At 43.6% G+C, this 72,089-nt stretch overlaps 1 protein-coding gene across 2 annotated transcripts; it reads right to left on the bottom strand.

Moving 5' to 3' along the window:
• Positions 1-7,231: 7,231 nt before the first annotated feature.
• On the bottom strand, positions 7,232-39,647 carry LOC120023479 (protein jagged-2-like). Of its 2 annotated transcripts, XM_038967505.1 has the most exons (25): positions 39,361-39,647; positions 38,438-38,758; positions 28,963-29,023; positions 23,144-23,398; positions 22,945-23,005; positions 20,248-20,378; positions 19,751-19,870; positions 18,931-19,044; positions 18,723-18,836; positions 17,534-17,647; positions 17,067-17,113; positions 16,764-16,937; positions 16,499-16,649; positions 16,114-16,278; positions 15,813-15,926; positions 15,498-15,725; positions 15,227-15,343; positions 15,106-15,133; positions 14,298-14,383; positions 13,826-13,939; positions 13,551-13,666; positions 13,210-13,467; positions 12,929-13,060; positions 8,358-8,517; positions 7,232-8,243 (listed from the first exon to the last, which is right to left on the bottom strand). In XM_038967505.1, the coding sequence occupies exons 1-25, from the start codon at positions 39,427-39,429 to the stop codon at positions 7,753-7,755; spliced, it is 3,741 nt and encodes a 1,246-aa protein (XP_038823433.1). In that variant the 5' UTR covers positions 39,430-39,647; the 3' UTR covers positions 7,232-7,752. The 2 variants fall into 2 exon arrangements, with proteins under 2 accessions (XP_038823433.1, XP_038823434.1); XM_038967506.1 differs by lacking the exon at positions 17,534-17,647.
• Between the last annotated feature and the right edge of the window lie 32,442 nt (positions 39,648-72,089).

Here is a 72,089-nt window from a genome sequence, read left to right on the forward strand (position 1 = left end):
GGATCTGAGGACCCATACCAAATCTTATTCAGTCTCCTGAGGGGGAATATGCTTTGTAGGCTTTGTCTCTTCATGACTGTCTTAGTGTGTTTGGACCATTATAGTTTGTTGGTGATGTGGACACCAAGGAACTTGAAGCTCTCATCCTGCTCCACCGTAGCCCCGTCGATGACAATGGGGGCTTGCTCGGTCCTCCTTTGACTGTAGTCCACAATCTTTGTCTTGATCACATTGAGGGAAAGGTTGTTGTCCTGGCACCACAGGGCCAGGTCTCTGACCTCCTCCCTATAGGCTGTCTCATCGTTGTTGGTGATCAGGCCTACCACTGTTGTGTCATCGGCAAACTTGATGATGGTGTTGGATGATGGAGTGCCTGAGGGGCCCCGTGTTGAGTATCAGCGTGGTGGATGTGTTATTACCTACACTTACAACCTGGGGGTGGCCCGTCAGGAAGTCCAGGGTCCATATGAAGAGGGAAGTGTTTAGTCCCAGGGTCCTTAGCTTAGTGATGAGCCTTGAGGGCACTATGGAGTTGAACGCTGAGCTGTAATCAATGAATAGCATTTTCACATAGGTGCTCCTTTTGTCCTGGAGGGAAAGGGCAGTGTTGAGAGCAATAGAGATTGCATCATCTGTGGATCTGTTGGGGCGGTATGCAGATTGGGGTTTCTGGGATAATGGTGTTGATGTGAGCCATGACCAGCCTTTCAAAGCACTTCATGGACTGTCTGCTAGAAACATGTTGGTATTAGACTCAGTCAGGGACAGGTTGAAAATGTCAGTGAAGACACTTGCTAGTTGGTCAGTGCTTGCTTGGAGTACACGTCCTGGTAATCCGTCTGGCCTGTTTAAAGTTCTTACTCACGTCGGCTACGGAGAGCGTGATCACACAGTTGCCCGGAACAGCTGATGCTCTCATGCATGTTTCAGTGTTACTTGCCTCGAAGCGAGCATAGAAGTAATCTAGCTTGTCTGGTAGGCTCGTGTCACTGGGCAGCTCGTGGTTGTGCTTCCCTTCGTAGTCTGTAATATTTTGCAAGCCCTGTCACATCCGATGAACTTCGGAGCCGGTGTGGTGCGATTTGATCTTAGTCCTGTATTGACACTTTGCCTGTATGATGGTTTGTCTGAGGGCATAGTGGGATTTCTTGTATGCTTCTGGGTCAGAGTCCCACACATTGAAAGCGACAGCTCTACCCTTTAGCTCAGTGCGGATGTTGCCTGTAATCCATGGCTTCTGAATGGGGAACATACGGTCACAACGTGCACTTATTGATGAAGCCAGTGACTGATGTGGTGTACTCCTCAATGCCATTGGAAAAATCCCGGAACATATTCCAGTCTGTGCTAGCAAAACAGTCCTGTAGCTTAGCATCTGCTTCATCTGACCACTTTTTTTATTGACTGAGTCACTGGTGCTTCCTGCTTTAGTTTTTCCTTGTAAGCAGGAATCAGGAGGATATAATTATGGTCAGATTTGCCAAATGGAGGGCGAGGGAGAGCTTTGTACGCGTCTGTGTGGAGTAAAGGTGGTCTAGAGTTTTTTTTCCCCTCTGGTTGCACATTTAACATGCTGGTAGAAATTAAGTAAAACGGATTTGAGTTTCTCTGCATTAAAGTCCCCGGCCACTAGGCGGGCCGCCTCTGGATGAGCATTTCCCCCTTATGGCCGTATACAGCTCATTGAGTGCGGTCTTAATGCCAGCATTGGTTTGTGGTGGTATATAGACAGCTACGAAAAATACAGATAAACTCTCTTGGTAAATAGTGTGGTCTACAGCTTATCATGAGATACTCTACCTCAGGCAAGCAAAACCTTGAGACTTCCTTAGATTTTGTGCACCAGCTGTTGTTTACAACATACATAGACTGCCACCCCTTGTCTTACAGTAACAGAGGCCGCTGTTCTATCCTGACAAAAAAGCTTAAACCCCGCAGCTGTATGTTATTCATGTCGTCGTTCAGCCACGACTCGGTGAAACATAAGATATTACACTATTTTATTGTCCCGTTGGTAGGATATACGTTATCGTAGTTCGTCTATTTTATTATCGATTGATTGTACGTTGGCTAATAGGACCGATAGTAAAGGTAGATGACCCTCTCGGCGACGGATCCTTTCAAGGCACCCGGACCTTCGTCCCCGATACCTCTGTCTCTTTCTCCTGCGAATTACTGGGATGAGGGCCTTGTCGGGCATCTGAAGTAAATCCTTCCTGTCCGACTCATTGAAGAAAAAGTATTCCTCCAGTACGGGGTAAGTAATCGCTGTCCTGATATCTAGAAGCGCTTTACGGTTATAAGACACGGTGGCAGAAACATTATGTACAAAATAAGTTACAAATAATGCAAAAAAACATACACAATAGCACAATTGGTTACGGGATCGTAAAACGGCAGACATCTCCTTCAGTGCCATTCTTGGGGTTGCAATCACAGCTAAAACGGTGTGATACTATGTGGAACGGATGAGGGTAACCTGTCTTGGACAGATACCCTTGACCGTAGCCAGTAACTCATGGAATCTGGTGTTGATTTACATAATGAATGCTAGGAACACATACTGTACAGTGACATATACTGTACTGGGTGACATTGGCTCCTTCTCTCCTCCCCCCTCTCCTCTCTCTCCTTTATTGTACTACCAAGTAGGTAAGTGATCCTGTGCTGTACACACATGTGACTTAACTGATATCTGATCCTGGATTCCAGACATGTTTCTCATCCTTCCCAGACGACTGATGGGTTAACGATCACAGAACAGAACATATCAAACCATGGAGCATTGCAGAGTCCCTATGCAGCTGCATTACTGCCATCATGTAGTTTATATGTTACTAATGTAAAGCATTAGGGCAGATGAATGCACGCAAGGGACTTACCTTATTGGTGGTTCTGAATGGGAGTCTGCATGCAGGGGACTTACCTTTATTGGTGGTTCTGAATGGGAGTCTGCATGCAAGGGACTTACCTTATTGGTGGTTCTGAATGAGCGTCTGTAGATAGATAGCCAATCAGCTACAGAAAGATGAATCCTATGGAAACAGCAGATTCAGCTCCATTGATAAAGTGAAAACACGTCAAATCAAATTCAGTTGAGTACAGGCTTAACTGAATGACAAGAGACCTAATGAAATATGGATTTCTATTGAATCGTTTTCGGTAGACATCGTCTCTGAGGTATACTCCTCTGAGCCAGATGCTGATGGCAGATTGCTCTATGTGGGGCAGCTGGTGGTGGGGCCTTCAGTTGGTGGTGATGGAAAATTGTTGGAAGACTGTCGCTGCATAACAGCAAGTGAGACAAGATTTAAGTTGACATATGAATACTCCCCTAGATTTATGCCCATTGGTTGAAAGAAAGGAAAGTGATTATTTCACGAGTGAGCCCATAGGTTAATCATCAAGCATGGTGGAATTGCCTTAGTGTGCCATGCTCATAGGCTGAAGTTAATAGATGAATGACATTCCGCACGCTTGCTAATAGTAAAGTAAAAGGAGAGACATGACCCTATGCTGACAAGGTAACATTATGGCACTACCATATAAATACCTGCTATGCTGACAAGGTAACATTATAAACACTACCATATACAGTAAATGCCTGCAATGCTGATGAGGTAAGACAAGCGATGTGAATTATATTGTGTTTACTAGATTAATTAAATGTGACAAGCCATTCAGACCAGCCTTCCTGATTGAACTTTCGTAAACTACATTTTAACACATTTCAATTTGTTTTCCAGTGCTAGAGTTTGTCACGTTGGCAAGAAGGATCGGGAGACAGAAGCAGGAATGCGTAATAGGGTTTTTTATTACACCCAAAATGACGGCATGCCGTGTAAAGGCACAGGGACGAAGACCAAACAAACACGTACACAAAACACAGGGTTGAAACCCAAAAAAAAGAGCGAGGAGTACCTCGAATAAATAACACGTGCACGATGATTAACACACGGGACGAGACCCGGAATCATCTGTGCAATCCACAAGGGCACGAAAGCCCAAAACACACAGCACAGGTACTCACACGCACCAACGGACATTGTAACAATAATCGACAGCCCAATGGAAACCAAAGGGCACATATATACAAATACTAATCAGTGGGAATAGGGGACAGGTGTGCGTAATGAAAGTTCCGGAGAGATCGGTGACAGGCTAATGGTGATAAAATTGAAAAACTGAAAAAAGTTCAAATTCCAATGCTATAAACAGGACAAAACAAAGATATTGGTATAAAATACTTTAATAAATAATTGGATTGTTCTAAAAACAAACAAAAGTTCCACTAACAAACCAAGACGCAACTGCTCTTTTGTACAAAATAATTACAATGTCCTGCACATTCAGCCCATTCTCTGGGGCTAGTGGGATTCTGCTGACTGGATATGGGTAATGATTTGAATTATTATTTTTGCATCATCAAAAAAATTTAAACACAATTCTTGTCAGAGAATTACAATATTAAACTGTAAAGAACAACAAAAATCATTTTCCCTACCACCACTGAGGTAATGCTCAATAGATGATCTTCCTCTTTCTTAGTGCAGAATACAATACAAACACTGGACAACAACCACCACAACAACAACATCAACAACAACAATAAAACTTGTTCCCTTCATTAGACCAGTATTGAAAGCAGAAATCCAATGCACCACTGTAGGGCTGGGTAGCGGAGTGCTCCTGCCCAGGCAAAGATTAAACCACTGGATTGCTCTGATCATGAATTTAATGGCCTTGAATTTAATTCTAGTTACTCCTGATTCTGACCCAAATCACGATGATAAGAGCACGCTAGCACTGCTTCTGTATCAGATCAACACGAACCATCCATTCACTGGTACACCCGATGCCAGAGGCTGGTGGGAGGAGCTATAGGAGGACGGGGTCATTGTAATGGCTCGAATGGAATAATGGGACCGAGTCGTCAAACGTGGTTTCCATATGTTTGATACTGTTCCATTAATTCCAATCCAGCCATTACAATGAGCCCGTCCTCCTATAGGTCCTCCCACCAGCCTCCTCTGACCCTGCGTTATAATAGGACATTCTAACGTTCACATACAGTAGCATAGTGAGTGGGAGATGGTGAGCCAGCATTCACAAGGGAAACTCCCAATCGATAGCTCCGACTTAAGCAGCAGACAAGGACAAGCCTAGAACTAGAACTAACATCTGTGCTTACTGACAATTTTAAGTGTTGGAACATAATCAAATCAGAAAGCAAAACAAACAAGCACTTAGAATAATTTGTTTCTGTCAATGCTTTTGTGATTGTGGCACCCCAAAAATCTGTATAAAACCTGGCCTGTGTCAACAGACACCAATAAAACGGAATGACATAATAAAAAACGAACAAAACATGAATAACTATAATAAAAAGGATTACTTAAGTTAAAAAATTCAAATATACACAGACATGTTTATTTACATATATACATTGTTCAAAGAAACACTTATGGTAATATGAAGAGTTGTGAAAGGACATCTTTTCCCTTTCTATGAATTGTTAAGTTCTGGATCAATTCGTTGAATGAGATGAAATAATAAAAGAAGGGCTGAAGGAACTTTCTACCAAAGCAAATAGTGAAATAATAAAGCATAGGCCTGCAGGAAGTGGTAGAGCAAAAGGCATGTTATAGGGATATACATAAGGTCTTTAGAAGCATTGACATGTCATGGAAAATATGTTTATGTTTCTAAACTAATGCTGATGTCAGGTGTTATACTGCTTATAGCTTTCCAAAGTCTTATATATATATATATATATATATATATATGCACTACCAGTCAAAAGTTTTACAACACCTACTCATTCAAGAGCTTTTTGTTATTTTTACATTGTAGAATAATAGTGAAGACATCAAAATATGAAACACATATGGAATCATGTAGTAACCAAAAAAGTGTTCAACAAATCAAAATATATTTGAGATTCTTCAAATAGCCACCCTTTGCCCTGATGACAGCGTTGCAAACTCTTAGCATTCTCTCAACCAGCTTCACCTGGAAGGCTTTTCCAACAGTCTTGAAGTAGTTCCCACATATGCTGAGCACTTGTTGGCTGCTTTTCCTTCAGTCTGCGGTCCGACTCATCACAAACCATCTTAATTTGGTTGAGGTCGTGGGATTGTGGAGGCCAGGTCATCTGATGCAGCACGCCATCGCTCTCCTTCTGGTCAAATAGCCCGTACACAGCCTGGAGGTGTGTTGGGTCATTGTCCTGTTGAAAAACACATGATAGTCCCACTAAGCCCAAACCAAATGGGATGGCGTATCGCTGCAGAATGCTGTGGTAGCTATGCTGGTAAAGTGTGCCTTGAATTCACAGACAGTGTCAAGCAAAGCACCCCCACACCATGACACCTCCTCCTCCATGCTTTATGGTGGGAAATACACATGCGGAGATCATCCGTTCACCCACATCGCGTCTCACATAGACAAGGCGGTTGGAACCAAAAGTCTCCAATTTGGACTCCAGACCAAAGGACAAATTTTCACCGGTCTAATGTCCATTGCTCGTGTTTCTTGGCCCAAGCAAGTCTCTTCTTCTTATCGGTGTCATTTAGTAGTTGTTTATTTGCAGCAATTAAACCATGAAGGCCTGATTCACAGTCTCCTCTGAACAGTTGATGTTGATGTGTCTGTTACTTGAACTCTGTGAAGCATTTATTTGGGCTGCAATTCCTGAGGCTGGTAACTCTAATGAACTTATCCTCTGCAGCAGAGGTAACTCTGGGTCTTCCATTCCTGTGGCGGTCCTCATGAGAGCCAGTTTCATCATAGCGCTTGATAGTTTTTGCGACTGCACTTGAAGAAACGTTCAAAGTTCTTGAAATGTTCCGTGTTGACTGACCATGTCTTAAAGTAATGATGGACTGTCGTTTCTCTTTGCTTATTTGAGCTGTTCTTGCCATAGGGCTATCTTATGTATACCCCCCCTACCTTGTCACAACACAACTGATTGGCTCAAACGCATTCAATTCCATAAAATTAACTTTTAAGAGGGCACACCTGTTAATTGAAATGCATTCCAGGTGACTACCTCATGAAGCTGGATGAGAGAATGTCAAGTGTGTGCAAAGCTGTCATCAAGGCAAAGGGTGGCTATTTGAAGAATCTCAAATATAAAATATATTTTGATTTTTTTAACACTTTTTGGGTTACTACATGATATCATACGTGTTATTTCATAGTTTTGATGTCATCACTATTATTGTACAATGTAGAAAATAGTAAAAATAAAGAAAAACCCTTGAATGAGTAGATGTCCTAAAACTTTTGACCGGTAGTGTGTGTGTGTGTATATATATATAACCTTTTACATAATTTTACGTATACAAATGACATTATACCAAGAGAACAAAGTAAATGCCCACAGTGTGGGTTAAGGCAGATAAGGACTAAATGCACTAGTAGTAGTGCAATGCCTGCCTCCAAGGGCAGTGCTCTCGCCAAAGTCACATGATACACAATCTTCTCAGTGATACGATGTGAAAAAAGGGCTCTCCTTTTAAAGGGAGCAACAATTTGTAAACCAAAAAAAGAAAGGAAAAAATGAAGCTCTCTTTTTGTTACTGAAATGTTAATTTGCAAAGATTTAAGTAAGAAGGCTCTATGTTGCAGACAGAGAATAAATTCAAATGAAATGTAAAACATGTCTTAAATCTTTACTATTGGTGCTTGTCTTTTTCTATTAGATAGAGACATCATCTTTAGTTTGAGAAGTCCCACCTCTAGCCGTGCTCATACATAATGATCTTTGACATCCTCACTGAAGTTGGCAGCGCTGAGGTTTTTACACCGGTTGTCTTTGGGACTGTACACTGTCCGGTGGGGGGTTTTAACAGGGGCGCTACGCATCGTACAGATCACCCCCTCTTTGCCCATCACTCTGTCCTGCACTCCTGCCAATGAGCACTTTTGTGTGGAGCACTTGTCTAGCTCCATCCCTCCCCTCAGCTCGTCCTCTTCCTCCTCTCCCTCAGCCCCGTCACACGTCCGGTCTGGAGGGCTCATGAGTTTCTTGCATTCGTACTGAATGTCTTTGTCTAGGTTGTCTTTGTGCTGTGGCAAGATGACCCTCAGCGGCTCCAGAAGGTTATTGACAGTGCTGTCCTCCACTGTAGACTCTCTCTCACGCTCTTTTTTCCTCTTACGGGTCCACCACACACACACCACAATGCAGAAGATCCACAGCACACTGAACACCACGCACAGTACTGGCACCAGGTGGTCTGGAGACAAAGACCATAAAATTATACTTTACTATCATGTACTGTAATGCTACCTAATCGAAGTGCAGTATAAAAACATGCAAAAGTTAAACCAAGTCGAGTCCAGTCACTCACCCACAGACTGGGGCATGACCTGCGTCTCCACTTTGACCTCCACCACGGCCAGCATGACGGTGCTGTTGTGTCGTTTGGACAGGGCACCGATGATGGCACTGGAAGCCTCCTGAATCTGATCACGGTTTCCATCCCGCTCCTGACCATCCTGATCATAAGACTGGAGGAGAGGGAGAGAGTAGGAGAAATGGTGAGTCAACACAATAGGTGAGAGATTCACTCCTAGATTCACTCCTAGTCCTAACTTCTCACATGCGCCCCTGTAGAGCACAAAGCAGGTCTAGTTAATTGCCTAAAGTGGACCAGAGAGTCCAGGGGGAGCAGAGGGAGATTAGCTGGATGCTGTGCACTTTAATTAGGATGAACAATGGAGAACAGGCCAGCTGTGGCTCCCAGGCCAGCCAGTCAGTGTGAAGAATGATAAGAGAGTCAGTCAGTCAGCAAGACTCCTCTTTCTTCTCTCTGGGAAAGCAGCTGCTCCTTCAAACACACACACACAGACACTGTGGCACATGGCCCCTCACCCCATTCTGACATCTAACAGCCTCTAGGCTTCAGAGAGGACTAAACCAAAATGGTACTGGAAGAAATGGCAGCAGTTTTACGAGCACCCAACCAATTGTGCTATTATGTGGGGGTTTTTGCGTTATTTGTAACTTATTTTGTACATAATGTTTCTGCAACTGTATCTTACAGCAAAAAAGAGCTTCTGGATATCAGGACACTAATCACTCACCTCGGATTAGACTGAGATTTTTTCTACAACAAGCAAGACTCACAAGACATTCTCCAAACACCCCACAGGGCCGACATCCCCGTTATTTTCAAGAGGAAGCGACGCAGGTACAGAGGACAAAGAGCCGGATGCCTCGTCAGGACCCGCAGAAGGCGAGTGGGAAAGCTGCCGTTACCGTCAATACTACTCGCCAACGTGCAATCAGTGGACAATAAATTAGACGAGGTACGATCACGAATATCCTACCAACGGGACATCAAAAACTGTAATATCCTATGTTTCATGGAATCGTGGCTGAATGAAGACATGGATATTCAGCTAGTGGGATATACGCTGCACCGGCAAGATAGAACAGCACACGCACACTCCGGTAAGACGAGGGGGGCGGTCTGTGCATATTTGTAAACAGCTCGTGCACGAAATCTAAGGAAGTCTCGAGATTTTGCTGACCTGAAGTAGAGTATATTGTGATAAATTGCAGGCCACACTACTTGTCTAGAGAGTTCTCAGCTATACTTTTCGTGGCTGTTTATTTACCACCACAGACAGATGCTGGCACTAAGACAGAACTCAGTCAGCTGTAAAAGGAAATAAGCAAACAGGAAACCACTCACCCAGAGGCAGCGCTCCTAGTGTCCGGAGACTTTAATGCAGGGAAACTTAAATCCGTTCTACCAAATTTCTATCAACATGTTAAATGTGCAACCAGAAGGAAAAAAATTCTAGATCACCTGTACTCCACACACAGAGATGCGTACAAAGCTCTCCCTCGCCCTCCATTTGGTAAATCCGACCACAACTCTATCCTCCTGATTCATGCTTACAAGCAAAAAATAAAGCAGGAAGCACCAGTGACTCGGTCTATAAAAAAGTGGTCAGATGAAGCAGATGCTAAACTACAGGACTGTTTTGCTAGCACAGACTGGAACATGTTCCGAGATTCTTCCGATGGCATTGAGGAGTACACCACATCAGTCACTGGCTTCATCAATAAGTGCATCGAGGACGTCGTCCCCACAGTGACTGTACATACATACCCCAACCAGAAGCCATGGATTACAGGCAATATTTGCACTGAGCTAAAGGGTAGAGCTGCCGCTTTCAAGGAGCGAGACTCTAACCCGGAAGCTTACAAGAAATCCCGCTATGCCCTGCAACGATCCATCAAACAGGCAAAGCATCAATACAGCGCTAAGATTGAATCATACTACACCGGCTCCGACGCTCGTCTTATGTGGCAGGGCTTGCAAACTATTAGACTACAAAGGGAAGCACAGCCGCGAGCTGCCCAGTGACACGAGCCTACCAGACGAGCTAAATCACTTCTATACTCGCTTCGAGGCAAGCAACACTGAGGCATGCATGAGAGCATCAGCTTTTCCGGATGACTGTGTGATCACGCTCTCCGTAGCCGACGTGAGTAAGACCTTTAAACCGGTCAACATACACAAGGCTGCGGGGCCAGACGGATTACCAGGACGTGTGCTCAGGGCATGTGCTGACCAACTGGCAGGTGTCTTCACTGACATTTTCAACATGTCCCTGATTGAGTCTGTAATACCAACATGTTTCAAGCAGACAACCATGTTCCAGTCTGTGCCCAAGAACACTAAGGCAACCTGCCTAAATGACTACAGACCCGTAGCACTCAGGTCCATAGCCATGAAGTGCTTTGAAAGGCTGGTCATGGCTCACATCAACCCCATTATCCCAGAAACCCTAGACCCACTCCAATTTGCATACCGCCCCAACAGATCCACAGATGATGCAATCTCTATTGCACTCCACACTGCCCTTTCCCACCTGGACAAAAGGAACACTTATGTGAGAATGCTATTCATTGACTATAGCTCAGTGTTCAACACCATCGTACCCTCAAAGCTCATCACTAAGCTAAGGATCCTGGGAGTAAACACCTCCCTCTGCAACTGGATCCTGGACTTCTTGACGGGCTGCCCCCAGGTGGAGAGGGTAGGTAGCAACACATCTGCCATGCTGATCCTCAACACTGGAGCTCCCCAGGGGTGCGTGCTCAGTCCCCTCCTGTACTCCCTGTTCACCCACGACTGCATGGCCAAGCACGACTCCAACACCATCATTAAGTTTGCAGACGACACAACAGTGGTAGGCCTAATCACCGACAACGACGAGACGGCCTATAGGGAGGAGGTCAGAGACCTGGCTGGGTGGTGCCAGAATAACAACCTATCCCTCAACGTAACCAAGAGGACAGGGCATGCCCCCAACGTAACCAAGAGGACAGAGCACGCCCCCATTCTCATCGACGGGGCTGCGGTGGAGCAGGTTGAGAGCTTCAAGTTCTTTGGTGTCCACATCAACAACAAACTAGAATGGTCTAAACACACCAAGACAGTCGTGAAGAGGGCACGACAAAGCCTATTCCCCCTCAGGAAACTAAAAAGATTTGGCATGGGTCCTGAGATCCTCAAAAGGTTCTACAGCTGCAACATCGAGAGCATCCTGACTGGTTGCATCACTGCCTGGTACGGCAATTGCTCGGCCTCCGACCACAAGGCACTACAGAGGGTAGTGCGTACGGCCCAGTACATTACTGGGGCTAAGCTGCCTGCCATCCAGGACCTCTACACCAGGCGGTGTCAGAGGAAGGCTCTAAAAATTGTCAAAGACCCCAGCCACCCCAGTCATAGACTGTTCTCTCTACTACCACATGGCAAGTGGTACCGGAATGCCAAGTCTAGGACAAAATGGCTTCTCAACAGTTTTTACCCCCAAGCCATAAGACTCCTGAACAGGTAATCAAATGGCTACCCGGACTATTTTCATTGTGTGCCCCCCCACCCCTCTTTTACGCTGCTGCTACTCTCTGTTGATCATATATGCATAGTCACTTTAACCATATCTACATGTATATACTACCTCAATCAGCCTGACTAACCGGTGTCTGTATGTAGCCTCGCTACTTTTATAGCCTCACTACTGTATATAGCCTCGCTCCTGTTATTTTTCACTGTCTTTTTATTTATTTTACTTACCTATTGTTCACCTAATACCTTTTTTGCACTATTGGTTAGAGCCTGTAAGTAAGCATTTCACTGTAAGGTGTAACTTGTTGTATTCGGCGCACGTGACAAATAAACTTTGATTTGATTTGTGGCCTCTTACTGAGAACACACCGTTTCTGGGTCTTCATAAAACCTCTGTACTGATACATAGAGTGAGCTGGATGGGACTACTCTGCCAAACTCATATTAGGTTAAAATAATACGACCTCACGATCATGTTGAGTTAAGACTATTCCATAATGGTCTAACAAAGCACAACTAACATCACTGTAAGCCTTTAGAGGGTCTATGGAGTTTAATTATTAAACTCAGTACTAACCTATGAGGACATCAGACACCCTCCATTAAGGGCTTAGTGCCCTGTAGCGCCTGATTTCCCGTATCTTACTGGAGAGGAGAGCCTGGGTGGCCACACCCGTCCGAGAGAGAAACAGTAAGGTGTTCCAAAGTAAAGCTAAATGTCATCCAGATGTTCAGGCGAAGGGCGTCGTGCTTCAGAAGGCTCTCCACACTTACAAAGAGGAAAAGAAAAGCTTCCAATTTTACAAGTGTACGCTGGAACCCATTTATAATGACAAATTAAGTATGTGATTTAATAAAGTGAACGAGAGAACAAAATGGGGCGAGGCACTCGTGGCTAACTGAAAGAGAGGAGAGAGTGCCTGTTCTGGCGGGTGACAGTTAGAGGTGAGGAGGGGATCATTGGCAGATGGCAACAGTTCATAGTCTTGAGGTGGGGGGCTGAGGTGAGGTCGGAGTGGTGGGGGTGGGGGGGGGGGTGAGGCACTCACCATGACAACCTCCACGGCATCACTGTTGGAGTAGGACAGGTCACAGAGAATGAGGAGCGTACGTTCCTTAGCCAGGGTCTGGGTGATGGGAAGGTACCTCAGCTCCAAACAGATGTTCTCCACAATGGTACCCTTTGATCAGCACACACACACACACTCCATTCACTTTAATTCTCTGGCAGAGGATGTGGTAGGAGTTTCAGGTCTAGTAAAACTAAGTCAATAATCGTAGAATCGTATATTTTTTTTTAATGAAATATCTTATTTAATGTTGCACTCACCTGTGGAACTTTGTCTCTATTGAAGATGAGTGTGATGCGGGCACAGCTGTTGTCCAAATAACCACAGTTGGGTTCACACTGAGTGTGGAGGGGCGGTGGGGGGTCAGGGGTAGAACACACGCCCCACTGGTGGCATGGCGGGGCGAAGCAGGTGAGGAATTTGTGCTCTACACACTCCTGTCCTCTAGGACAGGGGGCAATGCTGTCTGGACCAGAAGCAACTCTATGGAGCAGACAGGGCCGTCGGCCACACAGCACCTATACACACACACAAACATAGGTCAGAAAGGCAGCTCACACACACACCTTCACTGTGTGTAACAAAACCATGCAAGTCTCACCTTAGAACAGCGCACACTGCCGTTGACACACTGGCAGGTATTACACTCCTCCTCCCATCGACTGCCATGAGGGAACTGCAGGCCGGAGTAACGACAGGCCTTCCCGATCCCTATGACTGCAGAGGGGAGAGAGAGGAGCAGGTTTAGGACTAAGGCAATATCAGGCTCAGTCCTTAGAAACTCTTCCTACCACACATGGGTTCAATGGAAGAAAGTTCCCCTACTCCATGGATACAGTAATAAAGACATTTTCTCTATAGCTGCAGTGTACTCACACTCTTGGCAGCGAGGCCCAGCCCAGCCCAGGGGACACACACATCGGAAGCTGTTGATCTCATCCACACAGGTAGAACCATAGGCACAGGGAGACGTCTGGCACTCATCTATGTCTGATGGGGAAATGAGACCATTACTACACACATATCTCTAGTCTACTGCAAGGCACCTAGCTATAATATCATCACAACAGGGTAGGGGCTGGTTGGTTCTCATGTCTGGCATCCCCACGTGAAAAATAGATCCTCTCTGAAAAGAGGAAAAGGAAAGAGGATTGTGTCTGAGAATGTCAGACTGAACTGAACTGTTTGCAGAATACAGCTAACCTGTCCTCACAAGAGAGGTTGGAGGTTAAGATAGGCTTCCTAATCTGTCCCTCACAAACAATCAGCTCAAAATTCCCCCGTCCCCTTTCACCCCTGAACCCTCCAATCTGACCCCACCACACCCCTCTGGTTCCCAGGGACTCACTGATCCGGCAGTCTGGTCCGGCGAATCCCGCGGCACACTCACAGCGGAACCAGTTCACACCATCCACACAGACACCCCTGTTATAGCTGGAGGAAGGAAGCAGAACCACACATCAATACATCAGCCCATACCATTGGCACACGTGCAGCAGCATACAAAAGGCTGAAGACTCAGACTACAAAGACAAAAAAGCCTTCACAATCTCAGGTCTAGATCCCAGCAGCAGAATCCCAAGGTAGGAGACTAGAGACAGAGACTGTGGTCACTAACGCTGATCCCATATCAATGTCCAGACTTCAGATGCAAATTCCAAAATGACCCCATACTGTGCTGGCCCTATATGCTGCTCCCCAGCCCCCCCCCCCCCCCCCCATTGCCTACACCACCCCATGCTCAGGGGTAAGTAGTGAAGAATTGGGTGAGGGGTGAGGGGTGTCCCCCCACCCACTGTGCTCATCCCCCTGTCAGTCATTGTGGTGACAGGAGCCTTTGTCCACTCAGTCCCTCTGATCAAATGGACCCTGGAATACCCAGCTGTCGGGCTCTGCACTGTTCTGTAGAGGAGTCAGGGATACACACACTTCCCCTTTCACACATACACCTCCACGGAACAAACTTTAACAGGAAATCTCTAAGCGTTAAATTAAATTTGCGAGATGAGCGGTGTGTGGGAGTCATTTGTTCCTGTTTTGAAATCAGAACACTGAGAGATTATGCTCTGATATCGGTGCGTGTGGGTCTGTGAAGAGATGGGATAGCCTTATAAGACATTAAAAGTATTTTGGTTTATTCAATATGTTCAACTTACCAGGGGGTAGGGTTGCAGTCATTAGTATCTGTGAAGGGAGGGGATGACACAGAATAAAAATCAGACATATGTTTTAGTTTATGATTATAACCTGAAAATAATTCAGTAAATTGTGCTTTACTCTGAGTACATGTGGGCCCCTCCCAGCCATCCTTGCAGATGCAGGTGTAGGCATCACCCCCTCCGACACAGGTTCCTCTGTTCTCACATGGGTTAGAGTCACAAGGGCTGTTCTTGCCTGACAAGAGAAATCAAATAGGATGAGTTTAGAACCTATATTCATGTTTCTGCAACAACAACAAAATTACACCTATGGAGCGTATATGGACCAGAGATCTATTGGACTTTCCCTTGAATGACATAGCTAAAACCAAGCAATAATAGATTCTTACCTGTGTTACAGGTGCTGCCGCCCCACCCTGACAGACAGGTACAGCGGAAGGTGTCCCCGTGGTCAAAGCACGTCCCCCCATTACTACAGGTACTGGAGTCACACTGGCTCTCACGTGAGTGGCAGGTCTTGCCCTTCCAGTTGTCCTGGCATTGACAGTAGAAGTCATTGACCAGGTCCACACAGCGACCTCCGTTCTTACAGGGGTTCCTACTGCACTCATTCACATCTGGAACACCACCACCACGGATCAGTTAGAGAAACACACACCATGGAGAGATAGAGTAAAGCCACCCTGGGACACACACACACATACCTATGACACACAGCGTGCCCTCCCAGCCGTCAGGGCAAACGCACTGGAAAGAGCTGATCCCGTCGATGCAAGTTCCTCCGTTCTTACAGGGAGACGACACACAGTCGTTTACATCTGGGAGGGAGAGGGGAGAGACCATGAATGAGGATGGGGATGATGAGGAAGACAATGATGAGACGGATGAAATCAGTGGTGTGCTACAGTAAGGAATGGAATGTTTAGTCTCATGGTATGATGATGGTGATGATTATGATGATAAAGTCAATGATGTGTGATGATGATGGTGTGTGTGTCTACTCACTCTCGTGACAGTATGTTCCAGTGAAGCCCAGTTCACAGGAGCAGGTGAAGTTCCCAGCAGGTTGGCTGATGCAGCGTCCGTAGGGGCCGCACACATTGGACGAGATGTACCACACCCCTTCCTGTGTGTTGTTGGTGGCCACAGCGACAGTACAACTGTCAATCACTGGGATCAAAACAGAAGGAACAACAAGATACTGTTGGTGAGATAGACCTGAGAGGATTGGGTTGAATGAGGGTTGATCTTGAGGTTGACCTGAGGACTAAGCAGCTTAAGATCAGGTTTCAGTTTAGGCTAGAAAGATAACTGCCTGGTTAGTACTTTTTCAGGAGTTTGAATTATTTGAGTAGAGATGACATCAATAGGTTTATAGATTGGTTTGTACCTTCACAGGGATTGGTCTTGCAGTGGTCCTTGAGCTCGGAGCAGGTCTTGCCCTCATAGTCATCAGGACAGGCACAGTAGAAGTCTTCCATCAGACTGTGGCACTGGGCCTTGTTCTGGCACGGGTTAGGGCTGCACGGGTTACTCTGCACCTACGAATGAACAGATGGAAAGATGAGTGGATGAATGGATGGATAAATAGATAATTGTTATGTATAAAAGACAAGATCAGATTTGTCAAAGGTCTGGACTGAACCATAGCTCACCTCACAGGTAGTGCCAGTGTACCCATGTGGGCACTCACACATGAAGCCGTCCAGCAGGGTGTGGCACCTGCCCCCGTTTCTACATGGGCCGCTGGCACAGCTGTTCCTCTGGACCTCACAGTGCCGGCCCACAAACCCCGGTGAGCAGGCACACACGTAGCCTCTTCGCCACTCCTGTACGAAGCGTAAGGGAAAAAGTTGTCACTCAGAGGCTCTTATACCCAGAATAATGCTAACCATATAATATGAAAGGAGGGAATCAAACATGGTGGCTAGATTGCCTTATTGAATACAATTTCCTACCTTGCAAGTCGCTCCATTCTGACACAGTCCATGGCAGCTGTTGACATCTGCAGAGTGTAAAAGAGAGAACTTACTAATACAGATCTACAGATAGGACAGGGGAACATGCAGGTGTGGCATGCATGTGATACACAAACAAAACATAGAATGTGCAACTTGGTTAATGCTTAATGCTTCAGAGAAACTCAAAATAAGATTTTTCTCAAGGTGCAGGAAGACATGATGCTGTTGGTTAGTGCATGCCGTGAAAGCCAGTGAGGTCAACTACAAAACCGTCAACGATATCTACAGGATGTGCTTCTCATAGTAATGTCAAAACACTATCCATGGATCTAGATAAGTATTTGTAGGCCATAATAAAGCAGAAAGCCTGAGATAGGATCAGAACAGTAGGCCAGGGGCCCAGGTAAGTGTCAGAGCTAGCTGCAGGCAAAGGGGACAGAGACAAATGATTAACGGATACTGACTGATGTCACAGTTCTGGCCGGCCCATCCTCGAAAGCAGGCACAGTGATATCCACCGATCAAGTTTTTGCAAGAGTAAGCATTGAGGCATGGGTTCCCCATACACTCATTCGCGTCTGCGGAGTGCAAACAGAGAGATGAAAGAGAGAGATCTAAGAACCAGCCTCCAAGCCCCACCACCAAGCGGATCTCTACAGTTCAAGGCTACACAGAAACTAAAGCCCCTGATAAGAATTCTAACCTTAAACCTGTCTTTAGAAAACTTTCTCAACTATTAAATTAAATTGCATTTTTTTGCCATCTATTTAGCTGGCTCTGCCTCCTACCCTAAACATTTATTTCAGTTGCCTACCCTATTTCTGAACTGATCTATTATCTGACAGAGTCCAGAGCTTTCCCAGTGGTCAGTTCACAAGGCAATTGTCACTAACACCCTCTCCCTGGACAGACCAGAACACAACCGCTTTTCCCCAGAGGTGAGGAGCACCTGTTGTGCTGCGGACACCCGACACCCCTCTCTCAGGTACCGCCCGCTCACTGAAAGGGGAACCACCTGCGCACTGAGAATAGCGGACCACGTAACACAAGACCCGGAGCTTGGGTTCCTCCCTGAGCATGTTTACAGGTTATAAAGTGTTTCCTTTCCTTTGCTACTCCAGGGAGCTAAATAGTGGTGTTGGGGTGAGGCCCTTTTATCCCAGTCTATAGCCAAAGATAACCCACTGTCAGGCTATATCAGGCCCCAAGGTTAGCAGTTGCCAGGCTAGGTGTTATTTATAGTTTTACTCAAGAAACCTGGCTCAGGTTGCACATAATATCCAGCTTTCCCCATGGACATGCATGCATCCATTTTAAATTAGTATCCACACCATAGTAATAGGACTGGCTCAACAGGGTGAGAGACACAAACAACCAGATACTGGACGAGCACGGAGATTCCTGGCATAAGATCGAACACGGCGAGACTCAATAACACTTCAAGTCACATCACATCACATTCAATTCAAATCAAACACAATTTAATTTAGCGTGCAAATAGTCTCAAGTTATGCTCCCCAGGACATAATATTCATCTTTAGCCATTTGGACATGCTTTGCACCAGTTTGCCAGGCAGAGACTGTGCCCTCAGAATTCTCTAGTGTGAATTATAAACTACAGACCCCCCCGCCACCTCTCCTTCCCAGGTTTACCTATCTGGCAGGTCTTCCCAGCCCACTGTGGGGGGCAAAGGCACTCAAATCCGTTTTCCATGTCGATGCAGGTCCCACCCTGAGCACAGGGGTTAGACGCACACTCGACCATGTCTGGAACACACACACAATGATGTAAGGGTTCAGCTTTGTAAAAACATGGGGGCACACACACACCTTGGGAGGGGCAAGATCGTAACTCACTCACCTTTAGCGCAGGTGGGCCCTGACCAGCCTGCAGGACAGTGGCACTCAAACCCAGACGGGATCTCATGGCAGGTGCCCCCGTTGGCACAGGGGTTGGACACACATGCGTGTTCCACTGAAGATAACAGGATAGACATGGGGAGAGAAATGTGCCACGAGTCAGAGTGACGGATTACATAAATAGCACAACAGAAAATACACACGCAAAAGATCAACTATTAAACATTGGGTACGTTTACATGCAGACTAACACTTGTGGCAGTAGGCCGAGTATGGAAATAGTAATGTAAACACCTCACTCTGCTTATCTCGATCGGCGTAAGGTCAAAATCGAAGTAAGCATACGCCGATTAAAACACCTGGTTTTCAGAGCAATGTTTCAAATTATTAGAAAACCTTAATCAGCGTTCCAGCTGTGTGTTTGATCTGCATATGTGCTAGCACCATCCGAGCGAGCCTCCCTCTTATTACAAGTGAAGTGAGTTCGGAAAAACTGAAAGTATGCATCATAGAAAAAGTATTCACATACAAACTTTATTGGTCCGAACTCAGAATCAAAAAGGTTTCGCAAAAATAACACTGTGGTAGAATATTTATTTTTATTGGCGATTTTCTGCAATTTATCTAAAGTCCCATCAGTAGCCTGATTTCAGATGTGTCCATGAAAACAGAATTATTAGAGAAATTGTTCTTCTTGCAAAGCATGTGAACATTTTAAATGAACTATTATATTAATCTGACTATCCACAATAATCGTATTATTGTGTGCATGTAACCGTGCTCATTGGCACAAACAGAATTGAATATGTTGACTGACTCACCTATCTCACAGTTCTTGCCTGAGTAGCTGTCAGAACAGGCACAGTTGTATTCATCTGGCTCTGAGTTCATACACGTTCCTCCGTTCTTACAAGGCTTGTTCGTCCCACAGTAGTTCAAATCTGGAGAGAATCATACAGGAATGATTACACTTGCACAATTTAATGGTCTCATATGAACACATCTAAAGGATTAGGATGGTAAATTATATGTTACAGATTAAATAATTTGTCATCACACGACTTCATAGGATCAGACATGAAAGCACACTGTTACACATTGCTAAATGTAGCCTCTCCATCCACCTCTCCGTCTTGTTACTCTGAAGTGATCTCCTGTTTCTAGCCGTCACTCTTCAGTGACCTCTGTTGACCACCTGATGCTGAGGGGAACTCAGAGGTGACCTTGTGTTGTGTGACACTACAGGGAGGTCAGAGGTCGCTGTAGAGGATGTGTTAATAGTACAGTGGGCCAGGTCTGGTCTGCTCTAATGTCTCACCTTTGTCACACAGCAAGCCTCCCCAGTTCTTCTCACAGCTGCACAGCCAGGGCTTGATGCAGGTCCCATGGACACAGCCTGGGTAGGGCAGGCAGTCGTCACAGAACGGACCCTGCCAACCGTATTTACACCTGCAAGACATATCAGAGACATCCATTAGAGACACATAGGGAATGGACCCATTATGTGGTCATACTGTAAAAACATCAGTCCCATGAAGAGATGGCTCATAATTAAGCAAGGACTCATGTAATAGGACAAGGCCTTCTACAATACGTCAACCACATGACAGACCTATGTGTCCATGTAAAAGTCAAGGTGATCTCGATCAGGAGCCAGACAGACACAACGTCTTCATCAAGGTGACCAGTGACACCCCTTACCTTCTGGGGCTCCTAATCTTTAGACAGAGCACCAGGGACATTCCAGGGCAGTGATGGGGTCAAGCCTGTTCCCATGGCGTGTGGGACAGGGACGGGGATAGAGGAAGTCTAGCAGTGGGGGCCTCCTGAAGCCCCTAGGCAGGCAGCGTAGCGAGTGGAGGCAGCCGGCGAACAGTTAGCTAATCTGTTGGTTTATAGCTGCGCTCTGTTATTCCAAGGCCAGCGGTAACCTTGCCCCACCTGTGCTGTCACTTCTCACCCTGGGTTATTTAAAGACCACTTGCCCCACTACTAGTTGATATACTGTACTGGAGTGAGTGAGTGAGTGTACTGCAGTGTGCTGTGTGCTAACATTTTCGCTAGTAAGCGGCACTGCAGTCAAACACAACACGCAGTGCAGTACAACTTTGTATTGTAGTCTACTAATGTACAGGTATAAAAGTACTGAAGTGTGCAGTGGTGTGCTACTGTATACCAAACTGTATGTTAGCATGCTGAGGTTAAGTGTAAAGCTTTATAAGCAGCATTAGCAGCATTGAGAGGCCCTGTCCACAGTAGAAACAGGGAGAGACCAAGGTGGCCACAAGGCCAAGGTGGCATTACCATTACCAAACAAACATCCCACCACAGCCCCACAATGGAGGACTCTTTCAGCCCAGCCAGCAACACTGTAAATATCCCCGGCCCAGCCCAGCACAGCCAGGCCCAACTCTGTCAGACCCACACTGTGGAAATAGCCCTTTGAAGCCACACCCTCCAGATCACAGGAGGCTGATGAGGGGAGGACGGCTCATAGTAATGGCCGGGTCGGAGCTAATGGAACGCTGCAGCCATTACCACGAGACCGTCCTCCCCAATTAAGTTGCCACCAACCTGTGCTCACGGTTAGGCTCAGGGGCTCGACCTGCCTGCACATCACCTGTAGCCGCAGTAGCTTTCTATCTCGCTCCCTTTCGCGCTCTCTGTCTCTAAGAATTATTTACAGAAAGACTCTGGGAAATTAACAGTCTGTTGCATGCAGATTGAGGTCCCTTAAAAAATAAAAAATAAAACGTTTTTTTTTGCAGTTTCACATGTCAAAATCGCATTTTAACACATGAAATCACATTTTCACATGTGAATTAGCTGTTTTCACATGTTGAGCTGTGAAACCATATTATTTAGAGTGTGAATATTTAGAGTTCACATAATATCAAAACGGCAATATTCTTGTAATGCTTTTTGTATAAAAAAAATCTAAAATTACAGGTCAATTTGAGCAATTATGAATTTGGAGGATTTTGACATGGATAAATGAAATTGTGATTAATCACAACAAATCCTTTGATACACTCAATTACATTTTGAATTGTTTGACAGCCCTAGTTGACATTAAAATGCGAAATGTTACATGTGTCCGAAAACCATTTTTAGATTTAAAAAAAATTGTAAGGGGGAGGTAGGTTGTGAATGCTCTGTGTGTAAGGAAACCAGATACTGTACCACCAACACATTTTTTGTTTTTCTCCGCAGGCACCAGGCATGGAATCTTACTCCAGGAGAAGGCGTGTTGTTTGTTCACGGTCGGGATACACACAGCCTCCTCCTGAGCTTCAAATCACATGTCGAGGCACATTCCAGTCTTTTCTTGTCTTCCAGCCATGAAAATTCATTATTTTATGAGATGAGAATTAGATCTATCCCTTCTCACTCACGGCTATCTCTATTGAACAGATCCATAGGTGTGTTACAGAATGCACCTCAGAGAGTTGCACAAGAAGGTGGTCTTGCAAGTGGATTTGACATGGAATACTTGGTTGGTTCAGCCGTGAAGAATAACATGTACGTGACTAAGGCTGTTGGATGGAGTCCATACTCCCATGAGGGGTATGACAGCCAAAACAGGCCCAGGATAGGAAGAGGCGAATGGGGCTGCAGAGTAGAAATGGGCAGAGGGGCCCTGACACACCGCTGGAGGAGGGGAGGAAACGCTGTGTGAAAAACAGGCTACAGCTACAGGCCAGGTCTGGGACAGGAAAAAGAACAATGGCTCCTGAATCAGACTGGTGGGGGGTGGGGCTAATACACTGTACGTTCCATAGAGAGGGGGGACAGGGAGGGGGGAATGTGGGGGTCGAGCTCTGGTATGCGATCAACCCCCTGTGTCATCATTACCATCCTCATTGAACACAAAAAGAGCTACTGCCCATTAACCAGCCAATACACCCAGACACAATTCTCAGTCAAAGGGATTTCAATTGAAAAGGGAGTAATATTTCAGTATCTTATTAACATAGACACGATGGTACAAAGAATGAAGTTAACCCAGACTCACGTGCATTCTCCTGGGGCATTGCAGAATCCTTGCAGCAGGTTACAGCCCTGCTTGCAGATAGCTGTGAAACAAAGACAAAAGGATTCACCCATTAATTTCTAGTATCATCAGAGCGATATCTAAACATTAGTTTCAATGTGTGTATTTTGACTCAGAAGTGTCTTGTACATGGATTGTGTCAGCCTGCTCCCCTACTCACCAGCTGTACAGTAAGGTCCCATCCAGCCCTCCAAACAGCCTCTGTTCCCAAACTGGTCACACACGTAGTGGCCATAGTCATCATTGCGTGGCCGGCACTGCTTGTTGCACTTGTTGCCATAGTAGTTCTCATCACAGCGCACGCGGATGTTATACTCAAAGTTGGCTGTAGGACCGTTGTGTTGGATAGTCTGCTTGTCATCTCCAGGGTTGATCATTCCTTTACAGACACTCCGCTCAATTAACAGATCCTCACCTGCATCAACAAACAAAAACCAAGACATTTCTTCATCATTATATAATGGACACTTGACAACATGCATACAACTAAATAGTCAAAGAGGTAGTTCAGGCTAGCTAGCCACTTATTCAATGTTAGAACCAGTATGCCTCAGTACAAGTTCTAGTAGTGTCTAGAAGCAGGAGAAAGTCATCTGAGAGAACACTGGTGTTTATTTGCTGCTGGAGATCAGAGAGGGCAACCCAAAGTCAAACACCACTCTGTTTCCAAGAGCATGAAAGAAAAAATAAGGAAAATAAACCAAACACAAATACAGGGTGTAGGGCCAGGGCTGCAGGAGTTTGATAACCAAATCCTATTTCAGTTTTCCTGCTTTGTGAAATGCTTTTTGTGGCACTCCCTCCCTCTCTCCCCTTTCTCAGGAAATCCAGCTCTGACTCCTCCGGAGCCAGGGCGGAAATAATAAGAGACGGGAACAGACGAGGAAGAGCGACATAGGAAAGGGCCTTTAGCTTTTTCTCAAGGAACAGAAACACCATGACCCAACTGGCTTGGCTGCTGCAGCCACATACACAGCCCAGGACTGAGCACTGAGGGGCCAAACAACAGGCCCTCTCCCCTAGTTGGATGGTGGCCTGTTATTGGACAGGTAGCCAGGAGGAAATCTAGGCCTTTTCATTAGAAGGTTTCTGTATAACCTACCTTCAGTTGTCCAGGTATTACTATTTTATTATTTGTTAAAATGTCTATCCTGTTTACTGTACAGTCCAGTTTACTTCCAACTGTTACCCATTATAAAGGAGTTAAAAAACCCAGAAAATGTTTTTACTTGCTGTCCTGATTTTCTCAATTTAACTGGGAGTTAATTTAAACTCAAGCACTCACTCTGCACATTTCCAGCAATTAGATATAAAAATACAGACCAATCATTGTCTCTCTCAGTGCTGAAGGAGACACTCAGAGAGAGGCTGCTGTTACTAGGCAGAGCAGGCGGAGGGGTGTGTGTGTGGTGACTAAGACACGGGCTTACACAAACAATGAGGAGGCTTCAACACCGAGCAGTTGACTAAGTCAAGAGCGACATAATTTTCTGTGCTTTCAAACAGCCACATAATTTAGTCGCGCGTGACTAGTGGCATTGTTGTCATAATCCAATGTCGGTTGTCAGGCTGTTTTCAGCATGCTAAACTTGGATATGGACACATCATTAGTAGTCAAGTAACATTAGATCACTCATTAACTGATTTAAAAAATACTCCACAAGACAACATTTTCTAAACTTAATTTACCGGTACTCCTGATAGCAGCTCGGTGATCTCACAATTTCCTCTAATCCCTTCATATTCCTTTGATTTCTCCATCCCCTCTATCGTTCTCTGATTATAATGTTAAACTGTGTGTTACGAAACACTAACACTAATAACCATGCTACCACCTAAGAGAGACTATTTTTCTGAGCCCTATCCAACCCCATGTCCCCCACTGCCCTATCCAACCCCATGTCCCCCACTGCCCTATCTAACTCCATGCCTCCCTGCCCAATCCAACCCACTGCCCCCCTGCCCTATCTAACTCCATGCCTCCCTGCCCAATCCAACCTACTGCACCCCCTGCCCTATCCAACCCCATGCCCCCTGCCCTATCCAGCCCACTGCCATATCTAACCCACTGCCCAGTCCAACCCACTGCCATATCTAACCCACTGCCCAGTCCAACCCACTGTCCTATTCCACTGCCATGTCCAACCCCATCCAACCCATTGCTCAGGTCTACATATTAATAGAAGTTCCAATTTGGTGTGGCTAACTTTAGCTAGGTAGCTAACACAAACGTTAGCCAGGCTAGGAGTTAGGGTTAGGGTTAAGGTTAAGAGTTAGACAAAATTGTTAACTTTACGGTTAGGAGAAGGGCTAGCTAACATGCTAAGTAGTTACAAAGAAGCTAAAAGGTAGTAAGTAGTTGCAAAGTTGCTTATTAGCTTAAATGCTAAAGTTGTCTGTGAGGAGATTCGAACACGCAATCTTCGGTCACGTTATACGTCTACCCATCCATCCCGACCAACCACCCTACTTTCGTTTTTGCCTTAAGTAACTTTGTCTTATGTAACCATAGCAAAAGTGACATATCATACAATTTGAGTGTCCCGGATTTACATGTACTATGTTACATCTAGTCTATGAGACCAGGCTGAAGCAGCAGTTCAGGCTGTCCTGTCAGAGTGTCCAGGCTGGGATATTGAAGTGACATGCAGTAGCACAGCAACTGCTGGGACAGTAATTAGCAGACAGACATCAGTGGAAAGAAAAAAGGGCTGTGGTCCATAATGAATGGCTTAACTAGGTGATGTGCTCACAGGCTTTATATAGAGACATGGACATGGGGCACAAACAGTCTCCCAGTGAGTCAGTCCCTCAGGCCAGCCGGGCGGGAACTAACCTCGCCATGCTAACTATCACACTGGCAATATGAACGGCCAGGCAGCTTGGTGCATAGGAATGTACAGCATCCCAAAGAATGACTGTGTAGATCAACAGGTTAAACATGTGTTATAAATCCTTGTAACTTTTAGAGGGACAGAGGTTTGGTACTGTCACTTACCACCACTAAAAGTTAGCCAAGTTGAAAGTGGAGGGGTTACAGCTGACATACTGACCTGAGATGGGGTCAAACACTGAGCCAGAGAGGTGAGCTATACAGTGGCAAGAAAAAGTATGTAAACCCTTTGGAATTACCTGGATATCTGCATAAATTGGTAATCAAATTTGATCTGATCTTCATCTAAGTCACAACAATAGACAAACACAGTGTGTTTCAATTAATAACACACACATTATTGCATTTTTCTTGTCTATATTGAATACATCATTTAAACATTCACAGTGTAGGCTGGAAAAAGTATGAGAACCCCTAGGCTAATGACTTCTCCAAAAGCTAATTGGAGTCTGGAGTTACCTAACCTGGTGTCCAATCAATGAGATGATATTTGAGATGTTGGTTAGAGCTGCCCTGCCCTATAAAAAACACAAAATTTGAGTTTTCTATTCACAAGAAGCATTGCCTGATGTGAACCATGCCTCGAACAAAAGAGATCTCAGAAGAATTGTTGACTTGCATAAAGCTGGAATGGGTTACAAAAGTATCTCTAAAATCCTTGATGTTCATCAGTCCACGGTAAGACCAATTGTCTATGAATGGAGAACGTTCAGCATTGTTGCTACTCTCCCTAGGAGTGGCTGTCCTGCAAAGATGACTACAAGAGCACAGCACAGAATCCTCAATGAGGTTAAGAAGAATCTTTGAGTGTCAGCTAAAGACTTACAGAAATCTCTGGAACATGCTAACATCTCTGTTGACGAGTCTACGATATGTAAAACAATAAACAAGAATGGTTTATTGGACTGGAGGACAGCACGGAAGAAGCCACTGCTGTCCCAAAAAAACATTGCTGCACGTCTGAAGTTCGCAAAAGAGCACCTGGATGTTCCACAGCGCTACTGGCAAAAATATTCTGTGGACAGATTAAACTACAGTTGAGTTGTTTGGAAGGAACACACAACACTATGTGTGGAGAAAACAAGGCACAGCACACCAACATCAAAACCTCATTCCAGCTGTAAAGTATGGTGGAGGAAGCATCATGGTTTGGGGCTGCTTTGCTGCCTCAGGGCCTGAACAGCTTGCTATCATCGACGGAAAAATGAATTCCCAAGTTTATCAAGACATTTTACAGGAGAATGTAAGGCTCTCTGTCCACCAATTGAAGCTCAACAGAAATTGGGTGATGCAACAGGACAACGACCGGAAACATAGAAGTAAATCAACAAAAGAATGGCTTCAACAGAAGAAAATACCCCTTCTTGATTGGCCCAGAGTCCTGACCTAAACCCGATTTGAGAAGCTGTGGCATGACCTTGAGAGCGGTTCACACCAGACATCCCAAGAATATTGCTGAACTGAAACAGTTTTGTAAAGAGGAATTGTCTAAAATTCCTCCTGACCGTTGTGCAGGTCTGATCCTCAACTACAGAAAACGTTTGGTTGAGGTTATTGCTGCAAAAGGAGGGTCAACCAGTTATAAATCCAAGGGTTCACATACGTTATCCACCCTGCACTGTGAATGTTTACATGGTGTGTTCAATAAAGACATGAAAGCGTAGAATTGTTTGTTATTCGTTTTAAGCCGACTGTGTTTGTCTATTGTTGTGACTTTTTGTCACAACAATAGATCAAATGTTATGACCAATTTATGCAGAAATCCAGGTAATTCCAAAGGGTTCACATACTTTTTCTTGCCACTGTAGTTGTTGTATGGGTCTGTTTGCTGTGGTTGGTATACGGCAGCTCAACTTGACAGTCCATTTCAATCATCTGGAGTCTGGGCTTTGTATTTGGGGACTTTTCTTCCTCTTGTGCTGCTAAGAAGCTGCTTGTGTGAAGCTGCATTGTTCCTGGGAATAAATAGAGCTGACTCTCTAAGAGTTATGCAGCAGTGAAAACAGGACAGCTTGTTATAGAAGCTTGGATTGGTATGTATCGCCTGTTCACCGGAGAGAGAAACACAACAACCTTGTCAGGTTAGGTCAGCCATTGATCTCGCCTGAGGTTCAATGTTGCCCTAAATCTAACACACTTGACTTGAGTGACATAGATTACATTCCACATTCCACGATTAACCTTTCTTCCTCTGGGCAGAGCTTCCAAAACAAAGCCAAACAGGACTGAAATTAGAAAAGCAAGTAAAAACAGGATACAGCTGTGTTCCAAATAGCAGTGACTAGGCACCCCTCGTCCAAACTGGGCCTGACGCGGAAGGAGCTCCCTGTTCCCCCTTGAGACAATTAGTCACCTTTAATGAAGCTCTTCACACAGAGACACACATCTTCACAAGCCCCATCCCTGCAGTGACTAGGGCTGAGAATTGCCGCGGACCTCACGATATTATCACGATACTTAGGTGCTGTACGATATGTATTGAGATTCTCACAATTCTTTTTGTATTGCTATTCAATACTGCAATTTTATTGCGATTTGATGTTCCAAACATGCTCACGATACGTTATGTCTGCTAAAGAGAGACTAGAAAAAGCATGAGAAAATTAGTTTGAATCAGTCATGGAAATAAAAGTGTTGAAAACATTTTGGTTCGCTATTTAAAAAGAAGATTGAGGCCAAGCTAAAGGATGAAAAATACCAGAGTTTTGGCGCAGGTACAGCCGACTTGCTAACGCTACCTAGCAAATTTTTTCAAATATATTTTTTCAAATCGATACTTGCGGTTAAAGTATCGATATAATATTGTTGTGAGAGAGGAAAGGTCCTAGGTCTAAATTAGAGTACATCATCGCATAAATCACGCAGTTCTCCTTTTTGACATCACCTGTAACCTTGGTTCTGAGATGCTGCCATGGACCTCCCCATCTTTTATGTCAAAGTAAATACCCCTGTCACTTCTAAATAAACACTAAACACATCCTTCAACCCTCACCTAATGACTTATTTGATGGGAGACACTGAGACCTGGCCGGCTCTCCTTTCATGTGGCAGTAAATACCTGGAAAGGTGAAGTGTACTGTACATACCACTGCTGCTGTGTGTACCATTGTCCCAGTCCCACGCTTCCACAATCAGAGTGTACGCCCGCTGGAAGAGAGACACAGACGGAATCATTAGGGGGTTGTAGGAATTCATACTCCCCAGTCCCACACACTGACAGACAGACACACACACACACACAGTGTGGAATGCATTACACAAGGAACACATGATGATAACACACACACACCAGAAAAGTCTGGTGGGAGGAGCTATAGGAGGATGGGCTCATTGCAAGGGCTGGAATAGAATCAATGGAATAGTACCAAACCTATCAAACCCATGGAAACAACGTGTTTGACTCCGTTCCATTTATTCCATTCCAGCCATTACAATGAGCCTGTCCTCCTATGGCTCTTCCCACCAGCCTCCTCTGACACACACACACACACACACACACACACACACACACACACACACACACACACACACACACACACACACACACACACACACACACTGTTTGTGAGTGAATGTGGATGCTGCTGGTGAGAAAATAGTTCTTGGTTCCCACACTGCTGTCACTGATTAGCTGGATATAAGCCTGAGGGTAGTTAACAAGTGCAACTACTACTGTAGGGATAACAAATTAAAGTTGAACAACCGGCACTGAACACATTCTAATACAAAACAGGTGATTAAGCTGTTAGCTCAAGTCTCGCTGCTGTACTTACTGTACAGTGATATAATTTCCCTGAAGTGGCACACACATACTGAAACAATGCAAAATCTAACAGCAGCAGGTTTCTTAAACTGAAACTCCTGGGGAGTTATTTGGGTACTAGTACAGCAAAGCCAGAAAGGAGCTGGCTTTCTGTCAGGTGATTGTGGCCAGTACAGCCCATTCCACCAGAAGAAGGTCGGAGAGGTAGATTACACGGTACTGGTCAGATTAGAGAGAAGGGGTGAAAAAGGAGCTAAACATTTCTGTAATTTGGATTCTTGGATGCTCAAAGCTGTTGGAGGAAACTGTATATTTCACAAATGACTTCTAATAATGCTAAACTGCTGAGTTTAGGCAGAGAAGTCTGGAAGGCAGAGAAGTCTCGTTCTTTGATCTCCCGTCCCCCAGTAGTGACTTATACCACAGTCCCCCTTTATCACTTCCAGTCTCTTTAAACACACCCTGTATGTCACTGAAGTATGGCCTCTCTCCAGATTGATCCAAAAACACATGCCACTAACGCTGGCCCTTTCCGAATGCAAATAATGAACTCTTTAAAGGTCCAAGGACATACAGACGGCTTTATCTTCACCTTCCCCCAAAAGTAAACCTTCCATTGCATCATCAGCTGTCCCAGTAATGGGCCCTCAGTCAGTCCCCCAGGAGACAGATAGGAGGAGGAGACACATTCTGACCACAGACGTCTCTTTTACACTGCCACAGATAACTCAAAGGTCCAGACCTGAGCCACCTAAACCAGTTCATCACCACAGTGTGTGATGTAATACTCCATCTACTTTTATCACATCTACAATACATATTTTTACATCACACAGTGAGCATTCTTCATGAAAAGCTCAGTGGAGGGCATGGCACATTGAGAGGTGCCCTCCCTGCCCCTCTGCTGTCCTCCCGTGTCTCCCCACTACTACTGGCCTTTGAGTGACAAATCAGACTACTGCCTCCCATTCTCCTTCCTGCCCTGTCAGTCAAATATGACTGGCTATGATTTATGAGGCTGGGGAACCCAAGGCGTCATCTATGATATGGAGTGATAATAACAGTGTGATATCTTATTCAATCTTCCTTAAATCTTAAATGTCTCAATGACTGACTTCCAATCATCCAATAGTCTCTCTGGACTCTGACTCACTGGTGGGCTTCCTGTGTGTATGTGTCATTGAGGAGAGTCTGGAGGCTGGGAGAGGCTGGAGCAAAGTGTGCGGCTGTGGGGTGCATGTCTGACTGTAGTGTAACCTGATGGACCAGGCCAGGGCAGCAGTCACAGTAGTCGTCACTTGACACCTTCCAGACCATTTTACATGAGTCAGAGGGATTTGCGTTTTCATTAGCTGGAGAAAAATGAGCCCACTCCTCACTGTCTTCACCTGTTCAATTAATAAATGACTGTACCCCTTCCATCGCCTGTGTCCCAACTCACTACAGATACAGTAGTACTGCTTTAACTAGGGGTCTTCTACATTAAAATCAAGAAGATGACTCAACTCAGCATTATCTTTTAAATGCCCGATGCAGTCAAAAATGTGATTTGTACACTGAGTGTACAAAATATTAGGAACACCTTCCTAATATTCAATTGCACCCCCTTTTGCCCTCAGAACAGCTTAAATTGGTTGGGGCATGGACTACAAGGTGTCGAAAGCATTCCACAGGGATGCTGGCCCATGTTGACTCCAATGCTTCCCACAATTGTGTGAAGTTGGTTGGATGTCCTTTGGTTGGTGGACCATTCTTGATACACACAGGAAAATGTTGAGCGTGAAAAACCCAGCAGTGTTACAGTTCTTGACACACTCAAACCAGTGCACCTGGCACCTACTACCATACCCCGTTCAAAGGCACCTAAATATTTTTCTTGCCCATCCACCTTCTGAATGTACATATACATAATCCATGTTTCAAATTGTCTCAAGGCTTAAAAATCATTCTTTAACCTGTCTCCTCCAATTCATCTACACTGATTGAAGTCGATTTAACAGATGACATCAATAAGGGATCATAGCTTTCAACTGGATTCACCTGGTCAGTCTATGTCATGGAATTATTTTTTATTTTTTTATTTTTTTTAACTAGGCAAGTCAGTTAAGAACAAATTCTTATTTACAATGACGGCCTACACCGGCCAAACGCGGACGACGCTGTGCCAATTGAGCGCCAACCTATGGGACTCCCAATCACGGCCAGTTGTGATACAGCCTGATACAGGAAAGAGCAGTTGTTCCTAATGGTTTGTAAACTCAGTGTATATTTTCACACTATGAGGTTGGAATAAAACTGTGAAGATGGGAAAATGATGATAATGCCCTTTAAGCTTAAGAGCTGTTTTAAAAGACCGCCTGAAATTTCTGCCTGTTAAGGTGGGATGGAGTTTTGGCCTTAAATTAGTTAATAGACCAATAAGAAAGGGTTCCAAACCTTTCTGAAAACAACAGGAAATGTTCAGTTTTCCCCTCCACACTCAGACCACTTCCAAATAGTCCTAGCAAAAGTACTGCTTGAGAAACTGCCCTTTGTTTATTTTTTACCCTTTTAATTGAAAACAATCACAGTAAGGTACTTAATTGTTTCTCATAAATGATTTGATATTGAGATAAAAACCGCTGCATTTGGACCTTTAACACTAATAGCAATAGGGTCTCACAGAAAGTATGCCTGACATCATTCTAACACCCAATTAACAACTTTAGTAAAATTGAGATGAGAGGGGGAAAAACAGCAACACCTGTCATCTCACACCTGTTAGGATATTGAAATGAATAAAACATGTAGGTCCCAGTAGGGTACAGTGAGGCTGGCTAATTTAGCACGTTATTAGCACGTTACAGAAAAGCCCCACTCTAAACAAGGCATCTCCTACACAGGATCCTCATTCTACAAATCAAATCAAAACAAATCAAATAAAAAATATGCTAAATGACCCAGTATATTTTTATTAGCCAAGCTGTTGAAACTCTATTTCTCAGGGTTTCCTTCAGTCACATAAATTAGCTTTCCACATGGTACAGTAGGTCTTGCGTCATCTTTTCCAATTTAGTAACAAGAAAAAAAATGTTTTTTTATCCTCAAGTGGTTAACACTTTTCATGATTAACATCTCAGAATATTCTGACACCAAGATTACAAGCAATGACAACTTTTGGAGAATGGCAGCATGCTCAAATTCTACATATATGCACCAAGTAGTGAGTGCCCTTGATGATATCCTGATAAAGACAGCCTGACACACCCTCTGCCATCCCTCTCTATAGAGCAGCATTGTCTTTAGTTTTCCCAGGACATCAATGCAGCCATAAATCAGCCTCCTCTGCAAACAGCCCATCACTTCAGACAGTTAACCCTACACCATCTTCTTTCTCCATCCCTCCACTTGTTTTTATAACACCATAAATGCAGATAAAAACGTAGGTATAAACTCATTGTTTGGCCTGAAAGGCTCAGTGACAAAAGGGAAGCCTCCTGTTCTCCAAGGGCTTGGAAAACTGATAACCCAGGTTGGGAAAACCCCAATCACTCAGCACAGCAGAGCAAACTCAGCTGGGTTTAAGACCCCAATCACATTGGAATCACTATCAAACCATGTATTCTTGCACATGTATTAATGTGCACCCACTGGACTGGCAAACTGTGAGGCTCTCAAGCAATTTAAAAAAATATATATATTTCACTTTATTTAACCAGGTAGGCCAGTTGAGAACAAGTTCTCATTTACAACTGCGACCTGGCCAAGATAAAGCAAAGTAGTGCGACAAAAACAACAACACAGAGTTACACATAATAAACGTACAGTCAATAACACAATAGAACATCTGTAGAAAATAAGCACACACACACACAAACGGCCTGATAACTGCTGGATGATAAATTGGAGTTAAATCCTGACTTTACAGAGGTTCCCTGCAACAACAAGGATTGAGTAACTAGGCTACCAACAATTGAGAAACCCTGATGTGGATGAACCCTCACCCCCTTCACCCCAGGGGAGAGAGCAGTGTTACAACAGCACTCCTGAGCTCCTGTGACACACAGACAAGCTCACTGAACCACTCAACTGGGTCATTTCACCAATTCGATGACTTTTGAGAAGTGGAAATTGGTAAAGTTTTTACATTCTGTCATAAAGAGCACATGTTCAACTTCATAAAAAAAACATGTTTTCCCATTTCATAAAGAAATTTACATACAAAGTAGTAAGTGCCTATCAAGTGCCAAATCAAGTAGTATAATTGACCATTTCATCGTAAATCAGCCATAAATCCCCTTGTGACAGGAGGAATGGAAGCTTGTTGTGTGCAACAGGGAGTGAAATTGTTCAAACATTTCTATCCTGTCTGTCTAGGGTAAGAGGGTTGACGTGTTATGCTTGATCCACTCAGTTTTCCACCACAAAACACCAGAAAATGGCCAAAAAGAGTAGAACCAGCTCACTTGCTTTAACACTATGATTTGACTATTAGATGTTCAATGTTTCTTTTGTAAAGAAAATACTTAAAAATGAATAGTTTCACCATATTAAAATGAGAATTCAGTTCACGTAACAGGGTTGACCTTAAAATGAGGGACAGATATAAATTGATAACTGATCAAATGAAATAAATAATAATCTTCAGAAACAACTTTATCAAAGCAACAAAATAACCAGGGCTTTACAATGATGGTGAACCTTGGAGAAATGTTGGGGTTAAGTGGGTTAAAATCTTCCTAGAGGTGACCCAGGGTTGACGAAGGGATAAGTCAAAATGCTGAATTTCAGCACTTTAGCAAGTCTTTAATCCCATGAAAAATCTGATTTATTGAATTCTCCATATGGTCTAAATTAAAGGGCACTTCATTTAATATGACAGGCTTTTAAAATGCAATTTTGGTGCACAATTTGTACTTAAAATATCAAAGGGATGCAAAAGGTACTCATTTCCTGTAAAGACCCCACTACAGTCAATTATGACCTAACCATTTCACAATCAAAAATATAACCTGATGAGAAATTATCATAATATTTCACCACCAAAATATAAGACAGACATGCATACAAAATGCCAATACAATGCTGTTACAGTGGGCATCTGCTGAGGTATTGGGATAGAGAGATGTGGTGTATAAAGGGAGGTCTCAGTTAATGATATACATAAAGTCTACGATTTAATTAGCCCTGAACACAAAGCAGCAGAGGGAGGAAGGGAGGCTTTGCTGTAGTCCTCCTGGCCTGGTGGGCTGGCTGGCTGGCTGGCTCCAGCAGAGCTCCACCAGCCATGTGAACAGGTACTGAGGGCAAGTGGAAATGAAACTTACTGGCTGTGTAATAACATGCTTTAATCACAGCTGCACTGATCTCAGCAGCACCTGGCTGCAATACATGCATTTCATTAGCATTTATCACACACATGCACACGCAAATGGGTGCAGAAGTGCATACACACAAACACACGGAAGGGGAAGCAAGCACCCACACCCAAGCACACATACAAGCACGCACACACACACAAAAACAGGCACGCATGCACACACATCCACAGAAAAAAACACACAAACAAATAAGAAATTCATCAATCTGCTATCCCTAATCCCAACCTCATGAGAGTGTATCCAAAACATTAAACATGCAGCCAGTAATCAGACATTTTACACGGCTGGGCTAAAGGAAAAATCAGGTAATCTAAAGTGGAACCAGAGGAATTCACTCGAGTCGGGTCATGGCAGCAGCAGAAAGATGAGCAGGCCTTTCCTGACCACAATTAAAGGAGCACAGGGCTTTAAACAACACTATCCCTCACCTTTCCTTACCTCACACACACTCACGTAATGTAGCCCTGCCTCTCCCATCTAGAGAAGCACTACCAATGCTTTTAGGCTTATTAAAGTGACCTAGAGACAGAGAGGAGGGGTAGGAGGCAGGGACAGAGGATGAGATGTTGTGAAGCACGTCAACCCAACAACAACACCCCAATACTGTATGGCCCCTGACTGACATCAGCCCTCTGACGAGATTCTCTTCAGCCACCATGGTCATTCAAACTAAACCCTATCACAAGAAGTGACTTTGTTGACAGTGCTGGTATCGTATAACCGGTTAACCGACGGTTGTGGATAAAGATCATCGAGAAAATACAAAATGAAATAATAATAATTTAGGGGGTGGAACGAACCGCTGACTGAATACAGGACGGCCAGGCATTCGTGCGGTTGAGATTGTTTGTGCGGTAACATGGACTTTTAACAACGGGATGAAACTTTGTTGCTCCTTGCTGAAACAAGCAAGGTGTTGTAGCCTACCAGTCTTCGGTTGACTAGGCAACGCCCCCCACAAAGCAGCAGCTGTATTTTTGGTAATGTTAGTTGAATCAATAAGTCACATCACATATTGATGGCTACACTTCCTGATTTTACTTCCTGCTTTTACTTCCTGCTTTGCTCCTATAGGTACACTCGCAATGGCTACCAGTACACCCATTATGCCATCATTTACTTGAATGGGGACGCCCTTTCTATTCATTCTATTTCTATGGCAGCATATGCAGGCTGGCCAATTACCCTCTTCCAAAATTCCATGACAGTCAAAGCCCTACTTGTTGATTCCACTTGAAATGTACTTAGAAAATGAGACATTTTATCCAAATAGTATACAACTAAGCATCAGGATCAGTACTAACAGACCAGAGACGTTATGCTTATGCACCGCTGTATCGTCATCCTTGCCAAACTAGGGTATCTCACTTTGAGTTCAGTGATATTTTCCATTATCAGTGTCATGTTATTACGCATGAGTTATGCACCCCTTTACAACATGATAGTTAACCAGGCAGAAAGGAAAAGGACATCCTTGGTCCAAGACGAAGTTCTACCTCATGTAGCGCCCAAGCACAGCCTGGAGTCACACAGGGAAAGGAAAAATATGGCCAGGGTTAGAGGGGCATGAAAACAACCACAAAAATGGAGAGTAACAGCCCCTCATCCATATGATTTACTCCCATGGGGGGATGGAAGGACAGACTGCCTCTAAATATACCACGAATAAGAGAATAAGGAGGAGCAGGGAGCAAATTAAATTGATGTTTTTCTTGTGGAGTCAAACACGAAGTCTTAAGTGACTGAGCCGGATCCTAAAAATATCTCTCCCTCATGAGTCGTGACTGAATTCTCACAGAGGAAAGAGAAGAGGCAGCCTTTCTCTCTTTACCGGCATCCCTCCCCCCTCCATTTCATGAGAAAGATTTCACTAAAAACACACACAGGGTGAGAGGTTAACCATGAGGAAATTATCGAGTGGTAGAAAAAAGGCATTTTTCTCTTTAATTCATGTCAGGAGCTAGTGGCCCAGACATTCTCACCATACTGTCATAGGCTACAAGGCATGCCTTGATAATATGAACTCTATTAGGGTTATCAGTCAACAACATACCAGTATGCTGTATATGTTGTTTACTACAGAGGTCTGTAATTTTCTTTGAAAGCAAACTGGGTAGCTTTTCTTTTTCATGTAAAAATACATGTCGAAAGAGGGGGTATACTAAGACTATTAGGGGTCTCCTAGCAACTGACAGCAAGCCTCAAATCAAATTTAAACTGCAGCTGTCATGTAGTGTTAGGAGTGTGAGGTTGCTGGCCAGCTTAGCACACCCTGATGGTTTCAGGCCCAACACTAAAAGTACACAACACTAGACATGCTGCTACACTAAACCAACAGTTACAGTTATTAATGGGAGAAAACATTATTTACCATCTTCTGGACTTTAAAAAACAATTTCGAGATCAATGTTTGGACATTGAAAAGCACATCCACTAATATGCCCTTGACTGGCCCATCACAACAATGGAAAACTTGAAAGGGTTATCCCGGCACTACAATCCTCTCTTTTGTCCTGTCTACATTGAGGATAATACTGACCCGACTCAGTGAACCTGAGAGGCCAGAGGTAAAGGCATCCCCTAGCACAGATCTATAGGGATCTTCTAGGATCTTCACTTGTTCGAGTATAGTGGTGACACCGATATCCACTCCCTATGTCACACACAACTTAGTGGTAACCGTATCTGCCCAGGGCCCAAGTTACTACTTCCATCTTTCCCTCCCCTGACAGCTGACCACAAGGACTGATGAATGGATAGGTCACACAGCCAACCAACCACACAACAATCCTCACATTTCTAGTCCAAAACGTGCAGAGGGATGTTGTTCATGGGGAGAGGTATTTGTTCAATATCCCTCTTGATGACTTGAGAGCTTCCATGTCTATGTGCTGGACTGTAGGCCTATCTTTGTTTGGTAGAAGCAGCCAAATATAGGAATTGCAGATTAGTACTATGTTACTATGATGATGCACAAATGAATGATTGCAACCACCATGTGCACAATTGTACTTTGTCAGCAATTTCGATTTTCAGACCTTAGGAGAAAGGCACAGTAGCCAGTGATTTATGGAATCAAAGCAAAAGCAAATGTAATACGTGTAATTTGAAAAGTTAGAGTAAAAGTGTATGTGTTCTTGACATTTGTGCTGTGTGAAATAGGCACACAAAAAAATTGTTTTTGTGGAATGCACTAAGCCAGATACCATGTATACCATGAGAAAACGTTTAATACGTTATTATTTACAGACAAGTCTCATAAACTGAGGTGTTCTCCAAAGTTGCCAAGTGGCCACTGGCAATGAAGATGGCACACTCACAACCTCATCCGGTTTGGACTTGACTAGTAACTATATTTGACTATTAATGAGTAAATGAATAAAAGCAGGACATATGCAGTGGATCAACAGATGTAATAATGACGTATCGTCAACTTACCGGCCAAGCGAACTGGAATGGGATGACAATCTTTCCACCATCGTTGTTTCGGTTTTGGTTGTTTTTGGTGCTCTTAAATTGAAAAGTATTCCCACCGATAACGTTAGTAGATCCAGTTCCATAGATGCACAAGCCTGTGGTCGTGACCTCCGTTTGGTATTCCTTTAGACACACTCTGAAGTACGTATCACACTCATCCCTGCTACAGTTGAGATCCTGCGCGTTCCTTTCTCCGTCGCAGCAGTCCCCGTCCGACAACTGACCGTTAGCGTTCTGTACAGCAATCAACTGCAGCTCAAAATAGCCCGAAGATTGGGACACCTATGAATAACATTTTAATATAAAATAAATACATGAAGCGCGTACCATTTTTAAGTAGGCTACAGAAGGTTATGCATGTTGCACACCTGAACTTTTATTTTTTTCAAAATGTTTAGATGTTTCAGTCTGAATGCTTTTCTACACATCATTTTATGTGATGTTAGTGGTGTTAGACCTACTTGCACATTATATTTATAGTAATGGAAGAGGTTTTGGGCAATTGTTTGTTTTTCATTTATAATTATTTGATATGATTAATGCTGCTTTAAACAACAAATGTATGTTTTTTAAACATCCGATTTTTACCCACGGAAATAGATACCTAGATTAGCCTATAACACAGGCATGTAAGAACACACTGTCTATACATTGCGCTGATTGCCTTGATCCAGGACAAGAAGAATGCAAAACGAATTCATCCATAGGGAAGCTCCAAAGTAGAATTCCAAGATCACATGATTTAACTACGTAATTTCATTAGAAATGGAATTCTAAAAATGAAATTCACAAACTGAATGACACATCGTTGTGTACATGATACACTCGCGCAACTGCGGATCAATTCGTTTGATCTGTCAATATAAAAATAAAAAAGTTCTCACCTCAGTCCACACCATCAAGAGAAGACACACTATTGAGAGACACTTCGAAATCCCCATACAATTCCACATGTCTCCGTTAGATTAGTGTATGCTACCATTAGGAAAATGTATTTATTTCTAAGAATTTGCCGTTGATCGGTGATTGTATCATCTTCTCCTGGCATGCACAATGAGAAAGCGTGATCTATCTCCCCTACTATCCCTCCGAATGAAGCAGAAACATAAGATGCGTACTACTAAGGACACCCGAGGCAGCGCACTGCTGGTCCAGGCCAGAAACACGGTCGAATCACTCAACAGCAAGGCAAGCGATCGGTTTCACTCATGGTTTTACTGTTGAAGACAAGCCCGGGTATGGCTCTTTGATTGACAGCTAAACAAACCATTTGCAAACTCTTGGCTCAAACAGTTGAGGAACCGCCACGAGCCAACCATGAAGGTGGGGGGCGGAGTGCCATGCTAATTACGCCTGAGTTTGGTACGTTTATGATCAGAAAACATAGTTTGTGGAAACATATATTTGTATGTTTTTCCTTTTCAAGATCAGTCCACAGTTTTTATACCTGACCATTTCTTACAAACAATGCTTGCTTATGTTACTACAGAATAAAGGTTGAAGTTAAGGTGCAATGGATGATTGTTGCACAAATAGCCTGGCATGATATGTGGCTTGAATCAATTGTCCGTATTTACAATTACAAGACATTGATGTCCAAAGTATATGGAGAGTGGTCCAAGATACAGGTACAGGACACCTGAGAAGGCATCTTCTCTTACATGTAAGTAGAGAAACACATATCTATCAGCCCCCTCTACTGTTTATGTTGCAGGACCACTGGGATTAGCTTTATATCCACAATTAATTCATATTCTTTATTATGTCTTATTAGGAGGACACACTAAGTAGCCTGAATATAAGTCAAGAGTAAGACCATACACACACTTGGGACTCAGAAGACACTTATAGTATTGTTGTACAATTAATGACAAATCCTGTACACACTTGAAAATAGAGACTGGATATAACAACCCACCAAAAATATTACTCATTCAAATTTCCATTCTATTGTGTGCCTTAGGTACATTTCTCAGTTATTGTTCAAGCTTGCCAAAGAATAGCCAGGAAGAGCATTTTTGACCCCCGTTCACACATACTCTGCATGCATTCTTGATGTGCAATGACTTGAATAAAAGGCAACAAAGATTATTTTGCTTTCTCCCCTTTCAAATCAAATTAAATCACATTTTATTTGTCACATGCACCAAATACAACAGGTGTAGACCTTACTGTGAAATGCTTACTTCCAAGCCCTTAACCAACAATGCATTTTTAAGAAACTAAGAGTTAAGAAAATATTTACTAAATAAACTAAAGTAAAAAAATAACACAATAAAATAACAATAACGAGGCTGTATACAGGGGGTACCGGTACTGAGTCAATGTGCGGGGGTAAAGGTTAGTCGAGGTAATTAAGGTGATATGTACATTTACAGTAGGTAGTGGTAGTGACTATACATAGATAATAAACAGTGAGTAGCAGCAATGTAAAAAAGAAAGGGGGGGAGACATAGGAAATAGTCCGGGTAGCCATTTGATTCATTGTTCAGCAGTCTTTTGGCTTGGGGGTAGAAGCTGTTAAGTAGCCTTTTGGACCTAGACTTGGCGCTCCGGTACCGCTTGCCATGCGGTAGCAGAGAGAACAGTCTATGACTTGAGTGGCTGGAGTCTTTTGCAAAATTTCTTAAAACCTGTTTTTGCTTTGTCATTATGGGGTATTGTATGTAGATTGATTAGGGGGGGAAACAATTTAATCCATTTTAGAATAAGGCTGTAAACGTAAAACAATGTGGGAAAAGTCATTTTTTGTATGTATGTATGTATGTATGTATGTATGTGTTGGGCTTTAGCTGAGAGTATATTTGTCCAGACCTCAATTGTTCCTTGACTAGCACTATTCATTCTCGCTGTTGATCATTCTAATGTTATAACTTCATATAGTAACTGTATCCACTGGCGGATTGAGAGAGAGTGGGGTGATTGCAATCTAAGAGTCAACATCCTTTTCGCAGTAGCGCTGCCTGCCAGTAGTAATTGAGCGATTCAAGGAGCTATCATCGTTAAGTAACATAGCAGATGCAACGCATTGAATATTTCATTCATGCATTTAACTGCAGGGCACTCCCACATCATATGATGGAATGTGCCTACCTGATTTAGGGGATACTGAACAGTTGGGCGTTGGGGCCAGTTTCATCATAAAAACAATTATTGGTGTTAAATACAGCATGTGAACAAACTTAAAATGTATAAATTGATGGTTCGGATTACAGGATGCCAAGGTAATATTTTTCCATATTCTGTTCCAGCTAAAGGGTTGTTCAGATTCACTTAGATCTGTGGACCATACTTGTTTAATGGCTAGCTCAGAATATGAGCTTTCCAAAAGTTGTTTTTATATTATAGAGATCAGTCCTTTCGGGAGGTCAGATAATGTATTTATAAATCCCATCAAGGGACTCCATAGGCCAGCATACACAGTAGCTGTTGTAAATATTTAAAAAGGAGTTGCTTGGGGATGTGTACAGTATGTCTTTCAAATCTTGGAATGTTCTCAAACCATTACTGCCCATGATATCTTTAAGGGTACAGATTCCACATTTGAACAATTGGGGGGATGCAAAAGGCTGCCCTCCAGTCTGCAAGGCATTATTGTGAAATATTGGAGTATGGGCATGCAATTTTGATTCCCAGTTACAATGTTTTAAAATGTTGCACCAAACAGAAATTGTTTGAGCAATAATAGGACCAAAGCATAGTGAGCTCCACATGTGCACTACATGGCCAAAAGTAGGTGGACACCCCTTCAAATTAGTGGATTCGTCTATTTCAGCCACACCCATTGTTGACAGGTGTATAAAATCAAGCACACAGCCATGCAATCTCCATAGACAAACATTGACAGTAGAATGGTCCATACTGAAGAGTTCAGTGACTTTCAGTGTGGCACCGTCATAGGATGCCACCTTTATAACAAGTCAGCATCAAATTTCTGCGCTGCTAGAGCTGCCCAGTCAACTGTAAATGCTGTTATTGTGAAGTGGAAACGTATAGGAGCAACAACGGCTCAGCTGCGAAGTGGTAGACCACACAAGCTCACAGAGTGGGACCACCGAGTGCTGAAGCGTGAAGCGTGTAAAAATTGTCTGTCCTCGGTGGAAAAACCCACTTCATGAAATGGGTTTCCATGGCCGAGCAGCTGCACACAAGTCTAAGATCACCATACGCAATGCCAAACGTTTGTGGCGAAATCCTGCACTTAAGTGCGCTGCCACTTTAAGAGCACATGAGCAGTAGGAAGGAGGAGATAAAAGAGCTCGTTAAGCTCTATTGGAGAGGAGCTATTGTTGGCGCGACAGTTTGGTTTGTGTGTGCTATGCTGCAGAGGTTTTTTTGTTTGTCTTCACTGTATGTGGTTGTACAGTTTTTTGAATCAATCCTCGGTGTGATCGCTCGACGACGTGGTTGTTCTCATTTGGGACCGCGATGGTTATGGATCAAATGGATTAGTAGCAACATTTGTTGCGAAGCGTTCAACTACAACCCAACATACCATCGGACAGACAGACCGTACACCTGCAACCTCAAGACCACAGCTAAGCCCTCTCTTGTTCTCTTTCTCTCTTTCTCTTCACGCTATGTTCCAGTGCTTTACACTGAAACCGACTCTTTTTCCTAAGTACATTGAAGTTTGATTGGAGCTGGACTAGTGTGTATATGAACACCACACATTCATACCCTCTGCACTCCTTCCCAAGAAGAAAATACAAACTATTGCAAATCCTCTGTGTGATGACTGGGTTCATTCATTATTGTATGAAGTTACTGTTTATTTGCTCTGCCATTATTGTTATATGAGGTATGTTTGGTGGGGTTACCAAGAATTGTGGAAGGACTGATGTGATGTGGGATCTATAGGGTGTGTATTCTTTTTTCTCTCCGCTGGCTATCTGGTCAACAGGCTACACTCTAGGCAGTCTCTTCTGTTGATGGGTGTGGGTCTGGTAGTGGTACTCTCGCTGTTCTACTATTTTCCTTTCGGCAGGGTTAATACCTGCCTGGCGCCCGAACAAAATCTTCTTTACCTTTCTCTAATTAATACCGCTACACGTTGGCTGGAGTGATGTAAATCCCGCTGCCATTGGACTCTGGAGCAGTGGAAACACGCTCTCTGGAGTGATGAATCTTGCCTCACCATCTGGCAGCCCGATGGACTGATCTGGGTTAGGCGGATGCCAAGTGAATGCTACCTGCCCTTTCATGTTTCAGCATGACAATACCCCCGTGCACAAAGCGAGGCCCATACAGAAATGGTTTGTCGAGATCGGTGTGTCAGGCAGTGTTGAGTGCAATAGAGATTACATCATCTGTGGATCTGTTGGGGTGGTATGCAAATTGGAGTGGGTCTAGGGTTTCTGTGATAATGGTGTTGATGTGAGCCATGACCAGCCTTTCAAACCACCATGGATAAAGACGTGAGTGCTACGGGTCGGTAGTCATTTAGGCAGGTTGCCTTGGGGTTTTTGAGCACAGGGGCTATGATGGTCTGCTTCAAACATGTAAGTATTACAGACTCTGCCAGGGACAGGTTGAAAATGTCAGTGAAGACACTTCCCAGTTGGTCAGCGCATGCTCGGAATACACGTCCTGGTAATCCGTCTGGCCCTGCAGCCTTCTGGACCTGTTAAAAGGTCTTACTAACATCGGCTACGGCGAGCATGATCACACGGTCGTCCGGAACAGCTGGTGCTCTCATGCATGCTTCAGTGTTGCTTGCCTCAAAGCGTGCATAGAAGTAATTTTGCTCATGTTGTAGGCTTGCGTCGCTGGGCAGCTCGCGGCTGGGCTTCCCTTTGTAGTCCATAAAGTTTGCAAGCCCTGCCAAAAATGACGACCGTCGGAGCCAGTGTAGTAGGATTCAATCTTAGTCATGTATTTGTATGTGTTTGATGGTTCGTCTGAGGGCCTAGCAGGACTTCTTATAAGTGTCCGGGTTACAGTCCCACTCCTTGAAAGCGGCAGCTCTACCCTTTAGCTCAGTGCGGATGTTGCCTGTAATCCATGGCTTCTGGTTGGGGTATGTACATACAATTACTGTGGGGACAACGTCTTCAATGCACTTATTGATGAAGCCAGTGCCTGATATGGTATACTCTTCATTTTCATCGGATGAGTCCCGGAACATATTCCAGTCTGTGCTAGCAAAACAGTCCTGTAGCTTAGCATGTTAGTCATCTGGCCACTTCCATATTGAGCGAGTCACTGGTACCTCCTGCTTTATTTTTTGCTTGTAAGCAGGAATCAGGAAGATAGAATTATGGTCAAATTTGCCAAATGGAGGGCGAGGGAGAGCTTTGTACGCATTTCTGTTTGTGGAGAAAAGGTGGTTGAGTTTTTTTTCCTCTTGTTGCACATGCTGGTTGAAATTAGGTCAAACAGAGTTAAGTTTCCCTGCATTAAAGTCCCCGGCCACTAGAAGCACCGCCTCTGGATGAGCATTTTCCCCGTTTGCTTATACCTCTATACGGCTTGTTGTGTGCAGTCTTAGTGCCAGCTATCAGACCTCAGGATAAGACCCAGATGAAGACAGTTCGAAATAACAAATGTTTATTCACGAAACAGGGGGCAGGCAAACGACAGGTCAAGGGCAGGCAGAGATCAGTAATCCAGGGCAGAGTCCGTAAGGTACAGAACGGAAGGCAGGCTCAGGGTCAGGGCAGGCAAGTGTCAGTAATCCAGGGCAGTGTCAAGAGGTACAGAACGGCAGGCAGACTCAGGGTCAGGGCAAGCAGAATGGTCAAAAACCGGGAGAACTAGAAAACAGGAACTAACAAGAAACAGGAGTACAGGGAAAACCGCTGGTATGCTTGACGTGACAAGACGAACTGGCAACAGACAAACAGAGAACACAGGTATAAATGCACTGGGGATAATGGGGCAGATGGGCGACACCTGGAGGGGGGTGGAGACAAGCACAAAGACAGGTGAAACAGATCAGGGTGTGACAGCCAGCATCGGTTTGTGGTGGTAAATAGTGTGGTCTACAGCTTATCATGAGAAACTCTACCTTAGGCGAGCAAAACCTTGAGACTTCATTAATATTAGATTTTGCGCACCAGCAGTTAATGCCAAATAGACACAGACCGACACTCCTTGTCTTACCGGAGACAGCTGTTCTATCTGGCTGATGCACGGAAAAACCAGACAACTGTATATTGTCCATGTCGTCGTTCAGCCACGACTCGGTGAAACATAAGATATTACAGTTTTTAATGTCCTATTGGTAGGATAGTCTTGAACGGAGCTCATCCAGTTTATTCTCCAATGATTGCAGGTTGGCCAATAGGACGGATGGTAGATGCGGGTTACCCACTCGCCGATGAATTCTCACAAGGTACCTGGACCAGCGTCCCCTGTATCAATGTCTTCTCTTCATGAAAATGACAGGGATTTGGGCCTGGTCGGGTATCTGGAGTAAATCCTTCGCCTCCGACTCGTTAAAGAAAAAATCTTTGTCGAGTTCGAGGTGAGCTGTTCTGATATCCAGAAGCTCTTTTGGTCATAAGAGATGGTGGCAGAAACATTATGTACAAAATAAGTTACAAACAATACGAAAAAACACACAAAATAGCACAATTGGTTAGGAGCCCATAAAACGGCAACCATCTCCTCCAGCGCCATGCTTTATGTTTCCTCCCTTCCGGCCAGAGAAGCAGGTGCAGACAGCTGCCTTGTGTCTCCTCTCTTCTTCCCACACCCCTATACTCTCCCCATACCCCTCTCCTCTACCTACACCCCTCTCCTCTCCTTGGCTCTCCCCTGTTCAGCCCTTTATAATGGCTCTTATCACACATGATAAAGAACCATGGGAAACACTGATGGTCCTGATAAACTGGGTAAAGGAATGAGGTCCATTTGTTTGACAAAGTTACACAACTTTAATCCTCTTGTAGGATTTGTGGGTTATGGTAAATTACAACTTTAAGTAACACTTATGGTATGCACAACTACAGCTATCCTGACAATCCATGTGCAGTGCTGTTTGTTATACAGACAAGTTTCTGTCTAAGTTGCTAAAGAAACCTGGGGAGAGTGTCCTCAAAACCTACCCTTCATGACCAACTGTTGAAAACTTGTTTTGTAGAGCTGAATGTCTGAGGGATCGAGAAATATAGAACAATATAAAGTCCCCTTTACATTTCTGGCCTGCTCTAATGTGGAACAAAGACAAAACAACATATATATCTGTCCACTAAAGTCTGCACAGATAGGCCCAGTAATGTGCTGCTCTTTCAGTGTTAAAGATCTGAGATGTTGTGCAATGCAGACACAATACTATCTATTTGTTCAAGCAGTGAAATAGTACTAATTTGTCATCAATGTGAAACACTTTGTGTTTACTGCATTGCTCAAGGGTGAGTGGCCGTCTCTAACCACTTTGGTCAGTTTTGCAAATCCCTAAATCAGATATCTGAGTATACACTGCTACACACACCTGGCGTGTATGTACCTGCACAGGAGGAGTCACCTTTCTCCTTCTCTCTCTCCCTCACTCATTTCTTTTTTGTATTGCCATGTTGATTTCTTCATGCATCCGGTCGTTAAAGGTCCAATGTAAAAAAAAAAAGAATGTCAATATCAAGTCATTTCTGGGTAATTAAGTATCTTACTGTGATTGTTTTAAATTAAAATGGTCAAAAAGAAACAAAAATAGCTTCTTAGCAAAGTTTAATTTCTCAAGCAAGAATTTTGTTAGGACTGTCTGGGAATGGTCTGAGTGGGGAGTGGAAAACTGAAAACTAGCTGTTATTGACAGAGAAGTTTGGAACTCTCTTTCTTATTGGTTTATTGGTGTCACCAGGCAGGTCAAAACTCAATCCCAACAAAAGGCATTCTTTTCAAACAGCTCTTACACTAAAAGGACATTATCATAATTTTCACAATTTCACAGTATTATTCCAACCTCATAGTGTGGAAATATAAAGCACAGGAAAATAAAAAATGTTGACTGCACGTGCCTGTATCACACCTGTTTTCTTATGATCTACCCTTTCACTGATGTTTTGTGTCCCTCTCCCTCTGTGTTCATATCTTGCATAGCCTTACAGATGTAGGATCTTAATTTCCTTACTATTTTGTTGTGTTTTTGAGGTTTAAAAAAGCTTCTAAAGTTTCATTTCCACTTTGATTTGCCATACTAAAAAATGTATAAACTCCAACAAAAATGTCTGTTCATTATTATCAACATAATAGTTTATATTTCCTGTTGCTGCAGGATTATTTTCCTGCTGTAGCAAACTAGCTCAAATTAAGATCCTACATCTGTATAGTGGCTTGAAGAAAATGAGAAAAAAAGAGTGCATGCAAATATACAGTAGTGTACACAGTCACCTTTAACGTATGCACACCATACAGCACATGAACACACACCATACAGCACATGAACACACACATTGAGTGGTGCCATATGAACGTTTACAAATCCTACAGACATAGGATCTTTATTTGATCAGGAGAACTTTACTGCAATGCAGGAAATGTAAAACATGTAGTGTATTTTATGTTTATAAAAGCTTCTGAAGTTTCCACTTTGAAATTTCAGACTTCATCTTCCCTTATGAAAAATGTATCAACCCCTACAAAAATGTAAATTAATAATAATTCACCTTTCCTGTTGGTGCACAATTATTTTCCTGCTGTAGGAAACTGTCTTAAATCCTGAAGAATACAAACCAAGGTCTCATCTTTAATAAATAGTCAACTTTAGTCAGTCTTGTTGTGGCTTGCCTTTGTTGTCTTTCGTACAGGTGGTGTGGAGATCATATAAAATAGCCATCCATGAAAACAGTGACTGGAGCCTGACAATAACAGACCATTCCCCCACGGGTCAGAGGAGAGGAGAAGGAGAAGAGAGGGAGCATTTCTCTCACTGGCATCTTTATCTCACCTCTGCTCAAGAGGGCAGAAGCCTTTGGAGGACCTGAGTGTTTGATCACCTGACAAAGCTGACCAAGCTGACCACCTAAACTACCTGACCTCAACCTCACCCCACACGTCTGATAAATAGGAGCACTCACAACACTTTACACACAAACACACACCCACACACAGCAGGTGATCAGTGGCCGGCAGACCACCGGCAGTCCCACAGGTTCAGTGTGTGAACAGCAGCAGGTGCACCTGCACAAAGGTGTATGAAATAGCCCATTATGGCTTTATATCCTTTATAGCCCCACAACATAGTTTAGGACTGATAAGAGCAGCGTTTGCACCTGTCTCTCTTGCTATGCTGGATTCCATCTTATTTCTCTAGTCTACTGGAATCTGGGCTGAACCTATTCTGTGACATTGAGGATGATTATTATCATGGTGATTGTTGTATTAATGTTTGTTTGGACTGGTATGTAAATGTAGTGTGACCATCAAAGTCTTCCAGGACTCCAATATCAATCAATCAATCAATCAATTTTATTTTATATAGCCCTTCGTACATCATCTAATATCTCGAAGTGCTGTACAGAAACCCAGCCTAAAACCCCAAACAGCTAGTAATGCAGGTGTAGAAGCACGGTGGCTAGGAAAAACTCCCTAGAAAGGCCAAAACCTAGGAAGAAACCTAGAGAGGAACCAGGCTATGAGGGGTGGCCAGTCCTCTTCTGGCTGTGCCGGGTGGAGATTATAACAGAACTATGCCAAGATGTTCAAAAATTTTCATAAGTGACAAGCATGGTCAAATAATAATCATGAATAACTTTCAGTTGGCTTTTCATAGCCGATCATTAAGAGTTGAAAAACAACAGGTCTGGGACAGGTGGCGGTTCCATAACCGCAGGCAGAACAGCTGAAACTGGAATAGCAGCAAGGCCAGGCGGACTGGGGACAGCAAGGAGTCACCACGGGCGGCAGTCCCGACGCATGGTCCTAGGGCCCAGGTCCTCCGAGAGAAAGAAAGAGAGAAGGAGAAAATTAGAGAGAGCCAAGATTTTCAAAATGTTCATAAATGACAAGCATGGTCAAATAATAATCAGGAATAAATCTCAGTTGGCTTTTCATAGCCGATCATTAAGAGTTGAAAACAGCAGGTCTGGGACAGGTAGGGGTTCCATAACCGCAGGCAGAACAGTTGAAACTGGAATAGCAGCAAGGCCAGGCGGACTGGGGACAGCAAGGAGTCACCACGGCCGGTAGTCCCGAATATGCACTGCTCTCATTCAAACCTACTTTTTCTTTTGAAACTTCATCATGTAATCCATAGAATACATTCTCATAATGGTGACATTTGGTGAATTGGAGTGAAACAGAGTTCCACCATCTAGGATGGAAAAGACAGATAATTATATAAATATGTACAACAAATTCAAAGGCGACCCAAAGGGATCAGTTACCCCATACATTTCAATATATTTAACACCACGTAAAATGTATTTTAAATACATGAATGTAGATACATTTGCATCTTTGCTCAAATGCATGTAATGCCTGACAATATTCCAGAAATGCATGGCTATGTCATCTACTCTACATTGTGACCAAAGTGGTTCCTAATTCGACATACTCTTTACGCATTGATTAATGTAGAAAAATGTTTTGTCTACCAAGCCAAAACTTTGGCAGTGACATCATTTAAATTGTGATGGTGAGTAAAAAAAAATGGGCCAAATTTTGTCATAAAAAGTACATGTTCAACTTCATGAAAAACATGTTTTCCCATTTCAATACATGTTTTCCCATTTCAATACATGTTTTCCCATTTTTTAGCAAAATAGGTGCCTCTCTTCAGCTAAATTAAATAATGAAACAAATAAAGTGTCCGAGATCAGTTTAAACAAAAACTGTACATCGTACAACGCTCCACAACTATGTCAGAGTGAAGGTCTAGGTCTTGTGCTTCCATTGAGTGGTATTAACCAAGTTGGAAGTGGGAAAAATTCACTTGGAACGGCCCTCCAACTGGTAATTACTATTTAAATCAGCCATGAATCCCCTTGTGACAGGGGAAATTGAAGCTTTTCGTGTTTAACAGGGAGGGGCAATTGAATGCAAGATTTACAAAAAATATATAATTGTTAAAAGATTTCTAGGCTGTCTATCTATGGGTAACAGTTTTTCACCACAAAGCACCAGAAAATTGCTAAAAAGAGTAGAATCAGCTCACTTGCTTTTACACTATGCTTTGACTATTAGATGTTCAATGTTTCTTTTGAAATGAATAGTTTCACCATATTAAAACAAGAATTCAGTTCACGTAACAGGGTTGACCTTAAAATGAGAGACAGGCATAAATGAATCACTAATCACATTAAATAAATAATAATCTTCAGGAATAACTTTGTCAAAGCAACTAAATAACTAGGGCTTTTCAAGGATGGTGAAAACCTGGAGTATTTTTTGGGGGGTTAGTGGGTTAAAATCTTCCTGGAAGTCACAGAGGGTGCACCAAGGGACATGTCGAAATGCTGAATTTCTGCACTTTAGCAAGAGTTTATTCATATTGAAAATCAGATTAATTTAATTCTCCATGTGGTCTATATTAAAAGGGCACTCGATTCCATATAACAGGCTTTTAATTAAAAATTAAGCATAATTTCTACTTAACATATCAAAAGGGATGCAAAATACCCAGTACATGTTAAGTTCTACCCGTTGGACGTTGGTTGCAATGCTCTCGTCAAGTTTATTTGTTTATTTGTCATATTCCCATGAAAGTGTATCACCATAATGTATCATGTTTGCAGTCATTTTAGTAGTAATTTAAATGCATTTAATTACATGTTAGTGCTTTTGGTATGCTTTTGGTATGTGTTAAGTACAATAAAAATGCATTCTGACAAAATATATTGTAGCAGCAGCAACCGATAAGAAGACTTGGATGCATGGCTTATTGGGGGCGTGGCTTTGTCTCAGTGCTTTTTGGCCTCCCATGAGATTGATTATCATGCCAGTTGTGTTATATTGTGTTCTATAATTTAAAGATTAAACTTCTACACTGCCCGTTCTGCAGTCTTAATGAGACTGACAAAACTGGATGTGATATCGAAGTGTACTAAAGTTTTATTGATTAGACAGTTACCATTTTGTTACATTTTGATTTGTCCAATTTGTTTTGATTTGCCATACATTTTAATTTATATATTTAAATGCATGTTGAAATATATTTTATGAAGCATTTCCAAATACTTAAAAAAATACCAAATACATTGATAAATTAATGTGACAATATATTCTAAAATACATTATTTTCCCATGTATTTAACATATATTGTAATATACATTTTACATGCATTACGTAATTTCAAATCAAATGTTATTAGTCACATATAAGTGTTTAGCAGATGTTGCGGGTGTAACAAAATGCTTGTGTTTCTAGCTCTAACAGTACAGTAATATCTAACAGTAATATCTAACAATTTCACAACAATACACACAAATCTAAGTAAAGGAATGGAATTAAGAATATATAAATATTTGGGCGAACAATGTCAGAGCTGCATAGACTAAGAGACAGAATAGGATAGAATACAGTATATACATATGACATGAGTAATGCAAAATATGTAAACATTATTAAAGTGTTCCCTTATTAAAGTGGCCAGTGATTCCAAGTCAATGTATATAGGGCAACAGCCTCTAATGTGCTAGTGATTACTATTTAACAGTATTTAACAGTCTGATGGCCCTGAGATAGAAGCTGTATTTCAGTCTCTTGGTCCCAGCTTTGATGCATCTGTACTCACCTCGCTTTCGGGATGATGGACGTTGTTGTCCTTGATGATCTATTTGGCCTTCCTGTGACATCAGGTGCTGTAGGTGTCCTGGAGGGCAGGTAGTTTGCCCCCTGGAATGTGTTGGGCAGACTGCACCACCCTTTGGAGAGCCCTGCGGTTGCGGCCGGTGCAGTTTCCGTACCAGGTGGTGATACAGCCTGACAGGATGCTCTCAATTGTGCATCTGTAAAGGTTTGTGAGCGTTTTAGGTGCCAAGCCAAATTTCTTCAGCCTCCTGAGGTTGAATAGGCGCTGTTGCACCTTCTTCACCACACTGTCTGTGTGGGTGGACCATTTCAGTTTGTCAGTGATGTGTACGATGAGGAACTTGAAGCTTTCCACCTTCTCCACTGCGGTCCAGTTGATGTGGATAGGGGGGTGCTCCCTCTGCTGTTTCCTGAAGTCCACGATCAGCTCCGTTGTTTTGTTGACATTGGGTTAGAGGTTATTTTCCTGACACCCCACTCCCAGGGCCCTCTCCTCCTCCCTGTAGACTGTCTCGTCATTGTTGGTGATCAGGCCTACTACTGTTGTGTCATCCGCAAACTTGATTAGTGAGTTGAGAAGTGCGTGGCCACGCAGTCATGGGTGAACAGGGAGTACAGGAGGGGGCTGAGCATGCATCCTTGTGGAGCCCCAGTGTTGAGTATCAGCAAAGTGGAGGTGTTTTTTCCTACCTTCACCACCTGGGGGCGGCCCATCAGGAAGTCCAGGACACAGTTGCACAGGGCAGGGTTCAGACCCAGGGCCTCAAGCTTAATGATGAGCTTGGAGTGTACGATGGTGTTGAATGCTGAGCTATAGTCAATGAAACAAATTCTTACATAGGTATTCCTCTTGTCCAGATGGGACAGGGCAGTGTGCAGTGTGATGGCGATTGCATCATCTGTGGATCTATTGGGGCGGTATGCAAATTGCATTGGGTCTAGGGTGACAGGTAAGGTGGAGGTGATATGACCTTTGCCTAGTCTCTCAAAGCACTTCATGATGACAGAAGTGAGTGCTACAGGGCGATAGTCATTCAGTTCAGTTACCTTTGCCTTCTTGGGTACAGGAACAATGGTGGCCATCTTGAAGCATGTGGGGACAGCAGACTGTGATAAGGAGAGATTGAATATGGGCCAAGGGATGGTTCTCTGTGATGGGTGTATGCAAGCGCACAGATTGCCTCAAACCTGGCATTGGGAACAAACAAATACAATACTCCCGAGACTAATTCTACTTAGCTAGCTAGCTAGTTTGTAGCCGGCTATTGCCTGACAAAAGTAGAACAGCAACATGGTTGATCCTCACAATCAATGACATCCCCACAGCAGACAAACATTGCAACATGAGCAACTGAAATGACTCGAGCAAGGTTCAAACAACTAGTGAATATTCGCAAAGAAAGTTCTTAGCAGAAACAGCAAGCATAGCGAGTAACAGCTAGTTACCGCAGCAACAGAGCAAGAAACACCAGCACATACATGTGCTTGAAATCCGGCATTGAGGAAGCATGTGTAGAACTGGTCAGTTGCACAGGGCGGGGTTCAGACCCAGGGTCTCAAGCTTAATGATGAGCTTGGAGGGTACGATGGTGTTGAATGCTGAGCTATAGTCAATGAATAGCATTCTTGCATAGGTATTCCTCTTGTGGGATAGGGCAGTGTGCAGTGCGGTGGCGATTGCATCGTCTGTGGATCTATTGGGATGGTAAGCAAATTGAAGTGGGTCTAGGGTGTCAGGTAAGGTAGAGGTGATATAGAGCTCCATTTTTATGGAATGGTCTGAATATCCATGTGAGAGATGCAGACTCGGTCTCGACCTTTAAGTCTTTATTGAAGAGTCATCTCTTCAGTAGGTCCTATGATTGAGTGTAGTCTGGCCCAGGGTTGTGAAGGAGAACGGAAAGTTACTGGAGCGACAAACCGCCCTTGCTGTCTCTGCCTGGCCGGTTCCCCTCTTTCCACCGGGATTCTCTGCCTCTAACCCTATTCCGCGGGCTGAGTCACTGGCTTACTTGTGCTCTTCCATCCCATCCCTAGGAGGGGTGCGTCACTTTAGTGGGTTGAGTCACTGACATGATCTTCCTGTATGGGTTTGTGCCGTGGGGGAGATCTTCGTGGGCTATACTGCAATAGTTTATGTGTCGGGGGGCTAGGGTCAGTCTATTATATCTAGAGTATTTCTCCTGTCTTATCCGGTGTCCTGTTTGAATTTAAGTATGCTCCCTCTAATTCTCTCTCCCTCTCCCTCCCCTCCCGGAGGACCTGAGCCCTGGGACCATGCCTCAGGACTACCTGCCCTGATGACTCCTTGCTGTCCCCAGTCCACCTGGTCGTGCTGCTGCAGTTTCAACTGTTCTGCCTGCGGCTATGAAACCCTGACCTGTTCACCGGATGTGCTACCTTGTCCAGGACCTGCTGTTTTTGACTCTCTCTCTAGGTTTCTTCCTAGGTTCCTGCCTTTCTAGGGAGTTTTTCCTAGGCACTGTGCTTCTACATCTGCATTGCTTGCGGTTTGGGGTTTATGTCTGGGTTTATGTATAGCACTTTGTGACATCGGTTGATGTAAAAAGGGCTTTGTAAATAAATTTGATTGATTGATGATCCTTGACTAGTCTCTCAAAGCACTTCATGATGACAGAAGTGAGTGCTATGGGCGATAGTCATTTAGTTCAGTTACTTTTGCTTTCTTACCTTTGCTTTCTGACTCACGTCAGCCATGGAGAAAGAGAGCCCACAGTCCTTGGTAGCGGGCCTCGTCGGTGGCACTGTGTTATACTCAAAGCATTTTCCCTATGTAGACCCTGCCACATACGTCTTGTGTCTGAGCCGTTGAATTGCGACTCCACTTTGTCTCTGTACCGACGTTTTGCCTGTTTGATTGCCTTACGGAGGGAATAACTACACTGTTTGTATTCGTCCATATTCCCAGTCACCTTGCCATGGTTGAATGCGATGGTTCGCTCTTTCAGTTTTGCGCGGATGCTGCTAACTATCAACAGTTTCTAGTTAAGGTAGGTTTTAATAGTCACAGTGGGTACAACATCTCCTATACACTTCCTGATAGACTCAGTCACTGTATCAGTGTATTTGTCGATATTATTCTCAGAGGCTACCAGGAACATATCCCAGGCCGTGTGATTAAAACAATCTCGAAGCATGGATTCTGATTGGTCAGACCAGTATTTAATAGTTCTTAGCACGGGTACTTCCTGTTTAAATTTCTGCCTATAGGAAGGGAGGAGCCAAATGGAGTCATGATCAGATTTGCAGAAAGGAGGGTGTGGGAGGGCCTTGTAGGCATCCCGGAAGTTGGAGTAGCAGTGGTCGAGTGTTTTAGCAGCGCGAGTACTACAGTCAATGTGTTGATAAAACTTTGGCAGCCTTTTTCTCAAATTTGCTTTGTTAAAATCCCCAGTTACAATAACAATAAATGCAGCCTCAGGATATGTGGTTTCCAGTTTGCATAAAGTCCAGTGAAGTTCTTTGAGGGCCGTCGTGGTGTTAGCTTGTGGGGGGACATACACGGCTGTGACTATAACCAAAGAGAATTGTCTTGGGAGATAATACGGTCGGCATTTGATTGTGAGGTATTCTACGTTGGGTGAACAAAAGGACTTGAGTTCCTGTATGTTATCACAATCACACCATGAGTCGTTAATCATGAAACATACACCCACCCTCATGAAACATTCTTCTCCCAGAGAAATATTTATTCCTGTCTGCGCGATGAACAGAGAACCCAACTGGCTGGACGGACTCAGACAGTATATCCCGAGAGAGCCATGTTTCCGTGAAACAGAGTATGGAAAGAAATCCTCGCCCTGAGCTAGTTAACTTTATTATCCAGAGACTGAACATTAGCGAGTAATATACTCAGAAGCTGATGGTGGTGTGCGCACCTCCTAAGTCAGACAAGAAGACCACTCTGAGTATTTCACCTCTGTGGGCGGTGTTTTGGGTTGGCCTCTGGAATAAGTTAAATTGCCCTGGGGGGTGCGAACAAAGGAACCGATTCGGGAAAGTCGTATTCCTGGTCATAATGCTGGTAGTGCTTGTGAGTTACCACCGCTCTGATATCCAATGGTTCTTCCTGGCTGTATGTAATAACACAAAAACAATTCTGGGCTAATAATGTAAAAAATAATACAGAAAAAAACGAAATACTGCTAAGTTTCCTAAGAGCTAGAAGCACGGAAGCCCTCTCTGTAGGTGCCATTATTTCCGTAATTTATGTTGGAATGTATTTCAAATGTATGAAATATTTTTTTATACATTATTTTACTTTTTTTATTTCACATGTATCCTAAAATATGCAGCAAAACATTTATTTTAAATGAACTACAAAATCCCAATTTAATCCACAGTGTCACGTTCCTGACCTGTTTTCTGTTAGTTTTTGTATGTGTTAGTTGGTCAGGACGTGAGTTTGGGTGGGCAGTCTATGTTTTCTGTTTCTATGTTGGTTAATGGGTACCTGATATGGCTCTCAATTAGAGGCAGGTGTTTTTCATTTCCTCTGATTGAGAGTCATATTAAGGTAGGTGTTTTCACACTGTTTGTTTGTGGGTGGTTGTTTCCTGTGTCAGTGTGTGTTGCACCATACGGGACTGTCTAGGTTTGTTTGTACGTTCGTTCTTTGATGTAGTCAGTTTTCCTGTTCATGCGTTCTTCGTGTTTAATGTAAGTTCGTCGTACAGGTCTGTCTACTCCGTTTGTTGTTTTGTTAGTTTATAGTGAAGTTCGTGTTTTCGTCTTTTCTTTAAATAAATTATGTCAACTCAAGACGCTGCATTTTGGTTTAATCCCTGCTCCTCCTCTTCGGATGAAGAGGAAGAGGAAAGCCGTGACACACAGAATATACAATGAATAATAAAAACATTTTAGACCACAAGTCTACATCAAACAATTCTTGAAATTAGGTGTGGCTGAACCCAAAACAAATGAAACCACCAACAACGTTGAATACCATTGTTTTATATGAAATACAAATGGCTTTTTAAAAAGAGTTTTCTAGAAAATTATTACATTGAATAGAAGTCCTTCCTCCCATTATGTACATTACTTTTGTAATGAATACGATGGGAGACAGAGAGCTGGTTTCAAGCGCAGGGTGCAGCAGGTGTTTATTTGTAAAGGACCACAGGAGGAGGCAGGTAGCTGGGTCCAGGGGCAGGCAGAAGGTCATACATAAGGGGTCCAAAAAGGCAACAATACAGGCAGGGAAAAGGCTAGTAATGTAGTCCGGGAGATCAGGCAAGCGGTTGATGACAGGAAATCCAATAGGCAAAAGTACAGGCAGTGAATAGGCAAAAAAAGCATAGTTAGTAATGGCCAAAACTATGAAACACATGAGGACTAATACGGGAAAAACAGAGCTCCGAATAGAAATGTGTATCAAAACAATCAATACCTCACATTGATGGGGTGCAAAGAACTGAACTAAATAGTGTGTGTAAATGACATACAGGTGTGTGAACAGGTGATCAGAATTCAGGAGATTGGGATCTGGAGAGTGAGTTGCCTTTCAGGGGATCTATGTGTTTGAGTATGAGCTGGAAAGTGAGCTGCGTTCAGGGGATCTACGTGTTTGAGAGTGTGAGTTGGAAGCAGACATTACAACTTTAGCATGGTGAATCCTAGGAGAGGGGAGAATAAGAGTGTATGGAAGCTCCAGGGCTATGATGAGTACAGAAAAGGTGGCTTTCTGACTAGTTCTAAAGAGAGTCACCAGTACGGATGGAGGGCTTTGATTTGACTCCTCAAACCCCTTAACACAAAGCCAGTCCCTGTCATCTAACGCTGGAGCATATGGGCCCCGTTCCCACACCCTACTCTATGTAAACATCTCATGAAGCACTGGGGTGAAGAGGCTACGCTGTCATAAAACACAGCCAGGAACAAAACAGCAGCATCACCCCACAGACAGACAGTGTCAATTAAGCTTCAGGCAGTGATTGCTGCCCAGGAGCTGCTGCTCCACCACAGAGGCCCTGCGAAGGTAAAGTAAGGTAATCACCTCAAAGTAATACCCACACAGCACACAAAGGCTTAGGGGCTTCTTGTACACCGTGAAAAGCTTTTAAAGATAAGACCGAAGTTCTTGCTGCGTCTCCAGCACATACTGTGCCTTCGGAAAGTATTCAGACCCCTTGACTTTTTCCACATTTTGTTACTTTACAGCCTTATTCTAAAAAATAAAAATAAATAATGACAAAGCGAAAACAGGTTTGTAGAAATGTTACATAAGTATTCAGACCCTTTGCTATGAGACTCAAAATTGAGCTCAGGTGCATCCTGTTTCCACTGAAAATCCTTGATGTTTCTACAACTTGATTGGAGTCAATTAATTGGACATGATTTGGAAAGGCACACACCTGTTTATATAAGGTCCCACAGTTGACAGTGCCAAGCCATGCCATGAGGTCGAAGGAATTGTCCATAGAGCTCCGAGACAGGATTGTGTCGAGGCACATATCTGGGGAAGGGTACCAAAAAATGTCTACAACGTTGAAGGTCCCCAAGAACACAGTGGCCTCCATCATTCTTAAATGGAAGATGTTTGGAACCACCAAGACTCTTCCTAAAGCTGGATACCCGGCCAAACTGAGCAATCGGGGGAGAAGTGCCTTGGTCAGGGAGGTGACAGAGCTCTAGAGTTCCTCTGTGGAGATGGGAGAACCTTCCAGAAGAACAGCCATCTCTGCAGCACTCCACCAATCAGGCCTTTATGGTAGAGTGGCCAGACGGAAGCTACTCCTCTGTAAAAGGCACATGACAGCCGGCTTGGAGTTTGCCAAAAGGCACTTAATTACTCTCAGACCATGAGAAACAAGATTCTCTGGTCTGATGAAACCAAGATTTAACTCTTTGGCCTGAATGCCAAGTGTCACGTCTGGAGGAAACCTGTTACAATCCCTACTGTGAAGCATGGTTGTGGCAGCATCATGCTGTGGGGATGTTTTCAGCGGCATGGACTGAGAGACTAGTCAAGATCAAGGCAAAGATGAACGGAGCAAAGTACAGAGAGATCCTTGATGAAAACCTGCTCAGGACCTCAGACTGGGGTGAAGGTTCACCTTCCAACAGGACAACGACCCTAAGCACACAGCCAAGACAACGCAGGAGTGGCTTCGGGACAAGTCTCTGAATGTCCTTGAGTGGCCCAGCCAGAGCCCGGACTTGAACCTGATCGAACATCTCTGGAGAGACCTTGAAATAGCTGTGTTTAGCAACGCTCCCCATCCAACCTGACAGTGCTTGAGAGGATCTGCAGAGAAGAATGTGAGAAACTCCCCAAATACAGGTGTGCCAAGCTTGCAGCGTCATACCCAAGAACCATCAACGCTGTAATCGCTGCCAAAAGGTGCTTTAACAAAGTACTGAGTAAAGGGTCTGAATACTTATGTAAATGAGATACTTCAGTTTATATTTATTTATAAATTAGCAAACATTTCTACAAATGTTTTGTCATCATGGGGTATTGTGTGTAGATTGATGAGGGAAAAAACTATTTAATACATTTTAGAATAACGCTAAAATATGGGAAAAAACGTGACAATGTGGAAAAAGTCAAGGGGTCTGAATACTTTCCTAAGGCACTGTATGTGCACGCACACATCTACGCACGCACACACCGCCATACACAACCTCAACTCTTTGAAAGACAGGTTTGCAGTGCAGCACTGTTGATAATTGGTGGTTGGGAGTTGTCACAGGGGCAACAGAGGGGGTTGCCAGATTACTTTCTACAGCCTTTGTGACTGTGCTCCAAAGAGTCTCACTATGATGGGATTCCAGTGGGGAGAGGACACTGGACACAATGAGCAAGAGGGAAGTAAAGGATGCATGAGTTTGGAGGGGCTTTAAGCGCCAGCTAGCATTGTGCTAAGTGGGTCAAAGGCATTGGATGTGACCACTCCACTCAACAACCTCTCCCACCTGGTTTATTCCCTCTAGAAGAGAGAGCTCCTAAACTATCCCACCACTAACCCAAACCCCAGAGCAAGAGCCCTGGCCTGAACCCTGACCTCATCCAAGGTCCTACCTATGAGAGCCCAGTTTCACTGGTGTGCTGCCCACAACACTACCCTGCCTGATCACATACTTCAGTTTTAAGGGAACACCCTTAAAACTGGTGCTGGGGGGATCCAAAGGTCTGGAGCCACAAAGAGCTGCTGTCACGTGATCCAAACAAATGCAGGTCTAAAGGATCCAGGAGCTCCTCCTGGTGTATTGTGTTAGCAGGTGGTAGCTGAGGGGGTGGCAGAGAAGAGGATCAATAGGACACAGCCTTGGTCTGGGTGATGTGTCTACAGCCAAAGAATGCACTAATTACCCTCCAGTAGCCAACGTTCACATGTCCCCTCCATCCATCCCCTCTTTTCTGTTCCTTTGCAATGCACCTTATGTCACTCAGAGCAGACTATTCCTTCTGAACTCTCTCACATACTAGCTTGGAGAGCCAGTATACCGGCCTGATATTAGGCCTTCATTACATAATCCATTCCCAGGGATTTGGATAGTTGTGTCAATCCTACTCTTTAACCTTTCTAGGACACGCGTTCCGGTTAGCTCACCACCATATCCAAAAAAACACAGCCATTTTTTCACAGCAAAGATAGCTTTCACAAAACCCACAAATAGAGATAAAAATAATCACTAACCTTTGAACAACATCAGATGACAGTCTTATAACATCATGTTATACAATACATTTATGTTTTGTTCGAAAATGTGCATATTTATAGCTACAAATCCTGGTTTTACATTGTGAACATGGCGCCAAAATGCTCCAAATTGTCCGGAGAAATTTTAGAGTCACGTAATCTAACAGAAAAACTCATCATAAACTTTGCTGAAAAATACATGTTGGACATATGATTAAAGATACACTGGTTCTTAATGCAACCGCTGTGTTAGATTTAAAAAAATAACTTTAGTAAGAAGCACAGCATGCAATAATCTGAGACAGCGCTCAGCCATTCTCCGCCATGTTGGAGTGAACATATTCAACAAAAATACGAAATAACATCATAAATATTCTCTTACCTTTGATGAACTTTCATCAGAATGCAGTGGCAGGAATCCTTGTTCCACAATAAATCGTTGTTTTGTTTTAGAATGTCCATTTCTTCTGTCGAATTAGCAACTTTGGCTAGCATAGTGGAGCTCACGTGTCCATGGAAGTTTGATGCATGGAACGAAAAATTCAAAAAGTGATAATAAAAGTCGAATAAACTGGTCAAACTCAGTTGAGAATCCATCTTTAGGATGTTTTTCTCGTATGTATCCAATAAAGTCCCAGACGGAGCATTTCTTCGTGTCTACCTAAGGCATTGCAGACAACGATATGGTGCACCCAGGTGCGCAGCAAAATACTGCCAATATGGCTGACCTGTCACTCCAAAAGCTCTCATTCGGTCCCACATCAGGCTAGACACCTCATTCAATGTTCTACTGCCTGTTGACATCTAGTGGAAGGCGTATGAAGTGCATACATATCCATAAATACAAGGCAATTGAATAGGCGAAGCCTTTCACAGAGACCCATTTCAGAATTTTCACTTCCTGTTTGGAAGTTTGCCTGCCAAATTAGTTATGTTTTACTCACAGATATAATTCAAACAGTTTTAGAAACTTCAGAGTGTTTTCTATCCAATAGTAATAATAATATGCATATCATATGATCTAGAACAGAGTACGAGGCCGTTTAATTTGGGCACTATTTTTTCCCAAAGTGGAAATGGCGCCCCCTATTAAGAAGTTAACAAGTCCAATACAGCAAATTAAAAATAAACATCTTGTTAATCTACCCATCGTGTCCGATTTTTTAAATGTTTTACAGCGAAAACACAACATATATTTATGTTAGATCACCACCAAATCCAAAAATCACACAATTACAGAGAGCCACGTCATATAACAGAAATACTCATCATAAACTTTGATGAAAGATACGTTTTACATATAATTAAAGATACACTGGTTCTTAATGTAACCGCTGTGTCAGATTAAAAAACTTTAGTAAAAAGCACACCATGCAATAATCTGAGACGGCGCTCAAATATAAATAACATTTCTCCGCCATGTTGGAGTCAACAGAAATACGAAATTACATCATAAATATTCCCTTACCTTTGATTATCTTCATCAGAATGCAATGCCAGGAATCCTATTTCCACAATAAATCGTTTTTTTTGTTCGATAATGTCCATTACTTATGTCAAATTAGCAACTTTAGCTAGCATGTGTAGTACACGTGTCCAAACACTGGTGCAAATGAAGGCAAACGTCGGACGAAAACTTCAAAAAGTTATATTACAAGTCGAATAAACTGGTCAAACTTAGTAGAGAATCAATATTCAGGATGTTGTTATCATATATATCCAATAACGTCCCAACCGGAGCATTTCTTCATGTCTGTATAACTAATGGCACACATGGCCATCCCATGGCTAGCGTGCGTGACCAGGAACTGGCAATCTGCCAGACCAGTGACTCAAATAGCTCCCATCCGGCCCCACATCACACTAGAGGCTTCATTCCACGTTCTACTGACTGTTGACATCTAGTGGAAGGCGTATGAAGTGCAAACAGATCCATAAATTACAGGGATTTGAATAGGCGATGACTTTCACATCGACCCTTTTCAGAATTTTCACTTCCGGTTTGGAAGTTTGCCTGCCATATGAGTTCTGTTATACTCACAGACATAATTCAAACAGTTTTAGAAACTTCAGAGTGTTTTCTATCCAATATTAATAATAATATGCATATATTATCATCTGGGACAGAGTAGGAGGCCGTTCAATTTGGGCACCAATTCATCCAAAAGTGAAAATGCTGCCCCCTATCCCTAAAAAGTTAAGCATTACTCTGCTATTCCCACTTCAATAGAGAGGTTAACGACTTCATTCTACATTAAATGATGAATCAATTGTCAAAACAATGGATCAATTAATGGTATAAAGTGTAGCCAATTCAGAATGGAAACGTGCATAAATATGGCTGAATTCAGATACGACTTCATTGTTTTAGCACCATGCACTAAGTTTGTAAACTATGGCGCGCGATATACTTCAATGTGCCAATAAATCAGCATAATCTACTTTTAATTTATTTCTTCGCCGGCATCTTGAAGCTAAAATTCGAATCATGCATACTGTGATAATGACCATGCAAAAAGGAGTAAAGGAGAGCAGTGTACAGTAGAGCTGTTACGCACGCCTCTATAAAGAGGGAACGCAACTCCCTGCTGCAACTCAACTCTCCGTGAAGCGAAAGAGGTATGGACCGCAGGTGCGAGAAAGGACGACAAAGGCAGAATTTACCGTTACTAGGATTTATTTCCTACACGGTAATATGGGGAAAAGGGTCTGGACGGAACCAAAGGAAAGAAAGTAAATATCAAAGCTCCCCCTCTCCTATCTAACCTGCCTACCCACTTAACTTACCTAACTTAGCACCACCTGGTGCCCTAACCAAAATACAAGGGGGTGGTCCGCCCAGGTCTTACCTAGTGTGCCTAGACATTGAATATACTACGGGTATATGTATGCCCTCGGGCCTCTTGCCTAAGCACTCCCTAAATGCCTTCCCCTTCCCCCCTGGGAACAAATGAAACAGAACAACAAACAATCCACTTCACAACAAAACTAACTCAGGTCACTAAAGATGCTCTGAACAAGCAACAAACACAGAACATAGCCAAGCTGCTACCAACAACAACTAACACAATGCATACTCACAACCAACATGCTATAACCCCTCAGCCATAAACCTCTCTCTCAGCAATGATCTATCCAACATTCAATCTCAGCCTATAATGATATATATCTCTCTCTATCTCTCTCAGGATCATTTTCCTTTTTCTGAACAGAACACTGGCTTTTATATCTTCTGGTGGCAATGGTGATTAGAGTCAGCTGCTTCTTGACGAGGGGGCGGGGTCAGCTCCAATCATCAATTAGCCTGGGGTCGACCAATCAGCTGGTTGGGGAGAACTCAGGAAGCTATCTCCTGAAACACACACACTCTAATACAAAAGCTACAACACAGAAACTGGGGAACGTAACAAGAGCGAACTTAGCAAAACAAAGAATTTATGGTAAGTGCATGGGGGCTGCCATCTTTATGCACCGCCGGTATTGGATTTAGACTCTATATACATGTGGTCTATTTAAGCATGCGCTGGTGTTTCTTGCTGTGTTGCTGCTGTTACTAGCTGTTACTCGCTATGCTTGCTGTTTCTGCTAAGAACTTTCTTTGCGAATATTCACTAGTTGTTTGAACCTCGCTCGAGTCATTTCAGGTGCTCATGTTGCAATGTTTGTCTGCTGTGGGGATGTCATTGATTGTGAGGATCAACCATGTTGCTGCTCTACTTTTGTCAGGCAATAGCCGGCTACAAACTAGCTAGCTAGTTAAGTAGAATTAGTCTCGGGAGTAGGCTATTGTATTTGTTTGTTCCCAATGCCAGGTTTGAGGCAATCTGTGCGCTTGCATACACCCGTCATAGAGAACCATCCCTTGCCCATATTCAATCTCTCCTTATCACAGTCTGCTGTCCCCACATGCTTCAAGATGGCCACCATTGTTCCTGTACCCAAGAAGGCAAAGGTAACTGAACTGAATGACTATCGCCCTGTAGGACTCACTTCTGTCATCATGAAGTGCTTTGAGAGGCTAGCCAAGGGTCATATCACCTCCACCTTACCTGTCACCCTAGACCCACTGCAATTTGCATACCACCCCAATAGGTCCACAGATGATGCAATCGCCATCACACTGCACACTGCCCTGTCCCATCTGGACAAGAGGAATACCTATGTAAGAATGCTGTTCATTGACTATAACTCAGCATTCAACACCATCGTACCCTCCAAGCTCATCATTAAGCTTGAGGCCCTGGGTCTGAACCCTGCCCTGTGCGATTGGGTCCAGGACTTCCTGACGAGCCGCCCCCAGGTGGTGAAACAACATCTCCACTTCGCTGATCCTCAACCCTGGGGTCCCACAAGGGTAAGTGCTCAGCCCCCTCCTGTACTCCCTGTTCACCCATGACTGTGTGGCCATGCATGCCTCCAACTCGATCATCAAGTTTGCAGATGACACAACAGTAGTAGGCCTGTTCACCAACAACAACGAGACAGCCTATAGGGAGGAGGTGAGGGCACTCAGAGTGTGGTGTCAGGTAAACAACCTCACACTCAATGTCAACAAAACAACGGAGCTGATCGTGGACTTCAGGAAACAGCCGACGGAGCACCCCCCTATCCACATCGACGGGACAGCAGTGGAGAAGGTGGAAAGTTTTAAGTTTCTCTGCGTACACATCACAGACAAACTAAAATTGTCCACCCACACAGACAGTGTGGTGAGGAAGGCGCAATAACGCCTCTTCAACCTCAGGAGGCTGAAGGAATGTGTTTTGTCACCTAAAACCCTCACAAACTTTTACAGATGTACAATTGAGAGCATCCTGTCGGGCTGTAACACCGTCTGGTACGGCATCTGCACCGTCCATAACCGCAGGGCTCTCCAGAGGGTGGTGCGGTCTGCACAATGCATCACCGGGGGCAAACTACCTGCCCTCCAGGACACCAACAGCACAGGAAGGCCAAATAGATCATTAAGGACAACAACCACCCGAGCCACTGCCTGTTCACCCCCTACCATCCAGAAGGTGAGGTCAGTACAGGTGCATCAAAGCTGGGGCCGAGAGACTGAAAAATAGCTTCTATCTCAAGGCCATCAGACTGTTAAACAGCCATCACTAACACAGAGAGGCTGCTCACAGAGAGGCTGCTGCCTACATACAGACTTGAAATCAGTAATGCCACTTTAATAATGATGTTTACATATCTTACATTACTCATCCCATATGTATATACCGTATTTTATATTGCATCTTGCCTATGCCGCTCGGTCATTGCTCATCCATATATTTATATGTACATATTCTTATTCCATCCCTTTACTTAGATTTGTGTGTATTAGGTAGTTGTTGTGGAACTGTTAGATTACTTCTTGATATTGCTGTACTGTGGTCCAAGGACACCAAGACAGTCGTGAAGATGGCACGACAAGAGGCTTCTAGGTCCAAGAGGCTTCTAAACAGCTTCTACCCAAGTCATAAGACTCCTGAACATCTAATCAATTGGCTACCCAGACCATTTGCATTACCCCCCCCTCTTCTACGCTGCTGCTACTCTCTGTTATTATCTATGCATGTTCACTTCAATAACTCTACCTACATGTACATATTACCTCAATTATCACGACACAGGTGCCCGCACACATTGACTCTGTACCGGTACCTCCTGTAGATAACCCCGCTATTGTTATTTTACTGCTGCTCTTTTATTTGTATCTCTTACTTTTTTTAGGTATTTTCTTAAAAGTGCATTGTTGGTTAAGGGCTTGTAAGTAATCAATTCACTGTAAGGTTGTATTCGGCGCATGTGACAAATTAAATTTGATTTGTTTTGAACTAGAAGCACAAGCATTTCGCTACAAGCAATAACATCTGCTTTCCATGTGTATGTGAGCAATACATTTGATTTGACAAGGAGGAAGTAGCCTATGCTAGGCTAACGATACAGGCCTTTGTTTTCTTGATGACATGAGCAAGTAGATGGTGCTTATCATGGTGAATCGATAGTATTTCAGTCTCTATGCAGCAATCTATATCAATAGTAGCTGTTACTGTGTGTCGCGCAGCTCACGAGACCGCTGCAAGGCACACTATCAGCGATAGAGTTTATGGTTTCATCTCAGTCACTTCAGTGAATGTGACTTGTGCTGGCAGTTACACTTAACATTTTGCACAATTATCTGACTTATGTTCATTATCTTCAAACCCTATTCCCTTACACAGTTTAAGCTAGAACGCATTCAACATTCAACATACAAACTGGTCTGGATTAGTGTACTTATATAGCTAACTTGCTGCTTTATATAGCTATATTGCTGCTTATATAGCTAACCAGAGCCCTGCAAAATGACCTCCAGCAGGCCACAAATGTGCATGTGTCAGCATATGGTCTCACAAGGGGTCTGAGGATCTCATCTCGGTACCTAATGGCAGTCAGGCTACCTCTGGCGAGCACATGGAGGGCTGTGCGGACCCACAAAGAAATGCCACCCCACACCATGACTGACCCACCGCCAAACCGGTCATGCTGGAGGATGTTGCAGGCAGCAGAACGTTCTCCACGGCGTCTCCAGACTCTGTCACATGTGCTCATGTGCTCAGTGTGAACCTGCTTTCATCTGTGAAGAGCACAGGGCGCCAGTGGTGAATTTGCCAATCTTGGTGTTCTCTGGCAAATGCCAAACGTCCTGCACGGTGTTGGGCTGTAAGCACAACCCCCACCTGTGGACGTCGGGCCCTCATACCACCCTCATGGAGTCTGTTTCTGACCGTTTGAGCAGACACATGCACATTTGTGGCCTGCTGGAGTTCATTTTGCAGGGCTCTGGCAGTGCTCCTCCTTGCACAAAGGCGGAGGTAGCGGTCCTGCTGCTGGGTTGTTGCCCTCCTACGGTCTCCTCCACGTCTCCTGATGTACTGGCCTGTCTCCTGGTAGCACCTCCATGCTCTGGACACTACGCTGACAGACACAGCAAACCTTCTTGCCACAGCTCGCATTGATGTGCCATCCTGGATGAGCTGCACTACCTGAGCCACTTGTGTGGGTTGTAGACTCCGTCTCATGCTACCACTAGAGTGAAAGCACCGCCAGCATTCAAAAGTGACCAAAACATCAGCCAGGAAGCATAGGAACTGAGAAGTGGTCTGTGGTCACCACCTGCAGAACCACTCCTTTATTGGGGGTGTCTTGCTAATTGCCTATAATTTCCACCTTTTGTCTATTCCATTTGCACAACAGCATGTGAAATTTATTGTCAATCAGTGTTGCTTCCTAAGTGGACAGTTTGATTTCACAGAAGTGTGATTGACTTGGAGTTACATTGTGTTGTTTAAGTGTTCCCTTTATTTTTTTGAGCAGTGTAGTTTGCAGGCCCTGTCACATCCGAAAAGCTTTGCCTGTTTGATGGTTTGTTGGAGGCTATAGCGGGATTTTTTATAAGCTTCCGGGTTAGAGTCCTGCTCCTTGAAAGCGACAGCTTTACCCTTTAGCTCAGTGCGGATGTTGCCTGTAATCCATGGCTTCTGGTTGGGGTACGTACAGTCACTGTGGGGACAACGTCATCGATGCACTTTTTGATGAAGCCAGTGACTGATGTGGTGCACTCCTCAATGCCATCGGAAGAATCCCGGAACATATTCCAATCTGTGCTAGCAAAACAGTCCTGTAGCTTAGCATCTGCTTGATCTCACCACTTTTTTATTGACCGAGTCACTGGTGCTTCCTGCTTTCATTTTTGCTTGTAAGCAGGAATCAGGAGGATAGAATTATGGTCTGATTTGCTAAATGGAGGACGAGGGAGAGATTTGTACGCATCTCTGTATGTGGAGTAAAGGGGGTCTAGAGTTTTTTTTCCCTGTGGTTGCACATTTAACATGCTGGTGGAAATCTGGTCAAATGGATTTAAGTTTCCCTTTATTAAAGTCCACGGCCACTAGGAGCGCCGCCTCTGGATGAGTGTTTTCCTGTTTGCTTATGGCGGTATACAGTTCATTGAGTGCGGTCTTAATGCAGCATCGGACTGTGGTGGTATGTAGACAGCTACGAAAAATACAGATAAACTCTCTAGGTAGATAGTGTGGTCTACAGCTTATCATGAGATACTCTACCTCAGGCAAGCAATACCTCAAGACTTACTTAGATATCGTGCACCAGCTGTTTACAAATATACATAGACCGCCACACCTTGTCTTACCAGAGACTGCTGTTCTATCCTGCCGATACAGTGTAAAACCCGCCAACTGTATGTTGTTCACGTCGTCGTTCAGCCACGACTCGGTGGAACATAAGATATTAACATCCAACAATGTCCCGTTGGTAGTTTAATCTTGCTCGTAGGTCATCAATTTTATTTTCCAATTATTGCACGTTGGCCAGTGTTCTTCCATGGCCTAGCGAAGAGCCCGGATCTCAATCCCATTGAGCACGTCTTGGACCTGTTGGATCGGAGGGTGATGGCTAGGGCCATTCCCCTCAGAAATGTCCGGGAACTTGCAGGTGCTTTGGTGGAAGAGTGGGGTAACATCTCACAGCAAGAACTGGCAAATCTGGTGTAGTCCATGAGGAGGAGATGCACTGCAGTACTTAATGCAGCTGGTGGCCACACCAGATAATGACTGTTACTTTTGATTTTGACCCCCCCCTTTGTTCAGGGACACATTATTTCATTTCTGTTAGTCACATGTCTGTGGAACTTGTTCCGTTTATGTCTCAGTTGTTGAATCTTGTTATGTTCATACAAATATTTACACATGTTAAGTTTGCTGAAAATAAATGCAGTTGACAGTGAGATGACGTTTCTTTTTTTCCTGAGATTACATCCAAGGGCCAGCTGTTGTTCTGAGCCAATTGCAATTGCAAAGTCCCTTTTTGTGGCACCTGACCACACGACTGAACAGTCCACGTGTGACAAAACTAAAGCCTGTAGGACCTGTCTTGTTGATAGTGCTGTTAACAAGGTAAAGCAGCACCTAATATGGACAGACTTCTCACCATCTTTGCTACTGTTGTATCAATATGTTTTGACCATGACAGGTTTAGGGTTTAGTGAATGATTTATCACAAATACACTACTTTTATTCCTAACTTAATCCTTGCCACCCATTCTGAAACTAACTGCAGCTCTTTGTTAAGTGTTGCAGTCATTTCAGTCGCTGTAGTAGCTGATGTGTATAGTGTTGAGACATCAGCATACATGGACACACTGGCTTTACTCGTTAGTAAAGATTTAAAAGATTTAAAAAAGTAAGGGGCCTAGACAGCTGCCCTGGGGAATTCCTGATTCTATCTGGATTATGTTGGAGAGGCTTCCATTAAAGAAGACTCTCTGTATTCTGTTAGACAGGTTACTCTTTATCCACAATATACAATTGAAGAAGTCGGAAGTTTACATACACTTAGGTTGGAGTCATTAAAACTAGTTTTTCAACCACTCCAAAAATTTCTTGTTAACAAACTATAGTTTTGGCAAGTCGGTTAGGACATCTACTTTGTGCATGATACAAGTTATTTTTCCAACAATTGTTTACAGACAGATTATTTCACTTATAATTCACTGTATCACAATTCCAGTGGGTCAGAAGTTTACATACACTAAGTTGACTGGGCCTTTAAACAGCTTGGAAAATTCCAGAAAATCATGTCACGGCTTTAGAAGTTTCTGACAGGCTAATTGACATAATTTGAGTCAATTGGAGGTGTACCTGTGGATGTATTTTAAGGCCGACCTTTAAACTCAGTGCCTCTTTGCTTGACATCATAGGAAAATCAAAGGAAATCAGCCAAGACCTCAGAAAAGAAACTGTAGACCTCCACAAGTCTGGTTCATCCTTGGGAGCAATTTCCAAACGCCTGAAGGTACCACGTTCATCTGTACAAACAATAGTACGCAAGTATAAACACCATGGGACCACGCAGCCGTCATACCGTTCAGGAAGGAGACGCATTCTGTCTCCTAGAGATGAACGTACTTTGGTGCGAAAAGTGCAAATCAATCCCAGAACAACAGCAAAGGACCTTGTGAAGATGCTGGAGGAAACAGGTCCAAAAGTATCTATATCCACAGTAAAACAAGTCCTATATCAACATAACCCGAAAGGCCGCTGAGCAAGGAAGAAGCCACTGCTCCAAAACCGCCATAAAAAAAGCCAGACTACGGTTTGCAACTGCACATGGGGACAAAGACAGTACTTTTTGAAGGAATGTCCTCTGGTCTGATGAAACAAAAATAGAACTGTTTGGCATAATGACCATCATTATGTTTGGAGGAAAAAGAGGGAGGCTTGCAAGCTGAAGAACACCATCCCAACCGTGAAGCACAGGGGTGGTAGCATCATGTTGTGGGGGTGCTTTGCTGCATGAGGGACTGGTGCACTTCACAAAATAGATGGCATCATGAGGGACGAAAATTATGTGGATATATTGAAGCAAAGACATCAGTCAGACATCAGTCAGGAAATTAAAGCGTGGTCGCAAATGGGTCTTCCAAATGGACAATGACCCCAAGCATACTTCCAAAGTTGTGGAAAAATGGCTTAAGGACAACCAAGTCAAGGTATTGGAGTGGCCATCACAAAGCCCTGACCTCAATCCCATAGAAAATTTTTGGGCAGAACTGAAAATGCATGTGTGAGCAAGGAGGCCTATAAACCTGACTCAGTTACACCAGCTCTGTCAGGAGGAATGGGCCAAAATTCACCCAACTTATTGTTGGAAGCTTGTGGAAGGCTACCTGAAACGTTTGACTCAAGTTAAACAATTTAAAGGCAATGCTACTAAATACTAATTGAGTGTATGTACATTTCTGACTCACTGGGAATATGATGAAAGAAATTAAGGCTGAAATAAATAATTCTCTCTACTATTATTCTGACATTTCACATTCTTAAAATAAAGTAAAGTGGGGATCCTAACTGACCTTCCAGGATTAAATGTCAGGAATTGTGAAAAACGGACTTTAAATTTATTTGGTGAAGGTGTTTGTAAACTTCCGACTTCAACTGTAGCAGGGGATGTAAAGCCATAACAAATAAGTTTTTCCAGCAGCAGGCTATGAACACCATAGTGCCCATAAAAATCAGCACTTTGCTAAGGACCCTGGGACAAACAACAACGACAACACCTTTTCCCCCTCAGGAGACTGAAAAGATTTGGCATGGGTCCCCAGATCTTCAAAATGTTCTACAGCTCCACCATTGAGAGCATCCTGACCGGTTGCATCACCGCCTGGTATGGCAACTGCTCGGCATCCGATCGCAAGCCATAACAG

This window comes from Salvelinus namaycush, chromosome 28 (genome assembly GCF_016432855.1).
Source record: "Salvelinus namaycush isolate Seneca chromosome 28, SaNama_1.0, whole genome shotgun sequence".
Taxonomy (NCBI): domain Eukaryota; kingdom Metazoa; phylum Chordata; class Actinopteri; order Salmoniformes; family Salmonidae; genus Salvelinus; species Salvelinus namaycush.

Coding starts and splice junctions, on each gene's coding strand:
- LOC120023479 (XM_038967505.1), bottom strand. CDS start 39,429: ATGTGGAATTGTATGGGGATTTCGAAGTGTCTCTCAATAGTGTGTCTT. Junction 19,045..19,750: donor AGGCAAGAACTGTGAGATAG/GTGAGTCAGTCA, acceptor TGTTATCTTCAG/TGGAACACGCATGTGTGTCC. Junction 16,650..16,763: donor ACACTGGCACTACCTGTGAG/GTGAGCTATGGT, acceptor GTTCATTCGTAG/GTGCAGAGTAACCCGTGCAG.